Source organism: Xyrauchen texanus, chromosome 8, assembly GCF_025860055.1.
Source record: "Xyrauchen texanus isolate HMW12.3.18 chromosome 8, RBS_HiC_50CHRs, whole genome shotgun sequence".
Classification (NCBI taxonomy): Eukaryota; Metazoa; Chordata; class Actinopteri; order Cypriniformes; family Catostomidae; genus Xyrauchen; species Xyrauchen texanus.
Window position 1 is genome coordinate 5996677 of NC_068283.1, and position 72089 is coordinate 6068765.

At 39.3% G+C, this 72089-nt stretch overlaps 1 pseudogene; it reads left to right on the plus strand.

Moving 5' to 3' along the window:
* The first annotated feature begins 23554 nt into the window (after positions 1-23554).
* On the plus strand, positions 23555-24850 carry LOC127647320 (putative nuclease HARBI1; annotated as a pseudogene).
* Positions 24851-72089: the final 47239 nt, after the last annotated feature.

Sequence of the window (72089 nt, forward strand, 5' to 3'; positions counted from 1 at the left end):
GCTCCTCAGAAAAATCCTGAATGAACTACCGTATTTGCGCCGCTTAAATACCCGTATGTCCGGGGGCGGGACATGCAAATACAGGTTGCCAACTCTCATTGGTCTTTTTTCATAGTTCAGAGGTGAATATCTAGTGTCTAGTGTAATATCATGTATTCCCTAGTGTCGCTCCTCTGACACACCATCTCGTTCCCTCCATCAGGGAACAGAGGTTACATACGTAACCTAGACGTTTTATTTGTTACACTCTCTGTTGTTCAGCAAAATACACTTGAAACATTTCACCCCTTAATTCACATGCATGCTAAATGTCAGCAGCTCATCTGTTCTCAGTAATGCGGACACCTCCGAAAGAGACAATTCTCAGTTCGGTGTACTGTTGATTAGAGAACTGTTATGAGCGACTAATTGTACTGTTGACTCAAGAGCTGTTGTGACCCGAACATTCAGTCCGATTTGTGAACTAGTTGGAGCAGTTAATTGCAAAGTAGAGTCAGCAGAAGCAGATATCACCAGTTCTAGGATCATATTACTCCTGGTTATCAGCTAATTTCGAATCGGAGTGTCAGGCACATCTGAGAGACAGGTTAAGATAGAGTAACTTGTGGATCAGTGTTGACTTGAGACGCAAGCTGTCTCAAACGATTCAGTCCAGAACTTGTTCAACTCAATCACTAAAATGAACCGGTCCAAAGTACGATTCGTTCATGAACAGGACATCACTACTATTTCAGTCATGACAACTCTTGGAAAGATTTAGCATGTTAATGTGGGTATGACATATTGATATGATACTGGTCTTGGCAGACTAGATCTGCTATGCTGCTGCTGCGGAGCAAGTTTGGACTTGCTACTGCTAGAAAATACACAAACATACTGAGTTAATCATGTGGAAATGCTGCTGCTGCACAATTAGACACAATGCAAGACATGCTGCGTTGAGCATGTATGACATGCTACTGCACAAATAGACATACAAACAATCCCCATGTAGCAGATCTAGAAGAGTGGAGGTGGGTTAAATGCCTGTTTTACATTCAGAAGCAGTGCATCATAACAATTTAGCTGCAAACAACAAGTGTGATTTTACACCAGCAGCGTTTGATCAGGAGTGAGCTTTTGAAGTGTTATTAGCTTGATTGTCATGAAATCTTATTTACATGATGCTGGTGTTATCTAATGCAGTCATGTAGAATTATTTAATGTAGTGACAACCAACAAAATTAGCTCTGCTCATTTTTAAACATCATTATTTAGTGGAAGAGGAGGACGATGAGCCTGAATGTTGTTTTTCATAACAGAGGATATTTTGACCACTTGGTTTAGCTTGATCACACTAAATAATATAAGAGAGGTAAAGTTAGTTTGAAGTTCGACTTTCGTTGGATATTCGGATTCTCTTACCCACGCTTTCTTCAGTCGACAATCTTACAAAGATGTCATTAGCACACTTGGTTTAAAGGGAATATAACTATACTATATGGGCATAAAAATTGGACTCAGAACAGTCAGCGCTTGGAGTGGCTGCAAAATTATGCCTGTAATGCTCCGATGGGCTTTGAATGCCTAGAAGATGTAAGGGACTGTCTTAAAACTCCACCCACTATGCTAAAACATAGGAGATGTCCACTCATTCATTCAATTGTTCAATCAAAGTTATACATGAAAATATAAACCAATTAAAATACATTTTTATATTCAGAATGTAGTAGCACCTTCCCAGAGGTTAGACAGCCTTACTACAGACGAGATTTTTACAATATGATCAATTATATGCAGTGTTGGGAAGGATACTTTCAAAATGTATTTCGTTACAGAATACAGAATACATGCCCAAAAATGTATTTTGTAACGTATTCCGTTACATTACTCAATCTGAGTATTGTATTCTGAATACTTGGATTACTTCTACATTGAATTGCATTATATAAGTGTAGGAATGCGGCCATCAAATCCTAATTTGGTGTGTTTTTCTTTTTCCAAATGGCTGAATGTGTTAGGCTCAAGTCTCCCTGAAAATGCAATATATTATAATTTGCTGTAGGAACAAAGACTATAAGGGTATGTTTATGCAAAATATGTTTTGCTTGGTTAAAAAAAGAGAAGAATTGTCCAATTTTACATTTTTAGTTTCTTTATTTACTCAGCTGTTAAAAGTGTGAAAATAGACAAATAAAATATTCTGTCTGTACAGAATTTGCCATTATATAAAAAAAAGAAAGAAAAAAAAACCACTGAGCAACTAAGCGCATAGGTGTTGCAACTTATCACCTTTAAATAAAAGCACCAGAAATAATTTTTCTTTTTTTAAACTACGCCACCAAATACAATTTTACCCACATGAAACCATGTTATATTGAAAAAACAACATTACTTATTGGTAATGTGTCAACAAAGGCTAGCAGCAAAAACCTTGCCAAAATGTCAAAGTTGAACATAACATTTGCATAACATTCACATGTAAGGTGTTGATTTTATATGAATGTCAGGTGAAAAAAAGACAATTTGTTTTACAAGAATAATGACACTGTCAATTGACATGCATTGCCTGTTAATGCCTGTGAACCTAAAGACCAATATGTTTTGAGCCATCTACCTACATGTCAACACTCCAGTAGGGTCGGTTGTATCGCAGCAGGAGAGCCTGCTCAAAGTGCTTATCTGTCATTTTGTTACGATGTGGAGTGAAAATAAGTCCTCCCTGGCTAAAAAGCCGCTCGACAGGAGCACTTGATGGCAGAGTAGTATTGTACTTTAAGAAGAGGGATCTGATCCGTGGATACATCTTCAATGAAGCCAATGACTTGTCTGGATCCTGGAGATACCTCCGCACCTCTTCCTCCACTGATGAACTTGTCACCTGTGTTGTCTCAAAAGTGAAGAAGTTGTCATCTTCTGGATTACCTGCATTTACAGTGGTGCCGGCATCCTCAGAAGGCTCTGTATGAAGAAGACGAGTCTCTTGGACCATTGCTGTTTTCATGGCTCCCCCCTCTTCATCAGCAAGCCACCACAGTCGAAACTTTGGGATGGTGGAAGCTGCCATCCTTGCCTCATGGGAGGCCAACACCTGCCCAAATCGAGTGTCAATGGCTTTTATAACAGCTGAGAGGATGTGGGTTGAGAACTGCACTTGGGTCAACTTTTCAGCTAACTTGGCTTTTAGGCTGACAATGGTGGGAACTATGTATCCAAAGTAACAGTTCTTTTCTCCCTGGAGCAGGTTGATTGAGTAGGCAAGAGGTTTCAGAATGGCTATGTACTCTTTTAGAAACATCGTCTCTTGAGGATGCAGTTTGGCCACTTTCAGCTGGTCACAGATTCCATTGAGCTGACTCTCAGTGAGACTCATCAACTTCTCGATTGCATGATACTCTGAGCTCCACCTAGTCACTGAAGGTACCAAACATCTCATTTGGGCAATTTCCTCAATTGCTTCAGCAGCACCTGATGAGCGATGAGCCTTATTCCAGATTGCCGCACATTTAGACATTGCACTTCTGTATAATTTTCGAGAAACACCCTGTGAGGCAGCTTTGTCAAGATCAGTCGTGGCAACAAGATTCAAAGTATGCACAGCACATCGATGGTGAGGTGGCAAAAAAAAAGTTTAGCTCTTCTTCCTCTTGCTCCTCCTGAAGAACTGCAGAGACATCAGCAAACTGCACATCATCTGTGCTATCCTTCTCATCATCCATTTCACACCCTCCATATTCAGTGAACGCCTTAACGAAATTGCTACCATTGTCAGTGACTGTGGAACTGACTTTGCCTTGGATCTGGAATTCTGCATGAATCTGACTAACTTTGGCAGCAATGACATCATAGGTGTGGCGGCCCCTTATCCTTTCACATGCCAAAGCAACAGACTTTCGATCTAATGTCTCTGGCTCAATCCAATGACACGTGATTCCCATGAAACTCCTATGATGAGGCGTCCATATATCTGCTGTTGTGCACACGGTTTGAACATCCTGAAGTGTTTCAGTAAGTGCCTCCTTCATATTTTGAGATCCCCTTTCAATGCGATGCATCAATGTTTTTCTGCACATTGGTGTCCTACCCCCACTAATTCCTGCAATCATCTCACGGAATGAGGCATTCTCCACTAAGGAAAAGGGCTGCACATCTGCAATTATGAACTCAAGAGCCAAGGAGTTTACTTTCCTTTGGGTGATTGCTGAGGTGCTGAGTGTTGCTTGTTTGAGAGGAGGTGGGGTTGGCATGGCACTTTGTTCACCACCATCATCTGATGCCATTTCTGCTCTTTGCAAGACACTGGAATGTTTCCTCTGAAATAAAGAAAGACAGAAAGAGCACAAATTAATAACACTGAAATTGTTGTAGCATTATCCTGAACCCATTTTACTAGCCAAGTGGTATGAGTATGCTATAACAACAGAAGCATGCATATTACATGCATGCAACTAAAACCACGTGGAAGCATTTAAACACGTTATGTATATCTTGACAAATGCATTAACGACCTTGCAACTAGGCTATATTATAATTTCCATTCAACTTTTTGCCTGCAACAATAGAATAATGACAAACAAATTATAATAATAATAAAAAAAGTCTAGCTTTTAACACCTTTTACATGACACAGTTTCTTTTCTTGGCCATTGGTTAAAAGAAAAGAAAAAAATGTACAGAAAAAACTGTTTCAGTAAAAAAAAAAAAAGATTTCAGTGCTTCTGATGTTCTCTTGTATAGGCCTACTTTCCTTATGTGGGCTTCTAGGTCGCTATCAAACCAATCACTTGTTTAGCGCTCATGTAAACACTACATTCAGTTTCATCGATCTGAATGAATTCAGTCCGATTGATACAAAAGGTGTGCATAAACATAATGAATGGCGACTGTAAAGCAAAAGCCGAATCCCCGACATTTTGGGCGATCTAGAAATGGGCGGCCGGACGCATTTATTTAGGTAAAAAAAGAAGACATGTCCGGGAAAAATAGGACGTATGGTCACCCTAACGTTAACTAGCATGTCAAACGGGGCTAGTCAGTCTTTCAACGGCTCTGGGGCTAGTAAATCAGCACATAGGAGAATGTGAAGTAAGTCGCGCATGTCAACTAAGCAGGTAGCTACCGGATATAACTATAAAATAGCAAGGTGACCAGTAAAACTACAGCAGACGACTAACGTTGATAAAAAAAAAATAAAAATAAAAAACTTACTTTAAGATGTTTCTTGAGGTTGGAGGTGGAGTCTCTGGATGCTGAAAGGAGGTTAGTTGCTGGCAAGCAGAGGTTGCACTGCACAGTTATATTTCGTCTCCCTCCCTTCTCTTTCTTTAACGTGAAGTGCTGTTTAAATTTCCAAGATAGAAATGCATTCTTGCTCTGCTGTTGTTCCGGGTCCATCTCTAGCTCCCGCTGATCCTCTTCCAACTCCATTGACTGATCACGCACGCAAGCGGCAAACCGCGCATTTTTTTTTGTTTTCATGTTGGGGCTTCTGGGAAAGAGTTGCCTTAATTTATTTAGAGAGTGAATAAACTCGTGAAACAGAAAAGTATCGTCGTGTAATCCATTGATTTCAACAATGTAACTGTATTCTAAATACCAACTATTTAAAGTGTAACTGTAACGGAATACAGATACTCATAATTTGTATTCTGAATACGTAACGCCGGTACATGTATTCCGTTACTCCCCAACACTGATTATATGAGTTATATGAGCTCCCGCCTGGTGGAGGGAGCTCTGGCTTGGTTGACGTGTCTACGACTGCAGGTGGCAGATCCACTAGATCTTCTGCATCCCGTCCAGGGGCCAGACGTGGAGGATCCAGAGGTCTAGGTGCGGGTGCCAGAGGGTGCCCTGTCCCTGAGAAAGAAGGTCCTTCCTCAAGGGAAATTTTCCAGGGAGGTGCTGTCGCGAAGAGCGTAAGATCTGAGAACCAGGTCCGGGTGGGCCAGTAAGAGCCCACCAGGATGACCTGTTCCTCGTCCTCCCTGATCTTGATTAGCACCAGTGCAACAAGGCTCACTGGGGGAAATACATACTTGCGCAGCCCCCGTGCCAGCTGTGTACCAGCGCATGTGTCCTGAGAGGAGCTCCTGCAGAGTACCAGATCCAGCAGTGGGAGTTGTCCTGGGAGGCAAAGAGATCTATCTATGCCATGCTGAATCAGTCCCATATCAGCTGGACCACCTGGGGGTGGAGCCTCCACTCTCCGCTGGGCGAAACCTGCCGCGACAGCACATCTGCTGTCGTGTTGCATTTGCCAGGGATGTGAGTGGCGCGCAGCCTGGCACCTTTTTGGGTACGATGAAGTAAGGGCAGTAGAGACCCTTCTTCATCTTGGCTAGAGGGACGGGCTCTATCGCGTCCTTGAGAAGCAGAGTCGTGATCTCTGCCCGTAAAGTGCTGGCTTTTTTGCCACGTACGGAGTTGGAGCAAATGCGTGCCTTGACAACGTCACGCATCTCGACCATGTTCAGCCAGAGGTGACGCTCCTTGACCTCGAGGGTCACCATCGCCCGCCCGAGTGCCTGTGCTGTGAAATTCGTGGCTCTGAGAGCGAGGTCGGTGGCACAGTTCTTGCAGCACGTCGGGGTCGGAACTACCCAGGTGCAGAGTTTTGAGTGCCTTGGCTTGGTGAGCTTGCAGGAGAGGCATGGCATGATGACGTCATTCTACAGGCTCTGGAGGGGAGTACTGGGCAGTCCCGCCAGGAGGTGGCGTTCTCGGTACACAAGTGGATCGCAACCGCTCTGTCCACAAGGGGGACCTCCGTGTACCCATGGGCCGCCCCACCATCCAGGGTAGTGAGAGCGGATGAGCGGAGGGGTCGGTTTCGGGCAGTAAAAGGTGCCCTCCACGGCTGTGTCAGCTCGTCATGCACTTCCGGGAAGAAAAGAACCGGGGGGCGCTCTTACCCGAGTATCCTTGAGGGGGGGTGGAGGTTTCCAGTCCAGCCTCGAGCTCACGGCGGCCCAGGAAAGCATAGCGGATATCTACGCGTCAGCCTCAGAGAAGCAAGCAAGCGTGCCGGAGGGCTGGTGGTTCATGGGGATTTACCTGGCGAAACCGAGCCCGTCATCATCCCCAAATCGTCTTCATCGGCTACCTGATTACAGGTCAAAGGTCCAATCAGCGTACACCATATAAGCCATTTGGCTTAATACATCACAACTGAGCGAGCCAATTTGCTAACAGATAACAAGTTCAAAGAACCTGTTAGCTTGCACCACATAGAGTTTAATGGCTGAACTTTGGTCTTTCTATTATTGCATCTATCTTTTACTCACCAAGATTGAAGAATTTAAAACAAGATGTTTTGTCACTTTATACATACTAATATTTGTAATGTTGCAAAACATATTAAACACAAATCATGACCTGCATGACATTGAATGATATCGATGATTGTTTAATGGTAGTGTGACACCAGTCACGACTGCAGTTGAAAGCCATTTACAACCCATTAAATTTCCAGCGGTTGCAAGGTCAAGGTCCTTGGCCATGATCCTGGACACAGTCAAGCAAGATGGAAACTGTAGTAGAGAAGATAATTGGTTCATATAAAATTATCATGGATCTATTTTGGTTGTTTTGTTCTGATAGGTTGAATGACAGAGGCATTATGTAGCTACGCTGTATGAATATATTACACAGAGGAGAGACATGTGCACTGAAAACAATGCACTAATGCAGGGGTTCCCAAAGGTTTTATTTTTTTGTCTGCTGTATCCCTATGCCCTAAATTGTTAACTTGCAGTACCTCCTTATATTTTGCCTGATATTTCCTTCCCAGTGATGTGTGAATCTTTTATGTTTTATCTCTCATTTGTAAGTCACTTTGGATAAGCACATCTGCTTGATTAATAGATATAAATTTGAATCTCTGCATGGTCACACGAAAATGATGTTGTTATTGTAAATTCTTACTGGTTAATCCTTGTCTGATGAGGGATATGAAGAACATTTTATTGCAGCAATAATGTAGTGTCCTGTATTTTTTTTTGGCTGATTAGTATCCAAATTAACGATGCCCGATTCATAACTTTTGAGGTGTTATCTTCAATTAATTTATCAAATGGCTTAGCAAAATGGTTTAAACTGGTTTGTGAGTCACTCTAACCCATTCAGAAAGGTCATACACTGAATCATTTGGAGAGGTATCTCACACAAAATATTGCAACACAGAGAGCAAAAGGAGCTCTGGATGAATTGGATATTTGCAATTAAATGCATCCTATACTTCGTTAGATCAAGTGGAAATTATTCAATGCCATTGTATAGCACAACACTGTCACAGTAATTCTATGGCCATTTTCAGTGATATATAGGGTAATATTGTATTTTTTACTGTATGACATTGTGTTTTCTATTATATTACAGTAAAACCTGTACAGCACAGTATTACTTTTTTAAATACCTTACTGGCAACCAGTGTTGCAGCATATTTACAATAAATTCACAAAAAATATAACAGTGTATGAGAGAAATTATTATTTAGACACCTAAATCTTATTAAATAGAAATCATGTAAAATAGGAGCTATTGATCGAAAGAATGACATCACCTTTACCATAGGCAAGGCAATCTATTTATAAAGCACAGTTAAAAACAATGGACTGTTGGCCAATGTGCTGTACAATAAAATAAGTAATGTAGAGGAGAGAAAAAAACAACAAGCATATGTATAAATACATCAAATATGCATACTAAACAAGGGGACAAACAAATCTCATCTCACAGTTCCTCTGATCAGATGACCTAAGAGATTTAAGGGGCTTGTGTAAGTGTATATAACAGGGTGCTAACCCATTTAAAGATTTAAAAACTAACAATATGATTTTAAAATCAATTCTATAACAGACCAGCAGCCAATGAAGAAATGCTAATATTTGAAAGATGTGGTCTCGTTTACGAGTACCTGTCAGGAGTCTAGCTGCAGCATTCTGAACCATTTGAAATCGTGACAACGATGACAGTCTGACTCCTATATAATGGGAATAACAGTAATGTAGATGCAAAGAAACAAATGCGTGCATCACCCTCTCAAAATCATTAAAAGAAAGAAGAGGCTTAACTTTGGACAGTAATCTTAAGTGGAAAAAACACGATTTGTCAGATTTAAGAGAATTGTCAAATAGTACCCCTAAGTTTTTCACCATAGGTTTACTATAGGGAGCTAAAGGGCCCTTTTGAAGTGCAAACACCATCAGAGGCCCCAAACACAACAATTTCCATTTTTATTTCTTTGAGGTGTGTCGTGGCAGATTCCCCAAAACAGCCATCAAAGCTCAGTCGAGTCAAAGATTTCTCAGAGGTGCAAAGTTCTGATTCCAAAAATAGACTTTTATTAAAGAGTAACAAAGCCAAGGTGGTCCATGGAGCATCTAAAATTACACTTCAGAATCATGCATTTTTTATACAGTTTCTGTTTCCGCCTTATCTCCTTGAGTGATGGCCTATTCATCCAATGAAATCGTCTTATACCTCCCTAGTTTCATCTTCGCCGTCTTCCTCCTAGATGGACACCCTTGACCCCAACTTGCTTCAATGATGGCAAAAGCATGACTATTTCAATTTATCTGTATAAAACATACTGTAATCACATCATATGGTTACATATTTTATATTTACTAACTATCCTTACTTCCTGCATTATTTTGATTAGTATATTAAATGATTTCCCTTATTACAGTCGTTGGTTACACATATTCCTAAAAATGGAGAGTTGTCTGTCCACCCATATGTTTCATCTCATTTATAGCACTAATTAACGCACAATTTGCCTTTTTTTTGGACACCAGCTCTGCTCTTATTAAAACAATAAATTAACCTTTTTTTATCCCCACACAGTATGGGTCATACAAAGTTTGAGTAAATGATAATTAAATAAATAAATTAAGGATTAAATATCTAACATATTGAATAACATTCATAATTCAGTTATTCAGTAGTACATTGATTACTCATTATCATTTTTAGATAAATGCATATTGCATACATGTTAATTAAATTATCAAAATGGGATAACTGAATGATTAAATTAAAATATACAATAGGAGTAAATAGTTTAGAGTCATCAAAAATGTTAAATCCTCCAAACAAGCCAAAAGGGGCCCTATAGTATTTATTTTTTTTTCAATGGCAGATACATTTGAGTATCATTTGCATAGAGTGAAAAGAAATGCCATGCTTGTTAAAAAAAAGTCCCAATGTGAATCATATACAATGATAACAGGATGGGAGCCACTAGTGTGACTTGCTCCTCGTCCTCCTTGACCTTGCACAGCAATCTGTAAATGCGTACTTGCGCAGCCCCGCGGGCCAGCTGTGTGTCAGCGCGTCTGCACCGAGGGGAGCCTATGTTCGGCTATACCAGAGCGGGCAGTGGGAGGTCTCTCGGGAGGCAAGCAGGTCTACCTGGGCCTTGCCGAATCGTTCCCAAATCAGCTGGACCGACTGGGGGTGAAGCCTCCACTCTCCACTGGGCAAGCATTGTCGTGACAGCGCGTCCGCTACCACATTGAGTTTGTCGGGGATGTGAGTGGCACGCAGCGACCTCAGTCTGGGCGCACAGACCCGAAGGTGGCGGCGCAGACGAGCCATCAACATCAGACGCCACTGTAACGCTCTCCGATGCAGCGGTGATTATCGTCATCCAATTCCGGGAGCTCAAGGGAACGGAAGGCCGGCCGCAAAGCGGGCCGCACTCATCCCGAGCTCAGATGGGAGCAAGCAAGCGTGCTGGGGAGGCGGGTGGTTCGCGGGGATTTACCCGGATAACACAGCCCGTCATTTTCCCCAAATCGCCTCCATCGCCCTCGCCGCCTGCCTCAATCCCGGAAGAAAGAGGCGAGGCGTGGGGGGCGGCTGAAGTGGCTTTCTGTCATGACAAAAGAAGCCGCGACCACAATGCTGCCACAGCTATGTTCTCGCACTGAGAACATAACCCATTAGAGAGAAATCGCTCATCCCGAGCTCGGACGGAAGCCAGCAAGCATGCCGGGTAGGCGGGTGGTTCGAGGGGATTTACCCGGCGAACACAGCCCGTCATTGTCCCCAAATCGCCTTCATCGCCCGAGATTTGGACGGGGTCAGTTAAAATGGGTATTTTGCATGCATTTTACCACCATTATATGTAGAGAAATTTGCAAGCATGCTAAATTTAGGAGAGAATTTAGGGTCTTGAAATATGTGGGCTATGAACTCAATTAAACTGTCCATTTTCGGTAATGAAATGTATAATGGAATTATTCGCATTCGACAACCATTATAAATTAGATAAATAACAAATAACTAGATTATGTGTCTTAATAGATTCTCCACCATTGAAATCGTAATACAATGTCTAGTTGTATCAGCTCACAATTTCTACTGTAAGGAATTAGCTTTAATAAGTGAATTATGATTAATTCACTTATTGGAGTAATATTATTCTCATGGCTTATTGAAAATAATATCACATGTATTTAGGTACAGCTTTGAAGCTAAATCTTTTAGAAACAGGGATGAGATTATTTTTCAGAATATACCACAGTCCAGTCGTCTTTGAACGCAGACAAACTCTATTACTATTCTAAACATAAATCTAATCTAACACATATATACATGAGACAGGTTGTTGAAAAGTGACAGAATGTGAAATAACTGATCAGTACAGTGAAAATGAACTTTACGGAGTCTGTTGACAATACCTTAAGTACCATTTTATCCTTCTTTGAGTCTACATCGATTTGCTATTGGATTACCAAAATTATTTGATTAATACACCAGCACTTTGAGCACAATATTGGAGATGTACTTGCTTGTCTTTGTGGTGTTTCCTTGCGTTCTTTGAAAGGTTCGGAAAGGTTCTTGGCACTTAGTCAAAAGTTTGTTCCGTCAAAGTTTTAATCTCTGTGTGATTGAATTTATTGTGTGTATGAATTAGTTTAGGTTAGCTGTGGAGCAAGGCCTTCTCACTCATGGCTGTTATACGAGTAGGTAACAAAACGTTAAAATTCCTGGTTACAAACTCATATTGGTTTTACACATCATTGTATTTTATCAAGTTAAGCCTTATAGTTACCATTCTTAGTAGAATGAGATGAATCATACAAAATTACAGATTACATTAATCATTTATAGGTGATTGCACATCGCTACACACATTTTAAAGAGGTCCATCAGTCTATAATCATTAATTTGTCAGGTACAAATTTTATCACAGTTCAAAGTGATTTTCAGGACTAGGCTAGATTATGATTAAATGTTGTGCAAATCTGATGGTCCTTGTAACCTTACAAAAGAGAAGTCTGCTTTAATTCTGTGTGGAAAATCAGGTTGTGGAGGGGCCTTTCTGACCAATGAGGACGCCTGGGCCATTTGATTTATGACGGTGAAGAATTCCAGGATTGCAAAGGTTGAAAATCCTGGATTCAAGTCATATAGTTTCAATTCTTCTACATGTATAATACTACAGAAGATAAGATGGTATTGTAGCAAGAACTTCAGGAAGGTGGGCACACGATCCTCCCAGTTTTTGTTTAAACACTTCATTAACATTATTTCTGATGTTGATGAGAGTCAGGCGATCGTAAACCAACAGAGCAGAGATATCTTGGACAAAAAGGGACATAAACAAAATGACAGCAAACAGACCAGGTATCAGATGGCCAACCACACACACCAGCGCATCATGTCCTGTGATAACATGTATCCTGTGGCTATCCTTAGGAACCTTTTACCCGAGTATAATGTGTGATGTTTTCTGCAGACTAGTCTAGCTAGTGAAAGTAAATTCCACAGCACATGCTCCTGAACTGTGGCTGAAATAAATCAGTGTGACGTCTCGAGTGATTGAAAATAATTGTTTATCCAGGGATGTTTATACACAGTCCGAGTCAGAGGGTTGTGCGTAATGTTTAGAATGCTCCAACTCTAACAGCCCAATTACACTTCCTCCTTGAACAATTTACTCTAGTGAGAGTCAACCAGTCACCCTCCACTGAGAAGACAGTGAAAGGAATTTCTTTGCAGACTCTTAAACAATTAGGGGTGAAAAGAAACACATTCACTGTCACACAGAAGAGAGAGAAAGGTAGAGAGTAGTAGAGTAATGGAAGGGTAATGAAATATAGATGAGAAAAAGAGAGATGAAAGAAAGCTGGGAGTTACTGAAGGGAAGGTTTTTTCATTGAATTTGTTTTGCCAACAACTCATCTTTTGGGTTGCCTTTCATGAATGAAATGAAGATATTTCAGTAAGAACAGACATAACATATTTTCTTAGTTTTAGGATCAGGACAGCTATACTGGCATAAACAATGGCTTTGTTCCTAAACCTTTGTTCCAAGGCTCAGCCCCAACACTAACGGTGTTCCAAAAATTAGGAAGCATAATCGACTAATTTGAGTGAAGAGGGGAGCTTCTGTCTAGTGGTTACTAGTGTTTTCCGGATGGTTGCTGGGGCATGCTATGCAGTTGTCAAGGTGATGTGCCGTGTGTTTTAGCACATTGCTATAGTATTTGGTTTCGAGGTTGTTAAGGATAAAAAACTGACAAATATATTGAAATACAACATCTGAACAATGTCTGCTTCACGTCGTGGCCACATTATCACTTCGGGTGTGCATTATTTTTGAATAATTCAATGGCCCATTGTCAATTATTCCTTACTTAATAATAAAAAATACTCGGTTACAGTGTGCTAACAGTTTTCCACAACAGCTCAACAATGTTTTATTATATTAAAAAAAATGTGTCCTTTGATATTTAGATTTTTACCAATTAATAACTGTCTATGCTTCATCCAAGATGTTTCCCATCATTGTATTCTGGAGGCCAGAAATGCCAAAGGAAGTCAGCCGATACTCCACGTGTATCAGTGATAAAGTTTATGGAACTGCAGTTCTGCTTGCAACCTGAAAACACTGACAAAACCCCCAAGGATGAGGCAGTGCTCTTGCAAGCAGGTCTTAGAAGGAGGACCATAAATCTGGCTGATAATGTGGATCACACAGAGGTTAGCCTTAAAGATAAGTCCAAAATAGACACTGAAGACATTATAGAGGTTTTTCAGCTAACATTTCAAATCATGTGATCTCTGTTGTGGCCGCCATAGTGCCAGTCATTTTTTGACATCTTTAGATGTCAGATAGCAGTCACACCATTATGTTAGTGATTGATTTTTGTTTTAATGTTTTAAACTTGCTTTGAGCGTACCACAGATCTGTAGAGCTATGGTTTACATTTTAAGTGATATCATTGTCAGTCTGTCTGATCCATACCAGTCACCATTTATTTTGTCTGATTTATCCACGCTCTGCATTTCACTGCTGTCTTGAGATTTTGTAGAGTGATATCTGCAACAGCTGGACTGAATCCCCATCTCCGTACACCAGGAATGACTGAAAGGCTGGTTGTTGGAGTTATTCTTGTATCCATTTATTTTAGTGTCTAGTTCTTTCAGACTTTATCCAAATGGAAAATGACAGGGTACCAAGAAGGAATGCATAACTACAAGGCTGCAGTAATAACTTTACAAATTGCTGAAAATAAGATTAAAAAGATGAGAATGGCAAAAAAACATGGTATGAAAAAAAAAGCTAAAGGGATTTTGGTATGGACTTCTGTTACCTAAAACAGACACACACACACATACCTGTTGTACTTATATCTAATTTCAGAAAGAGGTCTATGTTAGGTGTTTTTCATACCAAACCACAGTACCTCAAAGCAGTCTTGCAGACATTCTTGGTGTACGAAGATGAAAAATCAGTCAGATTGTTGGAAATATCACTGTACATAGTGTTAGTAGGGCAGTGGTCTGCAGATTGGCTGGTTAACCAAACAAACTTTATGGCAGCTGGTACAGATCAGACAGACTATCAACATCAAACTTTATCTTATAACTGCCCCAGTCATATTTGAGCTATTTCACCTCATCTAACACATAAAAACACTGGTCATAAAGATACTAAATCCTGACTTTATGCTGTTGATTATATGCTAACTGATGCCACAGTTGTTTCAACTGACTGAAAAGATGGCAGAACAACAGGTGTTTTGTCACCTAGACCACAAACCAAAACTTCTATGGAGAATCAGCTCTAATATTCTACTAAAAAGATCTCTTCTTCCCATGTATCAATAGTGCTGTCAACCATATATGTCTGGCATATTAACTAGACTATGATGTTTTCTACCATCTGCACATGAGGACCTTAAAACATTTATTTTCACAATGACAGCAGTGCAAATTTATTCCAGATAAGCCGAGTACTGCTGGAAGAATTTCCCAAGATGCTAAATTTATGTGGTGGTTGGCTGCTTACAAAAGCTTCAAGTGAGATTTTGTTCTCTATTGTTATAGAAAGTATCTAGACCTGTTATATATCCGATAAGCACAAAATGTTTGTTTGTATTAAATGTTAGGAATGTATGGTGGTATGTTATCTTGAGTAATAGCATATTCTAAGGAAGAAAAAGTCATATGAATGAGCTAATAAAATATGAATGAGCTAATAAAATGTTTTATGTTTTCAAAGGGGGCAGTGGACAAAGAAACACCACTCCATTGCCCCAGGGTGCTGAAGGGTACACTGCAAAAGTTCTTAAGTCTTCATCAAACAATGAGAAAAACTTAATATACATTGTCTTCAGGAGATTTGGCTGTTAGGGATGGTGTGAAAAGACAGTTTCTTTTAATAATTTCACCTCAGAGCAAATCCAAATATTACATTGCTTTTTATGTTTACAGATAAACATTTATTAAAATTAAGATAAGATTTTAGATGCTGATGTTTGCACACAGAGAATCTTGCTATTACCAAAGACTTTACACCATGTTCCAAATTATTATGCACATGCCATTTTTGTTTGTTTTACCGAAACAGTCAGTATGATTAAGGATTTTATTTTATCCTGAATTATTTTACAATGTGGTCAACAGCTTTATTGACATTTTGAAAGAAAAAATATATATATGTTGTTCCAAAACAGAAATGTGTCATATGTGCTGCATGGACAGATAATTAAAAAATAAACACAATTTAAAACAACAAACCTATTTACAGATCAAGTTACATATTAATATATGAGCCCTTCTTTGAGAGCTGTTGTTTGGAGGTATACTGCCACCCACCCTCATAGATCTTCCTTTTAAGGATGCTCCATAGGTTCTCAATAGGATTGAGGTCAGGGGATGGTGGTGGCCACACCATGATTTTTATCTTTTTATGCCCATAGCAATCAAGGAGCCAATGTTGTTTTTTGCAGCATGGGATGGTGCATTGTCCTGCATGAAAATCATTTTATTTCGGAAGGCACGATTCTTCTTTTTATACCATATCATAAAATGGTCTGTTAGTAACTCCACAAATCTTGCAGAGGTCATTGACACATGCAGTTTTTTTGTCATGATTTGAGCATTTAGAAACAAAATGTAATAGACAGATTTCATTGGTGATTTCAAATATGAAATTTAATCGTAAGCTTGGTGAACCGCTTTGGAGAATTTGATGTTTCCCCATTAGAAAAGATACGACCTGCATTTGCATGACTGAAATAGCTGAGAAGTGTTTCAAAGATGGCCGCCGAGTGAAGAGACTTGTCTTAAAGTGACTTTGATATTGCTCATTCCAGATTCACTGTATACATTTAAACTGTACTAACAGACAAACTAAGGGATTGTCCAACTATCAAATTCAAATTTTTCCCTTTAGGAAATGCATGCAGCACTTTGCTCTTTGAGGGCCAACCTGAGCACCTAATCCCTTCCTCCTCCAAAGTGTTGGCGCAGAATGAGATGTTTATCATGGCAGGAAGAATGATAGGCCATTCTTTCCTTCATGGTGGCCCATGTCTGACAGGTCTTAGCCAGCAGATCTTCATGTGCTGTTAGGTGGAACACCCCAGACAGCCACCCTCACCCTTGAAGATGTGGCAAATATAGAGATCATGGAGACCATAAGATGGGTATGTACAAAGAAGTGCAATGCAATACATTTCCGTTGTTTAATCTCTGTACTCCAGTAAATTGTTTATAAATGAAGATGTGAAAGTGCATAATGTTAGCTTTAATTTTAGGGTATATCCATATCAGGTGAACTGTGTAGGAATTGCATCTCATTATATACAAAGTCCACATGTTTTATTTTAACAAAATTAATGGGACAATTTTATGGAATCTTAAAGGACACCATCATATTTATGACTTGCAGGGTTCCTATGCAGTATGGAAAAGTATGGAAAGTATGGAATTTGATTAATTTCCAGGTCTGGATAAGTATGAAATAAATAAAAAATAAAAGAGTATGGAAAAAAACTGTTTGCGAATCTCTTTTGAACTTCACTCAGACTGTATTTTGCTTGTTGGTGATCATGCAACATCAAACCTCATTTACATTATCAAACTGATGTGTCAGAGGTGAATATATGTAAACTGTTTTAGGTTTCTTCTCATCATAAGCGCATGTTATCACTTTGAGAGAACCAAAGGAGAAAAAAAAGAGAAATTAAAAATATTTACAGATGACTTTACGGTATACCAGACATAATGCTGAAAGAACCGTTTATGTTAAATATGATCTGAAAAATCTACAGAGTGGTTTGGAAATTTTAGTCTGGAAAAGTATGGAATTTTGAAATGGAAAATGTGTAGGAACCCTGGACTTGGTTACAACAGCAACAAACTCCAAATGTAAGTGCCACATACAGAATCAAACCTAGACCTTTTATTTTCATATAAACTAATAATATAAAACACAACTAGCCAAACAACAGCCATCAGATAATTGTCCACTTACTTTGGGACACAGACAAGTGAGTGAATGTGTTTAAAAAGGTTCATATATTCGAACATAGTTCACCAGATATGAATGTAAATACCTTTAAATTTAAGCTTGACCTCTTCTACTGAGAATGTAAAATATGCTGCATTTCATAAGCCAAAACAAAAGTTGTCTCTGCAAAAATATTTTGGAATGCACTGTATTTAGATGTGATACATACAATTAGATGTAATTGTGATGTGTTTTATCTTGATTTGAAAGCTTTATGAAGATGAAGAATCCAAGAACCAATGCAGTGGACTCACTGAGGATCAGAGGGCAGCTGTAAATGAGTTGGTACTGGCATGGGATCTCCCTGTATTAACAGAAACCAACAAGACTTGGCTTCTTCGTAATCTGCTTCAACATGCAGTAAGAACAAAGTTCCAGCACAAAAAATATATATATAAAGGATTGGGTTATTTGGGTGGGTAAAGTATTTCTCCCATCTAACAGCAGACATTTTCATATTTTAGACATGCTTTGTTCTTTTTTGAATGTACATTCCTGGTTACTTTTGCAGTTGTAGTTCTCATTGCTTTTGTGCAACTGAAAAAGTCAAAGTGGTGTCTGTAACCTTTTACCAGTATCTCCAGTGCAGTAATTTATGAGCAAACGTATGGAACACTCTCTTAAGCTCCATCATTAAAACAAAAATAACAGACTGTAATTACTTTTACTGTATGTGACAGATTAAAGAATTTTAGAGAGAGTGCAAAATAATTTCACACAACATTACGTAGTTATGCATAGTAATGGTAAAAGGAATCAAAAACATTGTCTTGGCAGGAAAAAGACTGTTTTATCTTTCTGATATTTTGAGGTCCTCGGACGAAACTCATGCCATCTGAAGCAGTTCAAACAGGGATTGAAGGAATCGTGGATTTGGCCACTTTTGGAATCTCGACCTGACACAGTGGCATCGGTTTTTCCAAGTCAGTCAATGGCTGAATGCAGCGCCGAGGTATTCCACTTTTTTTTATTCAACAGTAAGTCTTATCTATAAAGTGCCGTCTGACAATTTGAAACTGTGGTATTATCACGTTCCTGTGCTGTCTGCTCCATGTTTTCTGTTTCACTCAGCACGTCACATTCCGTGTTTTCACCAGTCATTGTCTAGAAAACTACATTTACATTTACGCATTTGGCAGACGCTTTTATCCAAAGCGACTTACAGTGCAGTTATTACAGGGACAATCCCCCCCGGAGCAACTTGGAGTTAAGTGCCTTGCTCAAGGGCCCAACAGTGGCATCTCGGTGGTGCTGGGGCTTGAACCCCCGACCTTCTGGTCAGTAACCCTGAGCCTCAACCACTGAGCCACCACTGCCCCTGGTAAACTACACTTCCCAACTCTCCTTGCCCTCACCACCTGCCTTGGAATCTTATTTTATGTTGTTGTTCTTGCAGCAGACAGAAATGCAAATAAATGAGATGCATACTCAAAGCCACAAAAGAATGAAACCTGCAAGTGGTGATAGAATGTGTATAGTTGTCATGATCATCTTGTTTTATTATTTAGGTTATTCTAGACCACATAAAATGGCCAGAGGAAGGAGGGATGGAGGATGATGACGACAGTGGGTACTCAATTGACTCCAAATGCAGAATTATGGGGTACTTGCATCAGTTTATGAGAACAGGTAAATTGCATATTGATATTCTTTCCCCTTTGTAATGTCCATCTAGTGGTTTCCATTTTTGGTATTAAACAAAAAATGTGTAAAGGCACCATTATTGCCACATGCCACTTTGAGAAGGTGCGTTGCCTGTTTGTATACAACGACGCATGGAGAAAAAAAATAATAATTATAAGATATGTCCCTCTGCCATGCTGAGCACTTGAGCAGCGGATGTAATGAACTGACATAAATGTCTTATCCTACCTGTGAAGACACATCAACGTACTGTATCTACTCATTTATACAAAAACATCAGACACCGTAGGGAAAAAAAAAAATTACACTATAGGCTTTTAACCTTAACATGCTTGCAAAATATTTTTTACTTATTTTATTTTTTATTTATTTTCAGTGTCCCAAGAGTAGCTGTTTTGGGTTGGATGGGAGATACCCATGGCTATCATGAAAATTCATCCTCATGCTTCCGCACCCTTCACTTACCTGGTTACTACAACGGTTACAGAGAATTTATTGTTCACTTCGAGAACTGCATTGCCACAAATGACAGTGGTTTGGATAGTTGTAGAAGTTCTGAATTCACAAGTTATCATTTAATTTAGTTTTCCATTTAATTTTAGCTGTATAATTAAAAGAAGAATCTAAACATTGTTAGATATCTAAGCAATGATCAGTTATTCAGTGTTCCAAGATGTTGAAATGTTGGTTTTTATTGAAATTGTTTAGAGTTGAATTTGACAGTTGTACAAATGTATTTACAATAAACTTGATAAAAACAAACAAACATGAAGTTGTGTTTGTGATTGCATGGGGAATAGAGTTCATACACATGACCCTACACATAGCCAATGTTGTGCATATTGTCCAGTGCATATCTATCTACTCCCATGTATGTTGAAGGTTCCACTGGGTCCACAGCAGCACTAAGTCCAGCCAGGTCATTAGGTCTCAAAGGGCAGTCTCACTCAGGGACATGGACACTACAGTTGGGATCACAGGGTATAAGACCACTACTTGGCCAGTCAGTCAAAGGGATGTGCAAATCCTGTAAGATAAGTATTCATTATTTCTCCTGCCACAAATGCATGCTTATAATTCACAAATATTGAACTCATCGTTGTACTCTTCGGAGTTGTGCTGTAGACCCACGTGCCACAGTTGATTGGGAGTGAGATTTCTCTCAGTTGATAGGGGGTGATTGTCCCAGCCATCATGCTGGGCTTGCAAGCAGGGAATAAAAACATAATGGAAGCAGAAGAGATGAACACTACTGGACAGGTCAAGACCATCGCCCTCCAGCTGGTGCAGCACATTGTAGAAGCGGCATGTGACCGCTGTGAACACATCTCACCACATATGTTCAATTCTGTTAAATGCACATACATTTATTTCAGCATTTAGTATACTCCTGTCCAGAAACAAGTTATTCCAACTGAATAATGATTTTAGCATGCCAATAAAAGAAAAAAAAAAAAGACCATAACAAATCAAAAACTACAGTTTGCAATTTAATAGTACTGTTTTATCAATAAGGGCAAAGTTGAAAGACTACTGTACTCAAGTTAGGCAAGTAAAGGGAAAGACAATTCTAATCCTGGCCTTGGTTTGGTACTAGCAAGGTTTAACAAAACAAAAATAGTTGTGGATCATCCAGATACCAAGACAGTATTAAAAATCAAGCGTATGTAAACTTTTGACCTGTTTCATTTGTGTAAACTCCGTTATTATTTTGTCTTGTGAACTATATGTAAACATTGGATATGTGAAATAGCTTATTCAGGGCAATCATAATACAAAAAAAACACCTGCCATCTTTATGATCCCCCTTAAATTTTCTAAATAATTAACATGTTGACCCAGCTGTATACTAATATACATTTACAGTGTATATATGCATGTAATGTATGCATGTGTTCATGGTTACATCTGATTATGTACACTTTTCCCTGCAATGAAGAAAGGGAAAAACGTGTATAATCAACCTTAATTTTTACATTGTGATCAAGCCCTAAAATAGATTTGTTTGACAAACACAACCAACCTCATAAGTTTGTGTCGATATGCATCAGCAATCTGGGGCCTGGGACAGAGTATGTCCTGTGTATCACACACCACAACTCCCTGCAGTGTCAACTCTGTGCATTTATGCACAAACCCTCTGCCACCACACTTACATTTACATTTATGCATTTGGCAGACGCTTTTATCCAAAGCGACTTACAGTGCACTTATTACAGGGACAATCCCCCTGGAGCAACCTGGAGTTAAGTGCCTTGCTCAAGGACACAATGGTGGTGGCCGTGGGGTTCAAACCAACGACCTTCTGATTAACAGCCCTGTGCTTTAGCCACTACACCACCACCACTTGATGTCCCTGTGCCAACATCATTCGGTACCCAACATGTGGGTTGCTGGAGTGAATGTCAGACACCAGGACATCAAGTTCATCATCAGTTAAGTCACTGTACAGATCCCTCACAGAGAATCCCCAATCAGTCATACGTCTCTGCAGTGTACACCTAGAAACCCCTACAAAATTGGCAATGCACTTCACAGACAGGCTCATATTAAGAAGCTCAGACACATATTCCTTGAATATTATAACTCTGGGGCGGCCACTATTTCCCCTCTATAGGGAAACTGTTATACATGTTTCCTTGTCATTTTGCCCAGAGAGTAGGCGATGCACCCCAGTAAGGGCATCATACACTGCTTGAGGGATCTGAAGCTGGCTTGATACTGCACTGAGTACAACTAGTTCCTGTGAATATATAAACTCCAAATAATCTAGGTCCTGAGGGGCACGATCAAAGCAACTTGATAGTCTGATGTAGAGCCTGTCCAGTATATGAGTAAAGTAGCATTTCCTAGAGGGAGCAAAAATATATTGTTACAAAACCAGTTCAAACAAATCCTTCTAGTTATCTCAACAATGTTGTCTGCCTAAATTATACATCCAGACTAATTATCAAAACAAACACGAATGGATTATAATAAATTATCAGTTTTGCATAAAATAAACCTGAAATTAAAATACCGGAATTCTATTTATTATAGTCATGGCACAGAGAAACAATGATAAATATGACCAACCATTATCGCTCAATCACTAAAATCTAGCTTAGTTTCGTGAGGAAGCACCTGTTTCCAAGTGATAAAGCCTCTGTTGCAGGTCAGCAGACGCGTTTTAATGACTTCCTGTTGTGAGTGTGCTCAAGGGTGAGCAATGACAACTACTTGGGCGTCACAGCACACTTCATAGATGAAGAGTGGCGATTACTGTTAGTCAAACCACAGAGCGCCACTTTGCGGAGGCATGCGCTGAACATTTTTTGGAAGTCGCCAAAGATCGGAAAGTAGAGCAAAAGTTAACAACACTTGGGATGGACAGTGCTCGGAACATGACGGCAGCCGCGAGACTACTACCGTTTGAACACCTGACCTGCACGGCGCACAGTGTGCAAAGAACAGTCACGGGTTCTCTTCACTTTAACATTTTGTTTTTGATATTGTTGGTGCATATGAAGAAATTGCCTTTCTTTTGGGAGATTCATTGCTATTAATCACAGCAAATTGTGTGATTAATTTGTAAAAAAATGTAAATCGATCCCAGCCCTATTTAGTTCATAACTGGACTAACCATCGCACCAATCCTCATGTCTGAAATGTTGTTCTGTTCACCCTGAAATACTACTGTCCTGAAAACCCAAAGCCTGTATAATGTTTGCAGAGAAAAATAAGTCGAATACAAACTTGAACTGTGCCATAGAGCAGGTTTATTGACACTTTTGAAAAATATCAAATAGATCGGCACAGTAAAGTCATAAGGATGGAGGAACGACACACACATTGCGCTCGCAAAAAAAGTAATTTATTTGTGTGCTATATACTGCCAGTATTTAAAAAAAAAAAACAGTACAATTTCCTCAGGGATGTATTCCAGAAAGCAGGTTATGTGACTTACCCGGGTAAGTTTAGGAGTAAGTAAGCGGATAACCTCTGCTTTCGGTTCCAAAAACGGAGGTAACTTTCGGGTTATGTAAGTAACCATAGCAACTGACTCTCTGATGATAACCTGCTCCGGAGCAGGTTATGTTGCAGGGTTAGTTTGTTTCAGAGAGGTTTCAGAGCATGGCGTGCCCTTTTGATGAGGATCCTGTGGACATAGAGGCACAGATTATACGGGGTTTTATTCGCCGTGAGAGGGTGATAAGACCACGTATCGGTGTCTTTTCTTATCCTAACGAATATTTGCAGGAGCGTTATCGTTTTTCTAGGGAGTCGTTAATTTATTTAACAAACCTACTAAAACCACACATATCAAACGTAACAAACTGCGGGTCAAGCGCTTAGCGCCGAACAAATTCTTTGTATTGCTCTGCGCTTTTTTGCTACGGGGAGTTTTCTCTACAATGTGGGCGATGCAGAGCATGTGGGAAAGGCAACAGTGTGTAGAGCCGTTCGTACAGTATGCATGGCACTGAAACGGTTTCTACACACTTTTGTACAGTTCTCTGGCCATAAACCTGTGCGCTTTATTAAAGAAGAATTCCACTGGGTGGCAGGTTTGCTCTCAGAAATTCTGTCATCTACTTCAATTAAATTACATTTCTTAATAGGTTTATTTTGACTGCACACACACGTAAAGGCTACACAGACTTCTTAAACTTGTAATTAATCTTAATTTCGGGGTTCCCAAACGTGATTGGGTGCACTGATGGCACCCACATTCCTATTAAAGCTCCATCTATCAATGAGGGAGACTATGTTAATAGGAAGTCTGTGCATAGCATCAATGTGCAGGTAATAGCTATATTTTGGCTCCTTAATATTGGTGTTACAAATAATAAACTTATTGTTCTCCACAGGTAATATGTGATGCAACCCACCTCATCACTAATGTTGAGGCAAAATGGCCTGGGTCTGTACATGATGCCAGAATATTTAGAGAGTCATCTCTGTGCAACAAATTTCAACAGGGTACGTTTTGTTAGACAAATGCTTGTAGTCTTTATTACATTTACAAAACACCTCAAACATTACAGGACACTTCTATGGTTACTTGCTGGGGACAGAGGATACCCTTGCCTCCCCTATATGATGACACCCTACCCTGATCCTGAGCCCGGACCACAGACACGCTTCAACCTGTCTCACAGCAGAACACGGGCCAAGGTGGAGATGACAATAGGCATACTGAAGGCGAGGTTTCAGTGTCTGCGTGGGCTCAGGGTCACTCCAAATAGGGCATGTGACACAGTTGCTTGTGTGGTACTTCACAACATTGCCACAATAAGAGGAGAGAGGCATCCCCCCTGTCCTGATGACCTAGAACAACACCCATTGAATCTAGCAGACCACAGAGATGGCAGAATGCTTAGAGACATGATTTGTCAAAATCACTTTATTTAATCTGTCCTATTTCTTCATATCCTGAAATAAGAGACATGACAGATTTGTATTTATTGCTTTATATACACACACACAAAAATACAAAAAAATAACAGATTCATGTTCACATATGATTCTTCTCACCTTAAGGCGATGCTCCAGTAGTTCTATTTCAAGTTTGGCCTTTTTAATGGCCAGCCTTTTCTCCTCTAGCTGAAGCTGTATAAGGTCCATGTCCATGTCAGTTTTTTTAATTTGCCTTTATAGATGGACCTTATGCAGCTCCTTTGCAGACAACTAGGAAGGCAAAGTAAATAAGATGGTTAAAGAAGAAAATCTCCCACATAGTAACATTATGTAAATAAGGACAACCAGGGACAAGTTCTTACACTGCTAAGATTATGTGTAGAGGTAGATGGACCCTCATCTGCATGTACATCCCCAGCTAGATTCTGTCACAGGACAAATTACACATTTTTCACTCCATCTAAAAAGCTATGCATTGTCCAGTATATGCATCATACCTCTGTGGGTCTCCCAGCACTTTCTAATTCAGTCACAGCAGATGTGGTCCCTTCATCATCATTCTAGAGTGGAAATATGCAAGGTTACTTTGTCTGGCAGACAAAGTGAAAGATCTAAAAGCAACTGGTTCTTAAAATGCACCACTAACAATTGTGACAGACTGTGTGGTTTCAGGAGGATCCAATAATACAATGCGTCCATCAGCAACTGCAAGAAAAAAAGATACTCAATGTGTAAATTAATAAAGTATGACAGACACTGAATAAAGGCATTAGGAACATGCAAGAATAAAAAAAACAGATTACTGTATACAGCATATGCTGTAAAATAGAATATGTATGCATAATGCACAAGTGAAACAATGACTGCATTTGGAAAGCATTTAGCCTTCTTCCTAATGACAAGAGTTAATGATCGTTTTGTCCAAACGTATGACTAAATAATCACAAGTACTAATATGGTATACCTACATTGTACCAAGTCACTTGAGTTGTTGTGGGAGGTAGCAAAGTCTGACTAATTGTCCTCTGGATTACCATCGACCACAGGGCGACCTTTATTAAGTGAAAGAGCCAACTCCTCAGATGGGGTGAGAGGAGGTGGAGGTGGACCCCCACCAGTTAGACAGGCCTCAGCCTTCTTTCTATTAGCTATATAGGAAGAATACTGTAAAAGTAACTTAAGACATTGATCTTACAACAGTTAAAATAAAATGTTACTTTTTTGGAGAACGTTTTTGTGTTTCATTTTGACTTGGGAAAGAGTTCTTTTGGCTCCAGAACGATTACACCTTATAAAAAAAGAGGCCTAAATATTTCTAGTCAATATACATTGCACTGTATTCTTAAGAAACTGATGTAGAGAAAAGTAAATGCTTGTCGAGTCATGCCACATACTCAAAAAGACAATTGTTCAACTTTGCAAATTAAGAAAAGAAAGGCAAGCATATTTAAAATGTAATAATAAAAAAAAACGTACGCATTTACTCTGTCAGTTATTTTTTGCCAAGCCAATTGTCTTTCCCTCGCATATGCAGCTGTATTGCTTTTTTTCATTATAATGGGCTTGAACTCCTCATAAGCCAACATTAAAACTTCTAACTATGCTTCGGAGAGGTACGCGGCACGTAACTTTTCACCCTTAGTTTCCATGGTGACTCCTGAATTCGGCATTCCATTGAAAATGCCCTTATATGTTCACCGTGCGCGCGCATTAACTCGAGGTTATTAGCAGTAGGTTGATTAAACTAACTCGACACAGGTGTTTTGGAACCGACATACCCCGAGTAAGCAGGTTTTGGGTTAATCAACCCATAGTTCAGGGTTATGTGAGAGTTTTGTTCGTTTGAACACATGGGAAGGAAACGTGGCTTTATTCTCACTTTGTTCTTGTGATATTCAGATTTTTCACATAAATCAAATTTGTAGCTTGGATGAAACATAGCTAATGACTCTGGGAAATCCTTTTAAATTCTCACAGCATTTAATTAAACCTTTTACTTTAAATCTAAAGTCAATAATTGACAGATACTATATGTATGATGATAAATTGCTTATGTGTTTCTTCATTGAAATCACTATGGATAAATGTGTTTGCTAAATTAATATAAAAGTTTAAATTGGGGCTGTCGATTTAACGTGTTAATTCAGTGTGATTAAATTTATAAAAAATAACGCATAAAAAAAATTACGCAATTAATCGCAATGCCCCCGGATTGTAATAAGGAAGATTCCTGAGAAATGCAAGCTTGTAGTACCACCTGTTTACTCCAGAGGGCAGTAATTTAAATTTCAGCTGTATGAGCAACGCACAGTTTATATAGAGAAGCAAACAACCAGACAGCACAAAGCAGACATTTGTTACGTTCTTGCGTTCAAAACACTTGAAGGAGCACAAATTCGAACTAAGGGATCTCAAGATGTGTTCTAAGTATTAAACTATATTTAACTTGACACAGTGACCTAAAAATTGTAAGTTTATGACGCAACTCACCCGAGACACTACACAAATATGACTGACGCTTGTTGAAATTGACGGGTCCTTAAACAAGCCCTCATAATAAATCTCAAACTGACTGACAAATTCACTTGTGAAATGGATTGCTGTGAACTGTGTGTCAATGATTGACTTATGATCAATGATTTTTGTATTGTCTTTTCAATGATGAACTCTTCTGCCACAAGAATGTAATGCATTTTAATTATCTGAATATTTTTATTTTATATAAATATATATATATATATATATATATATATATATATATATATATATATATATATATATATATGTTTTAATATTTAAAGATAACTATGTATAATTATTTCATCATTATATATTGAATTACTGTTATATGAGGGGCTTTCGCAGCAAATATTTGTATATGCGATTAAATGTGATTAATCGCGATTAATTAATCGGGACATCAAATAAAGCCTTCATCAGCCAAATAAAAATAATTCTTCACCTATATGCACTTCCACAGTCAATTTGGGACAGACTTCTAAGACACTTAATAATTACGCTATCATTATCTTAGTTTATACAAAATCCTGGGCTTAAACCCCTGAAGTATTGTCCCTAGCCCCTTATCTTTTCTTGAAGATTCACACACGTTTCACTTCACAAATAAAACATGTTGAATGACTTTGACATTTTTTGCCAGTAGTCTGTCTGTCTGTAATAAAATCAATGGGCACTGGCTGTGGTAGATTATCACATGCTTCATTTAGTTCAGTACATAAACTTCAGCTGTGTTTTAAAGCTTTTGCGTTTATAGCCGTCTGTTGAACACTACCTGTTCTGGCCAGTAGGTGGGACTGTTGTCACTCAGCAGATTTCAACAAACTAGGAACAGAACAATGTTCTTGTAAATTTTAAAGAGCTAGATATTGTATCTATGTTTGATATAGCCAGCTAGGTAGCTATCTGATAACATCAGTTACTGTAACATTACTTACCTAATTTTGGGCAAATCAGTTGTTTGTACTTGAGCTCAGAAAGCAAGCTAGCTAACTCGTGTGTGTGTGTGTGTGTGTGTTTTTAGTAATGTCCAAGAACAATCTGAATACTTACAGCAGTTTCAAAATGCAACAAAAATAAAATAAAACAGTCAGAGGCAGTGCTGGACTGGCAATCTGGCATACCGGGCATTTTCCCGGTGGGCCGACCCACTTTGGTGCCGGTGGATCAGCCGCGAAACGTGCCGAATGGGCCATGATAAGCTAAAATAAGCAACTTTTTGCTAGTTGCCATGTAAAATCCAGGGCCGATTTCTCTTCCCTGTCCAGCCCTGATCAGAGGGAAACAGTTGTAAGTGGCTATATATCAACAGTATTTATTGACATTTATTTTGTTTTTTTTGTTATTAATGCACAAAAAGGTGTAACATAAGAATTAAAATGAACCAAATAGAGAGTGAGGAGTGGATTCTTGGCTTAAAAATGAAATCGTATAAAAAAATAATAAACAAATGGACAATGTATATTGCATTTCTGAGTTTTTGTTCTTATAATAAAAACGAATATCAAAAACATTAATACTCATGCCGATAAAAACTAATTATGAGAGGCTATTTGCTCAAACACATTTACCAAAAAGGGTGTTTCATCATCTCATCTTTGTCACAAAACGTTTTTTTTTTCTTAGTTTTAATATACTTTAAATATATCATTTGTGTAATATTGAAAAATTAAAGGGTTTGTTCAACCAAAAATGAACATTTTTATCCCATAACTTACTCCAAAGTGTATATTACTTCTTCAAGCCAAACACAATATGATATATCCTGGCTCTTCCAGGCTTTATAATGGGAGTGAATGGTACCTTACATTTTTAAGGCCAAAAAAGCGCATCCATCCATCAAAAAAGTAATCCATACAACTCCAGGGGGTTAATAAAGGCCTTCTGAAGTGAAGCGATGCGTTTTTGTAAGAAAAATATCCATATTTATAACTTTATACAACACTGGCTTCCAGTAATAGCCGTCTGCGCGTTCACAAGAGAGTCGAGTTCCACGAATGATGTAGGTGTAGCGTAAGCTATGATGAAAAGTGACAAATGCGGAAACGCGTGTTACTGCAAAGGAAAATGGTGCTAAAATGGTGCATTCGTGCATCATTCCAATCGTCCATTCATGGCAGCAAACACTCTCAGCCTCTGTTGGCATCTCCTTGCATTTCCTGCATGAGCACCACCACGTCTCCTGTACTCTCTATCTACCAAATTTTTGTTTGTGCCGCTGCTGCAGCCTCCTCCATCTCTCGGAGTTCCTGGTTAGTGTACTCCGATTCAAACAAATAGGGCTGGGCAAAAAAACGCCTCTTCTCTTATATCGAAATCCTCTGACATTTTTTTATTTAAAAATCCTTGTTGTTGTCTTCTCTGCGCTTCCCCATTCATCACTTCTCACTGGAGCTTACACTACATCATACACCGGAACTCGACACTCTCGAGAAACTCATGGACGGATGTTACCAGAAGCCAGTGATTATAGTTTAGAAAGTTATAAATATGGATATTTTTTTCTTACAAAAACGCACCGCTTTGCTTCAGAAGGCCTTTATTAACCCCCTGGAGCCATATGGATTACTTTTTTGATGGATGGATGTGCTTTTTTGGGCAAGTTGTGTTTCAAGTTGTGTTGTCAAAAAGTACTGGTACCTCGGTACCAAGTCGGTACTAAAATAAAAAAGATGTAATGATACCAGTGATTCTACAGTACCAGTAGTACCGGACACTGACTCATTTTGGTACCAGCACACGGTCTTACTGACACATGACTGCTTTCAAATGCTCACATGCTTAATTGAGCGTGTGCTCTGTTACTCCTTTTACACTGAAATGCACAACTAATCAAATTAAAAACCTGATATGTCGTAGTGTCATTATTAAACCGCAAAATGCTGCAATCTTAGTCTGTATGAGCTGTATGAGCTTTAAATTAATGTGTGAAGCAGACCGCTCATACACTGGAAACTCCAGATTGAGAATCACTCTCGTTGTATGAGCACTAATCCACTCTGAAGCATTATTTTTACTTAATTTATATAAATAAATCACAGTATTTGCACTTTAATCATCACACTGAGCCGTGTAGCAAACTGTTTATCCAGAGAGGTTAAACTTAAGTCAAAAATACACAACAAATTAAGCAATAAATCAGAAGCAAGAGTGCTTTTGTACTGAAGTTTGATAAAAAATGCAATGGTATGTGGATAATGATTGTTCAATTTTACTTGTTAAAAGAATAAGGAAACATTTTTGATTAGAAACCATTTTGATAATGAAATTAAACTTTAAAACATGGAACTCTGGAAAAATAATACATATGTATGTGTAACTTTAAATAGGCTAAAGGAGTGTGTTCAATAGCTCTGGGGGCAAAGCACCTTATCTCTTCCAAACCTAGCAACACCCCTATGAAAGATAGTAATTTTTAAGGCATTATATTTGATTGTGTTATTCTTTTAAACCACACAAGGAGGACTTTAAGATGTTACAGACATTACAGCATAATTTTCTGTAAAGCTGCTTTGAAATGTGTGTTGTGAAAAACATTATACAATTAAAAATGACAACTTGAAATTAGGGCTGGGCGATAAAACGATATCAATATTTTTTGCGATTAAAAAAAACTCCATTATAGCAATGATAAGCTTTTGAGTAATATTTAGCCTGTGGTCTACATCTAGACATGCGTGTTGCTAAAAATGCTAGCAGTTTGGCTTTCTTATTGTATGTTTCCACTTTAAATTCCATCCTATGGAAGCCTAGCGTCAAGCTCGCGTGGTGGATTGTAAAATTGACAGCAGTGTGGGTCAAGCGGTTCCCTAGCGTTGGGAGTGGCTTTGTGCGGATTTCTTCCACGTCAGTGGAAACGCAGCCTCCGACTGTATGAAGTTGCTATTGCCCCCTCTACGCAGGTCACCGCGTTACAGACCCCAGATTGATTCCATCTTAACTGCAAGATATTATGGCGATGGTTACGCCCTCTCATCGTATCTAGTGAGCAGCGCGACAAAACAACAGTGCCGGTTACATCATATCTGATCTTTCTGCGCTGTATTCTTGAATATTTTTCTCTAGCACTGAAACACACTGTCCCGGTGTGTTTCAGTTTCAATATCGTGATAAATATCGATATCGAATGATATGAAAAAGAATATCGTGATAATATTATTTGCCATATCGCCCAGCCCTACTTGAAATTAAGAATAATTTGTAAAATATGACAAATGCAACAAGATGCAGATCAAGAGGTCAAGCGTATATAAAAAAGCAGTGATGTGATGTGATGTTTGATACCGAAGCTTGTGCCAAAAACAAACAACACATTTTGCATTGCAGCTCGGATCAGAGCTTAATTCGTTTAGCAAAAAGGAATGATGAGAAGTTTTGAGCAATAAGTCCAGTTTCAATACATTTGTCATTTAAGCTGCACTCAGTAATTTTTTCCCCACAAAAGTTTTACTCCTAAAGAAATTAATTGTAATTTTGAAACATATGTATAAAATCATGACCACTCACGTGAGATGAGAACTCTAGTCATATCAGTAACCTTATAAAGCTGTTTTATTCTACGTGGGGCAGAGCCGCCCTCATGGGGGCTGCCATTTTAGAATCACATGACCATCTGAATACTACTCCCTTGATATCAGTAAACATATTTTTATTAGACACTTTCACTCTTGGATTAAATTATTCATGGCTGATTGTGAATAGAGAATTTCTACAATGGCATTTGTAACTGAAAACTGTTGATTTTGAATGATGCTGCATCCACACCACTATGTGTCACTGGTCCAAGATGGCACGAGTAAAATGTTACTGAGTGCACATTTAAAGTCCCATTGCTACAGAAAGCTTCATTTTGTCATCACTAATTACAGTATTAATAGTTCAAATTAACCCATAATAATGGGTTACCAGGTTACCCTGGTGATGCTGTCAAAAAGACCTCTAAAAAACAGAAAAGACCTTAACATAACTGTGGAATATAAATAATGCTCCCCTGTTTAATTAGATTATTTCTTATATTGGAACAGATATGATGCATTCTGTTCTGTTATTTGTGATTCAGTTATGTGCAGTTTCCCACCACTAGGTTTCAGTAAGCATGCAGCAACAATAGATACTTCTCCTTTAAAAGAGAACAAAGATTGTAGACATTTGAAGCAAACCAATGCAAGTGTTCTTGATAATAGAAGCCTCTAGCAGAAAAACGAGATGCATCAGCTTGAAAATACTACAAATACAGAGATACAGCAGTGACAATTATACATGAGGAATTGTAGCCATAAGGAAACTATAATTATTAATGAATTACAAGCCACAAACTGTGGATAAACATCCCTGAATTTGATGTATGGTTCTTTTCTCTGAATACAGAGAGCGGAATTTGGATTTAAGAAATGTTTGTGCCCGTGACTTCTTTAGCGGCTCCGGTTCCTAGAGTAACTATTTAAAAGGTTCCTGCTTTCATCTCAAACGATGCCATTACGAAAGAGTTGACACGATATGGAAAAATTGCAAGTCCAGTTAGAATGATTCTGTTAGGTGCAAAAACACACCATTGAAACACGTTCTTTCTTTTAGATGGCAAGTTTTGATGTTTCTCACTTCCTCTGATCATACCTTCGAGATCTTGTTCCACGTGAATCATGGAGAAAATTCCTATATGCTCTATGCAAGTACTGACAACCTTAAGTGCACTGAATATGGAAACTTAGGCCATAAACGTTTCTCTTGCCCGCATAAGAAAGTGGATAATGAACAGCACTTGCCTGTTGATTCAACGGAGAGCGGATCGGCTAAAGACAACGACAGTACTGATACCGAGGAAATTACAATGACACAACAAGAGCAAGTGACAGAGAAGAAAAGGTCTTCTCAGGGAGTTATCGGGCACAATGAGGTGAGTGAAAGCGATGGTGATGCTGAGGGTGAGCAAGCTGGATGGAGTTATGCTGTTGTCAGGCATTTAAGTAATGAAGTTGAAGATGTGGTTAATTGTGAGAATTGGGTTAATTGTGACAGATGTACAACCAGTAGAGGAAGGCTCAGTACATGAGTTGGATGGAATGTCTCAATGTTCTGATGATAGTAAGAAAGATGATGAACAATGGTTTGAAGGAGCAGAAATGTCAGAAGTTATGAAAGAAGACCTGTATACTTTGGCTGAAATCAGTGAATGTCTTGATGAAACGAAGGGTAAAAAAAAAAAATTCCATACTTGGACAAGGTTATAGCATCTGTTATGTGGGTAAGGAGACATAGTAGTTATAAAGAGCTTTCACAGCAGAAGTGTTTTAAACTAAAGAAATGCATTACTGCAATTCGACAAAAAAGTACAACGGAAAATGTTAGGCCAAAGAGGGGGGAAAAAACGAACTAATCACTATGGTTGATTTTTATTTCTCCATGTCTGCTTTCTTTTTTTATCTCTCTTCTTCTTCTGGAGAATTTAAGGGTGGGATCTTTAAATGTTAATGGAATGAGGGATAGGAGGAAGGCGGAAACTATCATAGAATTTATCAGGTTGAAAAATGTAAATGTGACTTTCTTGCAAGAAACTCATAGTGATGTGAATAATGATGTTGACTGGTGACTGTGGTGGGGTAATGAGTGTGTTCTTACTCATGGGACTAACTTGAGTGCAGGAGCTTCCATTCTATTCTCTCCAACCACTAAAGTTAAAATCCTGTCTAAAGAAATTGAACCGGGATTGTTATTGGCAGTTAGAGTTGATATTAATGGTCGGTTTTTTTATCTTAGGTAATATTTATGCACCTAATAGTGGATCTGATAGGATAGATACATTTAATAAATTGAAGGCTTTTTTCTAAACTGCCAGCAGTAGGTGAAGCTACCGGAAGTGCTCTGGCGGCCATCTTACTATTCCCTACCGACAGAGGGCATCGGCGACCAACGGACGACAACTCTGAAGATGACCCGATGTGCTGCGTTTAACTGCCAAACAACATTCACTAAAGGATGTGGCAAAAGTGCCCACAGGTTGTAATTTATAAAGACTATGTACATATTAACCACAAATGAGTCGCTATCCCCATGTAGAGAGGGTATAACGATCATAATCTTCAATAATCAACAGTAAAAATACAACAACAAAGTGTAAAAATTACCCCTTTTAAAGCATAAGTATCAAATTGCGACATCTGCAGGTTGTTACAGGAAGCAACGATTCTCTGCTTTCATAGTTATAATCACTTAGATCAGTGATTGTTAATAAAAACAACTATCTTTGTGTTGATATTTTAACTACACAGTACCTCCTCAGAATAAATCCAGAAGAACCAAATTTAAAAATGTAGTATTGTATATACACACACACAAGTTCATATGCAGTATGTATATATAATACACATTTATTTACCTTAATAAAATTATCCCATGCATTTTCATTCAATTCTAGAATATGTACATACCAGCTTGTGAGCATTTAATCTTTGGTTAATCAATAAATCTTTAGTTCAACAATCCTGATCTATTAAATCATAATCAGAAAGAGGTTTATTGACATATGCACACAAGGAAATCATAATAATTTATTTGACCAATAGCAGAGGTACACACAAATATTGACAATTAAACTGAATACAATACAAACTCAAAGTTAGGTTGGGACAAATCCCTCTGTTAAACATAATTTTTCCTTTTCCAGTTAATTTTAGCTGATGTTTAACTTAATCTCACAAGCCTTTTATCAAATCATGTTAATTGTTGTTTATGTATAGATAAACAAACAAACTAACTTTATATTTATTGTGTTCAACTATTGGGTTTAGATTTCCAAAAGACCCAGTCAGGCGGAGAGAATGGCTTGTGAAGCTTAGGAGGCAAAACTTCAGACCATCTGCCTACTCCTGCCTCTGCTCTGATCACTTCACTGCAGAGTGTGTAGATAGGACAGGACAAATAGTCAGGCTTCGCCCAGATGCTGTGCCAACAATTTTCAGTTTCCCTCCACAGCTGCAAAAGGTAACAGGCAGACAGAATTACTTAAAAGAACAGTTGACACAAAACTGAAAATTCTGTCATAATTTACTCACACTCATGCCGTTCCAAACTCGTATGACTTGTTCATCTTCAGAACACAAATGAAGATATATGATTGATAACTATTAACACTGAAATTAAATCAAAACATTGATTATCATCTGATCATCAAATAAAGTTATCGTATCACTACAGAACACCTGGGATATATGACTTGAGTCCCATGGAGAACTTTTATGTCTTTGTCCTTTTTGGAGCTTGAAAGATTTGGTCACATTTGAATTTCATTATACATGGAAAAAAACATGTTCTGAAGATGAACAAAAGTCATATGGGTTTGGAATGACCTGAGAGTGAGTAAATGACAGAATTTTGAGTTTTGAATTAACTATTCCTTTAAGTAAGTCATGGTTTACTTAAAGTTACTCCTTTTGGCTTGTAGCATCAGTAATATACTTTAACAAAACATTCTGACAAGCCACCACAAAGTTAACATTTCTATTTCTGGTATCTGTTTAAGCTTTAAATGCATTCAGGGTATTCAAAGTAAATAAATTGTATAAACTCTTACCAGAAATGTAGGGGAAGCCAGCTTGGCCTGTTGGCTGCAAATTTAAGAGGTTGGCCTTTGAATGTTGTGTCCTTGGCATCCTGCACGTTAATTTAAATAATGCCTGCTGCAGAGAACAAAAGAGTAAGCTGATAGTCAGGATAAGTTTTAATACTGACAAGAGACAAACACACATCTTGTATGTTTCAGAAAAAGACCCACAGAAAGGCCCCTACACTAAGAGAAACAGAGACAATGTTTGCCTGCAGTGAAGACTCCTCTTATACCTCAACTCACACTCGTCTTGATGTCCCCAAAACGGATGAGCACAGCTATTGCTTTGCCAGCCCAAAGATTCTCACTGGACGGCTGCTTAAAGCAATAAAACAAATTAATAAACACACACAAAAAAACAGACAGAACCTTCAAAAAAACAGGAGACAAAAAAAAAAGAATTTCAAACCTTCAGAACATCATTAAGACCCTAAAGGAATCTCAAATGTTAACAGAGAACGGAGCATTCATGCTTGAAAATTGCCCTGATGTTCAACTAGAAATTCTGAAGAGAGATCAATTTAGTCATGCACAATACCACCCAACCCTAAAGTCATTTGCACATACATTGCAGTTCTACTCAGCTAATGCCTACAAGTATGTCAGGAAGACATTTAACTTGGGTTTACCTCACCCATCCACAATAAGAAGATGGTACAGCAGCATTGGAGGAGATCCCGGATTTAGCGAGGAAATTCCAACTTCACTCGAAGCAAAAGCATCCGCTGCACAGGCTAAGGGACAGGAGACCCTCTGTGCACTAATGATGGATGAAATGTCCATCATGAAGCATATAGAGTGGGATGGGACAAAAATGAATGGATTTGTGGACATGGGCACAAAAATAACTAATGAAAGCATTCCAATGGCAACAGAGGCACTGGTACTAATGGCTGTATGCATTCATGAGCACTGGAAAGCTCCAGTAGCATATTTTTTAACGCATGGCATGACTGGGTCAGAGAGGGCTACACTGGTAAGACAATGCATTCTAAAACTGTCTGATGTTGGAGTAAGGGTGGTGTCTCTTACATGTGATGGTCCATCAACACACTTTTCCATGCTTCGGGACCTTGGCGCAGACCTGCAGCCCACAAATTTAAACCCCAGTTTCCCAGATCCATCATACAGACACCGAAGGGTGCACGTCATCTTGGATGTCTGCCATATGCTGAAGCTGGTACGTAACACCTTGGGGTCCTGTGGCATTATTGTAGATCCCTGTGGAAACAACATAAAATGGGAATACATTAAATCTTTGCATGAACTGCAAAAAGATGAAGGGCTACATCTAGACAACAAAATTAGATCAGCTCATCTAGACTGGCAAAGTCAAAAAATGAAGGTAAACCTTGCTGCTCAGACCCTCAGCGCCAGTGTGGCAGATGCCCTACGATTCTGCGACCAACACCTGCAACTCCCCCAGTTTGCTGGATGTGAGCCGACGTGTAAATTCATTGAAACTTTTGATCGGCTTTTTGACCTGATGAATTCCAGAAACCCCATGGCCAGGGGATTTAAAAGCCCCCTGAGGCAGGCCAATGAGACAACAAACATGGCCTTTCTAACAGAGGCTTATGATTACATCAATGGATTGAGAGAGCCAGGTATCAATAGGCGATCCCTTGTGACAACAGGCAAGAAAACTGCCTTCCTCAGCTTCCTCGGGGCAATTAAAAGTTTTAAACACTTATATGATGTGTTAGTGAGACCACAGACATCACAGCTACGGTATCTGTTGACCTACAAATTTAGCCAGGACCACCTTGAGCTGTTTTTTGCAGCCATTCGCTCTGCTAATGGATTTAACAACAATCCCACAGCAAGGCAATTTAAGTCAGCTTTTAAAAGAATGGTAGCAAGACATGCCATCAGAGCTAGTGGCAACTGTTCTCCACTGGATAGCACAGTGGTACTGGAGGCAACACCTTCTGACATGCTGGCATTTCGGCAAAGTGACGTTCAGCCTGAAACAGAAGACAGAGAGAAAAACATCACTGTATGTCTTCCCAGCTTTTCTATGTTCAAAGAGGCTGTGGTGGGGTACATAGCAGGCTAGTAGTTAAAACTACAATGAGGAAAATTCAGTGCACTGCCTGTTTATCAGCACTCAGTGTCAAGAGCTCTGCCCAAGACGAACTTGGACACACACTGATCGATATGAAGTCCCGAGGTGGACTAATAAGACCATCAGACAGCGTCCTGAAAATCTGCAAGACAGCTGAGAGAATTATTCATCAGCACACACTCACAAGGCCCATCTCTGAATTAGACAACAAATATAAATCCAGGGTCTCCACAAAGGTTCTGGAACTCCATGGAGGTTATGCATTCAAGGAACTTGAGGCACACATGTTCAACCTAGAACCATACAATAATCATGTCTTCATTCTCATTAAGTGGATTGCAGAAAGCTACACAAACATCAGGCTCCACTTCATTGCCAAGGAAACATGTGCTGCATCACACTCCAAACGGCTTAGGAAAACTCTGGGCAAGCTTGTACTGCAAAAAAATCAGTAATATATAAAGATCAGTTCCTACTGCCAGCAAACCTCTCTGCAAGAGCCAAGCCCATCCCTAGAAATTACATTTCAACAATGATTATCTTTTTTTTTATATATATAATAATAATAATATGAAACAACAATAAAAAAGAAAGAGATGAGAAATGCATTAAACATACATTAAAAGGGATACTTGACCCGAACTGAAAATTCTGTCATCATTTAATCAACCTCATGTCCTTCCAAACCTGTATTACTTTTTCTGTGGAACACAAAAGATTATATTTTAATTAATGTTGCAAAAGTATCTTCATTGCAATTAAAAACATAGTATAATCGTTTTACTCTATTGTGGTCTATTCTCTTTCCTGTTAAAACAGGACAACATGTAAGCATAATATAACGAAAGAAATATATTAAGCAAACTGAGGGGGGACACTTCATATATATTCAAGAAATATTGCAAATTGTTTTTACATTTTTCTTTGTGATTTTAATATAATTTTTGCTTTTTAAAAATGTCATGAAAATTCATGAAATTGCATTTTTAAGTAATGATACAAGCTGTTGTCACTGTTTGAAATTTCATTTTTAACAAAACAATTCACAAGTTAGGAACCTAATAATGAAAATGAGGGTCACGATTGTGAGATTTGGCTGACAATTAATTGTCAAACAAATAATTCTGATTATGACACTGTTATGATTACTGTTTTATGTGTTTCATGAATATTACGATTAATTACAATACAAACTCATTTACAAGTCATTTACACAGATTTAGCTTGGGTCATCTAATAAAATCAGGGTATGAATTACTTTTCAGGTTTCAAAAACATATGAAATGACAGTCAAATATAAAAGTATAAAATTGTAAATAATTTAAATAACATTTTAATTATCAAAATATGTCTCTCAAGAGAGCTGCTCTTATCACAAGAGCAGCTCTCTTGAGAGACATATTTTGATAATTAAAATATTATCACGTCCACAGTGATGGTTACGTGAGCAAGCAAGGTTTGAACATCAACCGTAACAAAATCAAATTGATGTTCACCGCTCACCGCTTTTTAATACTTCTGTGTACAAATATGAATGCTGCTTAATGGATCAATGCAGGTAAACGTCATATTATGCGAAAGATGACATTTTAAAGAATGTTTTTGGCTATATAATGAAAGTCGATAGTGACCAAAACAAGCTACTTTGCTCACCATTTACTTTCCTTATATGGAATATGAAATAACTTTTTGAGGGTTCTGCAAAAGAAAGTCACATGGATTTGGAAGGACATGAGGTTGAGTATATTATGACAGAATTGATATTTTTGGGTCAACGTATCTATTAATATTAAAAGTTATAACTATCTGAAACACAGTAATTTTATAAGACTTGTAAAAAGTTACACTGCATGTTACAAAAGTATATTCATTGCAAATAAAAACAGATAGTATAATATGTTTTACTCAGCTAATGTTGTCTTTTCTCTTACCTGTTAAAACAGCTCTTCATTTTAGCTTATCGCGGTTGACACAGTGGCCCGCTCGGTTCTCCCGATGGCCAGTCCACCGGGAGTGCATCGGCCCCAAAGTGCGTCGGTCCACCGGAAAAATGCCCGGTAGCCAGATTATCAATCCAGCACTGCTCTTTGTCAATTCCAATTGATCACTTTAGAAATGATGCCCGTTAGCTGGACCGTATTCAGGCCTACACTGCCAAAAGTACAAATCACACACGGAGAATTAATACAAGCCCGCATTATATTCATCATATTTAGCCGGTATTGATCTGCAAGTAGATATTCAACTTGACCAAAAAAGTTAACTTGGTGAGTTATACTGTTATTCATCGTGGTTATTTTCCTAAGTTAACGTTAGCCGCATAGCTAATATTTATTAATCCTCAGAAAATAACCACAATGCACGTTCAACGTAAACAAAAGCTACAAAGTATAATTATGTATTCAGAATACAAATTTAAAGCCTGCAAAAAATATGTTTGAATATGTCTACTGATATCTTACCTCAGTTTCTTAAACTCGTTTCAACTGAGGTAACACGTGCGCCGCTGAACATAATGCTGCTGCAATAAAGAGTAACATAACACGCTCACATTTAGAATAAGCAGGGGGAAAAAATGAAAGTCAAAATAAATAATGAATTACATATTTAGGAAGATTGCATTGTGATACAGTGTATGCAGACATAAAAATTTTGTTTTAATGTGACTGGATGGGTAAAAATTACTCACCAAAACAGACGATTTCCCATTGAGACCCATAGGAATACAGAATGTTAGGGAATACCAAGATGGTGGCGCAGTAGCTTCACTGTTGTGACGTCATGAGCTATCCAGTTATATATATAGATCAGTGGTCCCCACACATTTTACTGATCACAAGCTTGTTACGTTGACTACACTTTCTTATCTACAAGAAATAAGAGTCCATATTGGCATTTTAATGTAAAGTTACTCCAAGACAAACATTTTTGTGAATCTTTAAAGTACTTTTTTTTGGAAACTTGTAATTATTTGGTGGGAAATTGGTAAAGCACATATAAGGGATTTTTGTCAACAATATACATATTATACAATTTTGTGTTTGAAACGGACCTTGGAGTAGATTGAGAAAGAAATTCTAGTCATTGAGGAGAACATGATATTGCTGCTAATTTACAAGAGTGGACTGACAAGAAATTAAAGTTGAGTTCCATTCTAATTGAGAAAGTCAAAGGTGCTCTTGTGAGGAGCAGGGATTTTTTTATCAATGAAAGATATGGACAGGCCTACTTCTTTTTTTTTATGTAGCCTGTGGGCCGGGTTAGGATTGGGATTCTTCAGTTGACTCCCGTTCTCTTAATTTTATTTGCATTTTCATGTATAATCGCATCATTAATTGGGGGGTGGAGCGTGCATTTAGTAAGCCATCTAACGTGATGGAGGCAGGCTTATATATAGACACCTTGGGTCCTTAGACCGGGACGGTGTAAATTTACTGCTGGCTCTGGTGTGGTGAATCAGTGATTCGGAGGCTGTTTGAGTGTTAAGGTATGTCTAACAGTGTTGTCCTGGTGTGTCGTTTTTATTGGAGATTAGTATGCCAAGCGAATGTTTGTTTTAATAGTGCGTGAAGGAGCCGACGCTGATTGAGCTGCTGTGCGCATTTGGTTTCCTGTCTGACCATGTATGGGCGAGCGAACTACGGCAAAGTAATGCTAAACCATTTCCGTGTTTAATAGGAGACTGTGACTGCAGCGGGATGTTTACATTCGACGTAGTGTTTCCCCTTTCACTGTGAATGTTACGACAGGTATGTTTTTAATTATGGTCTGCCCATATTTCTTTCCCCTTGCTGTTCGAACTAGCGTGTGTGTGTATATGAGTATTTTTGGTATCTGAGGACATGCACTTTGATATTGATTACTTTTTTTATATGGCCATTTTATCCTGGTATGTGTAACTGCATTCAAAACGTAATTTGTATTGACTGAAGCATGATCAAACAAATAATGATGTGGCTATTGTGTTTTTAGACCTGTGCAGTTACACCTGAGTGCTAGCTGCTGTTCTCTATACTGTGTGATTGTGTATGCTGCTTATAGTATAGGTATTTTATTATTATTTTTTTTCTTTCCTTTTGTTGTTTGTTTTCCTCTAGCCTGTTGGCTGTAGCTGTTATTGTATGTGGTTGTATGAATTGTACGTCACAGGCTAGAGTGGGTTTATTTATTGATTATTTTCTTTATGTCCAATTCCCCTTTTTGTTTGTAACCAGCCTCGGTGTTAGTGGAGCCAGGGTAACTCCTGTAGAAGAGACCTCACTGGAAAGCGGGTTTCCTTTTTCTTTTCTTTTTTTCCTTTTCTCTGGTTTAACGAAGAAGTTTGCAGTGCCGTTGTGGAGCGGAGGGGGGCGGGGCCGGTCGGAATATCGCGCGCCCGGTCCCCAATCAGCCTGATGAGGCGCGCGAGGGATAAAGGCGGCCGGTGACGATGGTTCGAGAGAGAGAGAATTACGGACATGTCCGTCATGTGTGTTTGTTTATGTGTTTTTGAGTTTAAGTTTCTCATTAAAATATAATTTATGTTGACAAGCCGGTTCTCGCCTCCTCCTTGCCCATCCTTCAACTGTGTTACAGCCGTGTATTGTGAACCTTAATGCCTTTTAACCATATATATTAGAGTGCTGTGAGTGTACAGTGTGTAGACATTGAACTCTAGTGTGTATTACTTCAAATGAAGTTTGTGTCTTTGTTCACTGGTGGTAGTGCGAACTTAGCCTTCCCTTAGTGTTTTCTCAACTGCTTTACTGGCTCCCGTGCGGATGGCTTGGTATTCCCTGGTTATATGTTCATTTGTTTGATTCTCATTTTTTTCTTTGACCAACCAACATCTTCAATTATTCCTCAATAAATATTGTATTTTTATACTTTTTTAAGAACTTGTGTTTGTACATTTTATTGGGGTAGAGTTCCCCTTGCTCTGACACTTGCACTAACTAGTTTAGCCCAAGGGGTGGCGTAGTCAGTTGTACAATTAGGGGTGCCACAAATATTTGGAACATAAAAGTGTACAGGAAAAAAAAATTGTTTGAAAAACAGTCATGGGCATGGTACAAGTTGTAGAGTATGAGGAGAATCATACACTCACTGATTCTGAATACAAGGAACACACTGTTAAACCTTATCTAAATCACTGAAATCGCGCCGGCGAGTCTGGGGAGTATAATGCGCTATTGACAGAGAATCCTCGTGCCTTCCAAAACCCCCCTACCCATGTGACTCGCCCCAAGCCCTCGTGCCTTACCATGTGGAAAAGGAGGGGTAGACTTTGAACGTAAAAATGTGTGTGTATTTCATGTAAAACCCAGAAGGGCTTATTTTGAAGGAAATATGTTTATCCCAGTATGCCTGTGTATTTCTGATTGATATCAAACTAGTTAAGATTGTTCAGTTGTGTAGTTAAACTCTGAGGCCTTATATAAAGGGTCTTAAAATGTATATCCACTTTTAAGTGTACCAAATACACGTTTCTTGGTATCAAATTAAACCTTACGACTTGTCCTAGCTGAATATAAATATAAGGGTACATTAAAAGGTATTCTGCTATGTTTTACTGTCTTTTGAGTGATTCAACCCAAACCCTTACGGTCGTAAATTATGCAAATGAAGAGCCTTGACCAGACAAAGAATCCATCTAGCCCAAAACAAAGGATCCTCATTGGGTCATTTCTCCCAAAGGAGGTGTGACCTCCCTGCCTTAAAAGTAAAGCTCCAGCATTGACTCTCTCTCTTCTGCTGAACAGTGATTGGCTAACAGGTTGAACAAAATATTGCACAAAATTATACACAAAGGTCAATCCTACTGTATAAAAGATAGATGATGTTATTGATTATGCTTTGAAAAATTATTTTGATATAGAAATTTGATCAAGTTGATCAGCAGTCTCTTTTCAGATTTTTAAAGGCTTTTGGTTTTGGAGACAATTTTGTTTCAATGATAAAATTGTTGTACAATAATGCCACATGTATGATAAAGATGGCGGGTGGACTGAGTGTTCCTGTTAAAGTACAGAGGGGCATAAGACAGGGATGCCCACTCTCAGGTCAACTGTATAGTTTGGTTATTGAACCCCTCCTCTGTAAATTAAGAGAAAAACTAATGCGATTAAAGACAGATGTTTCAAATTTGTATTGATTGTGTAAAAGTTTCAGCATATGCTGATGATATTACTGTGGTTCTTCTAACAAATTAACATGATGTTCAGTTTTTAAAAGACATTTTAGAGAGTTATGGGAAAGCTTCATCTGCCAAAGTAAATTGGGATAAAAGTGATTTTTAAAAGTGCTCCCCCAGCTATTGTACAGGGGAAGAGTTTTGGTATGAAACAACCTTGTAGCCTCATCCTTATGGCATAAAATGACTGTCTTAGAACCCCCTTAGGAATTTTTGGAAAGTATTCAAAAATATCTAGTAATTTTATTTTGGTCTGGTCAGCATTGGCTAAAAGAATTTGTGTTATATCTGCCCAGACAAGAAGGACATTCATAGCAGAATAAAGACTTTTAGACTCCAGACAGCAAAAAGACTACTCTATGGAAAAGATGTAAACTAGGCTGGAGTAGCTTGTGCCCTCCTAAGAAAAGGGGGCAGAATGGGGATAGACTGACATCTTTTTCTAATGGATACTCAAGGAGTTGGTTTGTCTGGATTGACACCTTTCTACCGGTCTATGTTGAAAGCCTGGACAATTTTAAGCATATCAAGGAATCTCAGGGATGTGCGAGGCCTTTGGATGAGAGAAGAACCCCTGTTGCACAATCCTTTTGTGGATTTTTAAGTCATTTTCAACGAGGACTGCTTTGAGGGATGCTGGAATTATAAAGATTGGACATTTAATAACAAAAAATGAATGGATGTCTTCTGACATGCTGGCTGCTAAGCTGGGTGTGAGGTCACTTGGTTTGACACAAAGACTCTTGAATGATCTTCTTGAATATTTACCTATGGATTTTAAGCATGGTTTTGAAACATAAAATGGAGATATATATGTCATTTTCCCAGAGTTAAAAAAATGCACCGGCTTTTGATGTTTTTCAAGAAAGGGAAAGGACTTTGCTTACCTTCAAGACTCCCGAACTAGAACTTTTCAGAGAAAACAACTCACTGTATTTCACATGTGTCAAAGTCTCACATATGAACTCTTTAGAGGGACTAAAAGAATCTAAATGGCAGGGGAGTTTTGGATCAGGGACTTCCCCTAAAGGTAGATGGAGGACTTTGTACAAGGCTCCCATTGAGAAAAGATCTGGGAACCTTCAGTGGAGAATAATGTATGGTTTAATAGCTACAAACAGACACAGAGCACACCTTGATCCACAGGTTGGGGAAGGGTGTCCTTTTTGTGGACAAACAGGTTTTTCATAATTTTATTTACTGTGGTAGACTTTAAGCTTTGCTATCCCAATTAGAAGAATGGTGTAGAATTTTAAAAGTGTTCTCACCTATGCTTTTTATTTATGGGCCCCAAGTTTAACAAAAACAGAAAGCAGACCCACGTGATGCTTAATTTTTTGTCACGCAAAATAAGCATATTCCACCTTTAACCTTGATTTTATTAGACCCCATAAACTCAATGGTATGGGGTTAACTGATGCAGTGTCAATTTTAAAGGGTCTAATAAAATCAAGGTTAAAGGTGGAATATGCTTATTAATCAACTGGTTAAAGATATAGAAACCTTTAATTGTACTTGGGAAGTGGAAAAGTGTTAATGTGAAATTGATATTGAAGGTTCTATTTCCTTAAAGATATGAGGTGTATTGGCTTGGTTTTAACTTTATAGTGTAGTTATTCCCCCTTCTTTTTTCCCTTCTATTTATTATGTAATGTTTGTTTTTAGTAAAGGTTTTATGTAATTATGTAATTTTATAAGAAAAATTGTAATTAAAGGATTGTTAAAGTCAAGTGTCTCTCTCTCTCTCTCTCTCTCTCTCTCTCTCTCTCTCTCTCTCTCTCTCTCTCTCTCTCTCTCTCTGTCTGTCTGTCTCTTCAGAATCATGGGTGGTGTTGTTCGTAAAAAGGAATTCCATTATTAAACGATAACACAATTTCTCAAAAACAAATTATTGAAATTACGCAGACTGATGGCTTCAAAAGAAGCAAATAACATAGATCCATGTTTTTCAAACAGGGAGGCGCACCTCCCAGGGGGCTCAAGAGCATGTCTGGGGAGGAGCAAAGATGGATAGTAAATTCACTAAGTACAATCAAATGATACACAAATACAATACAAATGTATTATGAAGATAAATGATAATTAGTAATGAGCAATAGTCCAGCATCATAGTTCTATGGCCTTCTAATACTGTTGAATGTCTGTTAAATGCATATAATGTGAGAGCGCATCCAGATGGTTGTGTGAGCGCATCTCTCCACCATCACGCGTATTTCCTTCACGGTAGCACAAAACTGGACAAGCACTCTGAATGATATGCTTCTTAGAGTGCGTGTACACACTCAAAACGTGTGCTATGCACTCGCAAATGTATTATAAAGCCATAAAGCTCTGATTCTGATCACTTTGTTTGTCACCATGTGTCCATTATTACAAGTTCAACATGATATCAGATTGATGCGTTTGTTTCACAACAAGTGTAGTTTCACATAAAGACAAAGACTGGCTCATGTGATGCGAGTTTATCACAAATATAGGCTAAGAACTGTTAAGTAATTCCATTGTCATAAAAACAAACATGTATTTGTAATAAAAAAAAAATGCAGAATACAATTTCATTTTTATTAATAGAAATATAGCAGTAAATCACACATCAGTGTAATGAATTGCAGAATGAGTTTGTTACACTTCATTTAAGATCATCATTGGAGAATTCCTCCAACACCTGAAATATGATACATTTTGATAATTTAACACTAGAAGAAAATACCTGATAAATCTTCAAATAAGTGTGCAGAATGTAGCCTACTGCTGTTTTTAGTGGACGAATTATATATTTTTTGACATTTAGCGTAGACCATCTTATTATGTACTTGGCTATTGTAAAATCTTATATACAACATTATTATAAGTATATAAATCTGCAAAAAAAATTAATAAGGGAGGGGGGCATACTGTTTAAGACTTTGAAAACCCCTGCCATAGATTAACAACACCAGATATTGTGGTAGCACTGTCTTTAAAGGTTTATAAATTGAATGGGATTTTTAATTCCAGAACCCATCTATTGAGCTATTTGCATAATGCACAGAATTGCTGAATATAGAGTGTGCCAAATTGAGTGTTCAATTTCATTTAAGATGTTGACTAAGAAGGCAGAAGTCTATGTGCAGTAGGAGACAGCAAGGTAGCTTATTATCAGAGCCTCTATTATAGTCTATATCTCAGGAGATTTCAAATGGGATTGTCAATTACAGCGGGAAACAAGACAACACAAACTGAGGGCATAAATAATGCCCAAATATTTCACCAGGCTTCCAAATTAAATTTAATATTTGGTATGTCCAGATATACTCTGCCATGGCCTGGCTAACAGATACTGCCATCAGAAATGTTTCCTTTAAAATGTTACATTGTCAGCAGAATTAAGTAGCCAATGCAGACCCTTCAACCCGACATGCTTTATTGCAATGATAAACATTTTTATCAGTTTTTTAATAGCACATACCACAGGCTAATTGCGTGATGGAACCTGATCCTCTTTGATTACTAGTGTAATTTGATATTTTTAATCTCCCATTCTTTTAGCTGTACCTCGTAAAGTAATGCTACCATTGACAGGTGAAATCTTCATCTCTTGCCTATTAACACGCTGTTCATGTGCACAATGTTAGCTTCAGGTCACCTGGTAGAGATTCAGGGTGACCCAGATGAGATATTGGCACAAGATGAATGTAAACCAGAAACATGGCTGGTGTATTTTTCTGCTTATCCCAGTTTCTTTAAAGAAGTGAAACCTCTCAGACAGAAATGTATTTATTGATAGATGCCACTTCTTGTCTGTAATATTTTGAGATCTGTGTACATGCACGCATGCACACGTACACACACAGAGACTATATTTTTTTTGTGTGGTGGTGGCATAGTGGGCTAAAGCATATAACTGGTAATCAGAAGGTCGCTGGTTCAATCCCCACAACCACTCTCCCAAATACTGATCTCCACCCATTTCTTCACTCCTCATTTCCTGTTTACCACACGTATAGCCATACAGTTCCATTGTTCTGTGAGAAGTATTGCCAGTTTACCCTGCCTTACAGAGCATTTTTCCATTGTTTATTGATTCATGTTATGACCATTGCCTGTTTTTCTGGATTTACTGGTTTTTGGATAACCATTTGTTTTATTGTATTTATCTGCCTGCTTTATGACAACGTCTCTCTGCCTGCTGTTTTACATTGTCTGCTTGTGTCTCTTTCAATAAACTTCATGCACATGGATCCTAACACTGTCTCCATGGCCAGTTTGTTACAACCATCAATGCTCACATCTGCCAAAACAGATTTGCACATTCTGTATAATGGATAGGCTGCTATTTTGTTAAAGAGTTATGGCTAGTTAAAGAGTTAAATGAACACTACTCTTATATTGTAAAAACAATACTCACTGTTTCCAATATAAAGTCGATATTGGATATACCAAAAATCACTCCCCTTGCATTGGCCGGGAATCGGACCTGTGTTTCCTGCAAGGCTGCTAAAATCACTCTGGACCCCACTCACCCTGCCCACTACATTTTTGAACTGTTGCCTTCTGGCCGGCGCTTCAGAGCTCTGAACACCAGAACCGTCAGACACAGGAACAGTTTTTTCCCTCAGGCCATCCATCTAATGAACAATTAAATTGCCCCATTGAGCAATAATTATGTGCAATACACAATTTAATTTTAACTTTAATTTATATTATCCAACATATCCACTTCTGCCATTACTTACATTGCTCTGTACATAATATACAGGTTTTTGTTCTTTATATAACAGATTGTATTAGATTTGCACTACGTGTGTGTATGTGGGTATGTATGAAGGTGAGTGTATGTACGTATATGTATAATTATTTATTTTGTGTTCTTTTTTGTTTTTAATTACCTATGTCTTGCTGCTGTTCCCTTCCGAGGGAACTCGCACTGCGTCGTTGAAAACGACTCTTTGGGGAACGCTCCTTAGCGTGCGCCTCTGAATTATGAATGAAACTATTCCAATCTTGATTGGTGTTGCGTCATGACGTAACATGTGACGGCATAACCGGATGCATAAAAGTGACGCCGGTACACATACACATTAGCTTTCGCTCTTCAGCAAGCGCTCTATGTTGAAATTGTTTGTCTTATTTGGTGTTGTTTGTCTGATTTAAAAATATTATGGCCACCGAACAGTTCAAGAAGTGCGTGCACTCCTGCCCTCGTTTCATTACGGGTAGGGACACGCACGCTTTATGTGTGAACTGTTTGGGAGCACAGCACGCACAGGCAGCTCTCGAGGGATCTGCCTGTGAAAGTTGTGAAGCACTACCCATGAGAGTGCTGCGCTCCGGTTGGCGTGCTTCGATGAGCACGGTCAGGCTCGCGTTCCCCACGGTTTTGGTCCCGCGTCTGTTGAGGCAGCGCGGCGATTGAAATCGCGGGGTTCGCAGCGGGATTTTGCAGATGAGAATGAGACTGCTGCGGCACGTTCTCATTCTTCGTTTGAGGATCCCGAGCCTACTGTGAGTGGTGCAGAAGCCCGCGTCGCGGCTTCTTCTGCCCATGATCAGGTCCCCTTGCTTGAGCTCACTGCTTCCGAGGAAGTGTGCTCAGCATCGATGCGGACGACCGTGACCCAAGCACGCCAGTTTTTGGCCAAGCTTATGAGGAGCTGATTGAGGTTGTGACGCGTGCCGTGGCCAGACTGAATATCAGCTGGCCACAAAATGAGCAGGGAACGCAAGTTGAAAGCAATTAGACGTGCGTTTCCTGCGGCACAGATCACAAACTCAGCGCCGGGGTTTGCCGTTTTTCCCGATCTCCACAAAGATATCTAAAACGAGATCGTGGGGTAAACCGCATTCGTCCCGTATCTCCAGCCCCAGTGTTTGATTACAGATGATGTTTTGGGGGCACGGTATATGGGCTAAAACCCGGCGCTGCCTAGTAAGCCCTGCAGAGATACATCTGCTTTAATAAGTAGGGCATACATGGCCGCACACAATCGGTGTTGGTTTCCCGCCGTCTCTGACGCTTCGGGCCACATCAATTTCCAGCGAACGCACAGCGAACGTTCGTGTCAAAAAAAAATAAATAAAATAAATAAATAAATAAATAAAAAAAAAATAAATAAAAAACAACAAGCATCAATTGTGGTCACAAGAACCATATCGACTAAATCCTGCCGGTTTCCCGCTTCAGGAAGTCGGGAACAGTGCTCGAAAAACACCCGAGACCAGCCTCGAGAGGCTGGTTCCCTTAGTTGAAGCTTCAGGAAAGAGGTCCTACCGAGGTGGTAGAACCTCGGAGGGCTGTCCCCCCCCGCTGCAGAGCAACCGAGGTTGCTCTCGCAGCGGAGTCCTCAGGAAATCGGTGTCGGTTCCCGCCGTCTCTGACGCTTCGGGCCACATCAATTTCCAGCGAACGCACACCATGCCGTTCGTGTCAAAAAATAAAAAAACAAGCATCAGTGGTGGTCACAGAAACCGTATCGACTAAATCCTGCCGGTCTTTCGCTTCAGGAAGTCGAGAACAGTGCTTGAAAAACACCCGAGACCAGCCTCGAGAGGCTGGTTCCCTTAGTGGAAGCTTCGGAAAGAGGTCCTACCGAGGTGGTAGAACCTCGGAGGGCTGTCCCCCTCCGCTGCAGAGCAACCGAGGTTGCTCTCGCAGCGGAGTCCTCAGGAAATCGGTGTCGGTTCCCGCCGTCTCTGACGCTTCGGGCCACATCAATTTCCAGCGAACGCACACCGTGCCATTCGCGTCAAAAAATAAAAAACACACATCAATTGTGGTCACAAGGACTGTATCGACTAAATCCTGCCGGTATCTCGCTTCAGGAAGTCGAGAACAGTGCTCGAAAACACCCGAGACCAGCCTCGAGAGGCTGGTTCCCGTAGTAGATTTTGTAGAGGCATGGAATCATCTTCCCAACATATCTGCATGGGTCCTGCATATAATAAAATCAGGGTACAAACTGCAGTTCGGGCACCGCCCCCAAATTCTCTGGGGTGGTGCAGACTACAGTGGTTCCGGAGCAGGCTCAGGTGATGGAACAAGAAGTGCAATCTCTGCTGCTGAAGGAGGCCATAGAATGTGTTCCTCATTCAGACAGGGAGTCCAGTCTTTACAGCCGGTACTTTATAGTTCCAAAAAAAAAAAAAAAGGATGGGGGGTTGAGGCCGATTTTAGATCTCAGAGTTTTGAACCGGCCTTTGAGGAGGTTCAGGTTCAAAATGCTTACCATTCCTGTCATCGTGAGTCAGATCAGATCCGAGGACTGGTTTGTCACGATAGATCTAAAAGACGCCTATTTTCATGTACCCATCCTTCCATGTCACAGGAGGTTCCTGAGGTTCGCTTTCGGGGGCGAAGCTTACCAATATCGGGTTCTTCCGTTCGGCCTAGCACTCTCTCCCCGCACATTCACCAAATGTATGGATGCAGCTCCTGCTCCTCTGAGACTTCAGGGCATCCGCATACTGAATTTTATCGATGACTGGCTCATTCTGGCCCAGTCTCGAGAAATGGCGATTCGGCATCGAGATGTCGTCCTTGGCCATATTCGAAGTTTGGGGTTGAGACTCAACACAAAAGAGTGTGTTACAACCATCCCAGTGCACAACGTTTCTGGGTGTTGTGTGGGACTCGGTTACGATGCAGGCACGCATGTCTCCTGCACGTATCGAGTCCGTTCTGGCGATGGTGTCCGGGTTAAAACTAGGCCAGGCCATCACCGTAAAGCAGTTTCAAAGACTGCTGGGCCTCATGGCAGCGGCATCCAACTTGATACCTTTGGGCCTTCTACACATGAGGCCCCTCCAGTGGTGGCTGAAAGCCAAGGTGTTTTCCCCAAGGGGAATCCATTTCGTATAATCAGAGTAACGCGCAGATGCCTTCGTTCTCTGCTAATATGGAAGAAACCTTGGTTCCTGTCCCTAGGGCCAGTGTTGGGAGCGTCATGTCGCCGGAAAACCGTTTCGACAGACGCCTCCCTCACTGGCTGGGGCGCGGTCATGGACGGCCGCTTTGCCAGGGGTCTGTGGCAGGACCATCATCATTCTTGGCACATAAACTGTCTAGAGATGTTGGCTGTGTTCAGGGCTCTGAGGAGCTTCCTTCCAGACATCAAAGGTTACCATGTCCTAGTACGTTCGGACAATACATCAGTGGTAGCTTATCTGAACCGACAAGGAGGACTCAGATCGCGCCCTCTGTGCAGACTGGCGCATCAGATAATTCTTTGGTCCCAAGGGAAAATACTGTCTATCAGAGCATGTATATTCCGGGGTTCAGAATCAGGGAGCAGACATCCTGTCGAGGCAGGGGCTGAGGCCCGGGGAATGGAGACTTCATCCAGAGGTGGTGAAGTTGATATGGGACAAATTTGGACCATCAGAAGTGGATCTATTCGCGTCTCGAGAGACGTCCCACTGTCCACTTTGGTTCTCCCTCTCACATCCAGCCCCACTGGGGTTGGACGCCATGGTACAGGCTTGGCCGAGGCTTCGCCTGTACGCATTTCCCCGATCGCTCTGCTCCCGGGAGTCCTGGAAAGGGTCCGCCAAGAGGGCATCAGTCTACTTCTGGTTGCCCCCATGTGGCCGGCCCGAGTATGGTTCTCAGACATAATTTCACTCCTGATAGCTCCGCCATGGCAGATTCCTCTGAGGAGGGATCTGTTGTCTCAGGCGGGGGGCACAGTCTTCCACCCTCGTCCAGAGCTGTGGAAACTGTGGGTCTGGCCCCTGAGGGGGTTCAGTACCTAAATGCTGGTCTATCAGCGGGGGTGGTTGAAACCATACTTAGCTCTAGGGCTCCGTCTACTAGGAGATTATATGGCCTCAAGTGGAATGTGTTCTCCACTTGGTGTAGAGAACATGAATTAGATCCAGTTAACTGCCCGGTGGCTTCAGTTCTGGAGTTTCTTCAAGATCGTTTCTCTGCGGGTCTCTCCCCTTCCACACTTAAGGTGTACGTGGCTGCCATTTCGGCGTTCCATGCACCACTGAGTGATGGGCCTCTGGGGAGGCACCAGCTGGTCATTCGTTTTCTCCGTGGTACATGGAGGATGAGACTGACAACCAGGTCCAGGGTTCCTGCCTGGGACCTGGCGGTGGTTCTCGAAGGGTTATCCCTGGCCCCCTTCGAACCCCTTCAGTCGGCTTCGCCCAAGGACCTGACGTTCAAGATGGCTTTTCTCTTAGCTATTACCTCTCTAAAGAGGGTGGGTGACCTTCAAGCCCTGGCAGTGACGCCAGCTTGCTTGGAGTTTGCCCCTGGCGGAGTTAAAGCCATTTTACACCCGAGACCTGGCTATGTGCCTAAGGTGCCGTCTAACACGGCACGGTCTACGGTCCTGCAGGCTTTTTATCCTCCACCTCATGTGTCGGCAGAAGAAGAGAGGCTCCATTTGCTCTGCCCTGTCAGAGCTTTGAGTGTTTACCTCGAGAGGTCCTCTTCTTGGAGGAGGTCGGACCAACTGTTAGTGTGTTTTGGGTCACCTAAGAAGGGGCTCCCTGCCTCGAAACAAACCATTAGTAATTGGATTGTTCAGGCTATTATCTCGGCCTACAAGGTGCGCAATTTGCCTTCACCTTTGGCCGTGAGGGCTCATTCAACTAGAGGCATGGCGTCCTCTAGGGCTCTCTTATCGGGAGTACCCCTCCAGGAGATCTGTGAGGCAGCCGGTTGGGCTACCCCGCACACTTTCATCAGGTTTTACAGTCTGCACCTCCCTAGTACGCCTGGCGCGCGTGTGCTCTCGTCCTAGCTGAGTGCCTGAGTTCAGTTTCACCCTAGGGCAGGCCTTTTTTCGGTGCGTGGCCTAGTGGGCATTCGTTCCCCAAAGAGTCGTTTTCAACGACGCAGTGCGAGTTCCCTCGGAAGGGAACGTCTCGGGTTATGACTATAACCCTTGTTCCCTGAGAAGGGAACGAGACACTGCGTCGTCCTGCCATGCCCCTCAAGGCCTGAGAGCGGCTTGCTTCATCGCTAGGCTAATGTGTATGTGTACCGGCGTCACTTTTATGCATCCGGTTATGCCGTCACATGTTACGTCATGACGCAACACCAATCAAGATTGGAATAGTTTCATTCATAATTCAGAGGCGCACGCTAAGGAGCGTTCCCCAAAGAGTCGTTTTCAACGACGCAGTGTCTCGTTCCCTTCTCAGGGAACAAGGGTTATAGTCATAACCCGAGACGTTTTTGGTATTGTTTGTATTGTTGTTGACTGGAAGCTCCTGTCACCTAGATAAATTCCTTGTATGTGTAAGCATACTTGGCAATAAAGCTGATTCTGATTCTGATGTTAGGAGAGAATTCTACTACTGGATCACCCCTAATTCTACCCCAAGATAAAGATCTGTCAGGTTTTGGAAAGACTTCTAATTAGTTTCTAGGCTACAGAACATGTATGAGCTAAATCTCTTGCATAAATGAACACACCTTTTGCTGGGAATCAGATCAAGGTCTCCCATGTGGCAGACAAGAATTTAAACTATCAATGCTCACCAACCTATATTTGTAAAAGACACTAATTTAAAATATGTTTTTCTTGTTCTTTACAATGTTTCTTCTATTGTGTGCCTAGCTAATGCTAGCCACAATTTTAGAGTATACATAATTTTTTTATTTACCATTAAAACCAGAAAAAAAGGTTTCCCATTTATCTTCTCTCACATTTTGATCATACACAAATGTCTTAATCGTATTCTCTCTTTTTTTTTTTTTAAAGCAGTCCAACTCTTTACAATTAAAAAACATATGTAGCACTCCATCTTCCTCTTAACCCACTTTACACAGGGTATCTGGTGCTATTCCAATTTTATTTCACAGTCTCATCTCATTCGATATACTATCAAATAAAAAATGTCAAACTTTTAAAATGTATTCTTACCTGGATTCATTATTTATTTCACGTCAATGTCTTTATGTCTCTTTCAAAATTAGAGTGGTGTCATCAGCATATTGGAATATCTTCTGTTAATTTTTACTTTTTCAGTTGAAATGCCTTTTATACATCCTGCTTCACTTATTGCCAAACCTAATTGTTCAGCAACAATGGAGTAAAGCAAAGCAGATAGAGGACATCCCCTGCCTAATCAGTCTAGTAATTTTTATGAAATCAGTTAAAAATCAACTTTCTTTAATACAACTTAAATATCATTATATCATATAACAAGCTTTTCATCCACTTTACAAACTTTTCCTCAATACCAAATCTTTTTAACAAGTCAAATAAATATTGGTGTTCCACTCTATCAAATGCTTTCTCTAAATCAACACATAACAATCTCATAACAATATCCTCTTTCACCTTTTTCTTTCATATACCAAATTATATATATTATGTTGCTAACTGTATCAGCTATGTCTGTATCAGCTATGTCTCTGTTTAAAACACCATATGCTTGGTTGGTGGTAATAATATTCGGTACAACCTTTTTTAACCTGTTTGCTTAAATCTTTGCTAAGATCTTGTAATCGGTATTTAACATACTCTAAGGTCTGTAGTTCTTCAGATCTTGCTCGTCACCCTTTTGAGATATAATTTTTATTAACCCTATATTCATACTAATACTGAAGTGTCCTTTTTTAAAATATCAACAAAAAGATCATAAAATAGGAATGAACATATTCTTAAAAATTTAGAAGGTAAGCCATATTGTCCAGGACACTGTTCACAAAGTAAAGTTCCCATATATATTGGATAAACCAAAAAACAACTCTCTTGCAATGGCTGGGAATCAGATCCAGATCTCCCTCGTGCATCAGTTTACCACTGAATCACAAATACTTCTGCTCAAAAACAAAGTTCTGTTATGTACAGGAAAGACTTCCAAGTAGTTTCTGGATTACAGAAAAAGTATGAGCTAAATCTCTTGCATAAATGAACACTCTTCTTGCAATGGCTGCACTGGAAAAATGATCTAAATGTAAGAAATAAAATACCTAATTTGAGAAGTTAAAGACTTTAAACAAGTTAATGTGTCTGCCAGTGCAGTAAGATAATTACACTTGCTAAGATTTCTTGAAATAAGGAAAAATATCTAGGCATTACAAAAGTGATAAATCTCATGAAATAAGTAGTAAACCACTCATTCCAAGCACTGTATTAAGTCAAATAAACTCAAAACAAAGTTGTCAATTCTTCTTTCAGTGTTTTTTCTTTCTTAGTTTGAGTGAAAAGATCTTAAAACCAGAACCACTAAACAAGATGATTTCTCTTAATTTAAAGAGACAAAGCATAAATAAAATAAAATAAACCACACATATAATTTTCAACAACAATTCTTTTAGAAAAATTGGTTTTGAACAGTGCCTTTTAACACACTTGTTGCTTTTTAAAATGGTTCGTATTTACAATTACTCACGAAGGCATTGCAACAGAAAACATCAGGTAATAACTTTGAGGTAATAATGGCTATAATGCAAGTTGTGCTGTTACATTAATTGTGTCGTCGTTACTGAACACTGAATAAGATTACCTATACTCAAATACAGAAAAAAAGTATTGTAACAGTTTCAACTTTTGTGTTTCTACCACCACTTGTAACGTTTGTATGTTTGTAAACCTAGTTAACCATCATTGACATCTAGTAACATTCAAAAACACTTTTTAGTGCAAATAGAACTTTTGTGGCACAAAACATGCTTTGATGATTGAAGGAAATAAAGAAAAAGGCCATCAGTGAGAACTTAAACAAAAAGGACGAATTTTCTCTTGACAAACTCTCCAACACACACTACTCACCTCCCACCCTCATACAGTAGATTTTAAAGTACCAGGGTAGTGAAACTGTTAGTGCCAGTTGTACTAACACCTTGAACATCTCTACTTCCCAATAAAATCTTTCCATTCTGAAATGGCTTTTTTGTATGAGGTTGTCGTGTCTCGCTTATAAATAGAGTCCTGTAATATTTCTGTCTGAATGACAGAGGAGGGTTGCCACACACTTTGGATAGGTAAGATGCAGCATGTAGTAGTAAGACATTAGATAAATCAAACCTATACTGAGGTCTTCCTTGGCAAATGTGGTGATGGAAGTGTTTCCAATTGTCACAAGACAGCGGGACCCATCAAAGAGCAAAACGGGGGTGGAGAGTGGTCTCTTCTTAATGTAGATGGTGGGATCTTCTGTTGGCTAAAAAAAAGAAGAAAAAGAAAATATGGTACAACAGAAAAACCTTAAGACACAACTATCATGGTATATGAAAGCAAACTTTCTGTTTTAAACACAGGACCAGAAGAAAAAGCCAAAGCATGTCTGTCAATGAACTCATTATGAAAATAATGGCTCTTGCCTTAGTAATTGTGAGTGTGGGACATTACATATTTTAGGAAATATTGGTGTACTTATCAGAGATGATGTACCATAAGAGATTTAAAAAAGGTAAAATATAAAGTAAAAGGCCCTACAGACATACTAGCAGACAAACAGTAAGGGGGCATGTCCACGGAAAGCGCTTTGAATCTCGAAAATATAAATGCCCGGAGCGCATCACCGGCTCCTCGACTGAAACGAGTTGACACAAGCTGACAGAGACAATAACGGTAAATATGTATGTAATAATTATTGCAATTGCTCTAGGAGTGAATCTCGATGAAGATCCCGCTGTGAGGAGGAAGAGTTTGTGGATCCACAAGGCTTCGGGTCTGTCATTTTTATTTTGATTGGTCATTTGGAAAAAGCAGCTATGACAAGTGGCCCTCTTCTCCAAAAAGTTTAACTAATCTCAACTTGAGGAGCCAGACGCCGGCGCTGGAAAGAGCAGCACTCCTAGTGGTGGCTCAAAAAGCCCTTTTTGTGGACACACCCCTTGATTGTTGAATATGACAAAATGTGAACATACTCTCACCTGAAGGACATGAAGCAATGCCTCACAGGCATGTCCCAACTTCTTCAATGGTGCAGTTGGTGAAGAAGTCTTCCCATCTCTTCTTTACTTCATCTATGGATGTACTGTTGTCCTTATCCAGGATCCATCGCAGCTCACTCATCACCTGTAATGCAAAAAGTGTTAAAACCTGCAACAATTATAGCTTTTTTGATGAGCTAAAATAACGAATGAATTGCTTACATAATGAAGATCCTTAAAGCATGGATCCAGGATCTTTGCTGGCCTGTCCTCTTCTTTCAGGGTATCACTGTCGATGAAGGCTCTTCTTGCTTCAAACTCGAGGTGAAGGATTTGGGAAACCACATCTTTGTTGTGTTTTGTTTTCTTGAACATCTCAGAGTTTTATAATGTCTTTGTCAGCTAAAATGGAGAACACGAACCAGTAATGGGTATCAAACATGTCAATCTGAATGATAATATAGGTTTCAGTCAGCAACTGTAACAATTAACCAAATTAGAGATGCACCAGTTGGTTGGCAGGTGACTGGAATTGGCTGTTTTTTTTAGCATAACCAGTCATGACAGGTAACCCGTTGAGATTTGTGTGGGACATTTATTTTGAGAACTGTCTGAATGACTGAGGGAATGGCCTTTATCCTAATAAGTTATGTTTTATTGTTAACATACAACACATTTTTCCAATAAAGAAAAGTAAATATATGTTTGTGTGTGTGTGCTGTCAATTATAGTTCTTAGAAAGGAAATCTAAATCAGCAGGTCACACTTGCTTCCTAAAAGATTGCAATCACTGCATCTCTAATTTTAAGTGCAAAATATATTGATAAACAAAACCACCTTAAATCCCCACCAGACACAAAGCAATGTTATGCATGTTATAAATGAAGCAACATTTGCCCATTCTGCTTTTTAGAGAGCCAAATGGATAAAATTTCATTTACATTTCTGCATTTGGCAGATGCTTTTATCCAAAGCAACTTACAGTGCACTTATTACAAGGACAATCCCACCAGAGCAACCTGGAGTTAAGTGTCTTGCTCAAGGACACAATGGTGGTGGCTGTGGGGATTGAACCAGCAACCTTCTAATTAACAGTTATGTGGTTTAGCCCACTACACCACCACCACTCCAGATCTTCACAAGATCAAATCAAAATGAGAAATAATCTGTAACAGCACAATATATCAAAACAGAATCAGAATTAAACTAAAAATATCAATGTCTGTAATATATCATGATATCCAAAACTGTCAGAACATTGCCTAGTCTTCATGCCCAATATTATTGTCAAAATTACACAGTTCCAAACTACATGACCTGTGGCCATCATCAGAACTGCTCCCAGATGTTTGATGCAAAATAATCGTTGATCCACCTCTTGAATCTGCATCATTGTCTTCTCTGCCACTTGTTGAGAAGTCAATGCGACACCTGTTCTTTGGCTGGCCCTTCTCTAGTGTGGGACCCTGCCTCTTTTGTGGGGACTTCACATTCTGCAGCCTCTTGTGAAGATTGTTGTAAATTCTCATCTGTGGTTAAAAAACAAACAAACAAAAATCATCTTTTTATGTCACAGATAAACCATGTCAGTCAAAATAAATAAACATATTTACCACAAATTTAAATCACTTACATGCTTCATAGTTTTATCTTTATCCTGTGGCATGGGATAATATTCCACTAGTCTCCTAGCCATTGAAGTGACTTCATGCTTGGAAGGGTACCAGACCTCCTCTCCTTGCTGACTGGCTCTCAAGATGGAAATCATGCTGGTGACAGTGTTCCTCACCAGCCTGCATCTCAGCTCTTTGGACATGACACAGTCCCCTACTCTACCAGTATGGGCCATCTCAAAGTAGTGCTTACGAGCTTATTCCAACTTACTGTCTGTAAAGACCACATATTCTGGAGGACTGGGAAGCTGCAGTGTCTTCTTTGGACTTTTCATCATCAAAGGAGTAAATGTCTGGGGGCAGATTGGAGGCACTCCTCTAGGTGAAGACACTGTTCCTGCTTCACCAGGGCCAGATTTGTCTGTTAAGGTGGCATTCCCATCCTACAAGAGATAAAACCAAAAACATTGTACAAAAGTTAAACAACAGACTCAGTTAGAAACCTAGGTGTTTTTAGAGCAAAGTAGGTAAACAGCTACCTCTGAGTTAATTAGAGCCCAAACTCGTTTCATCCTGAGAAAGTGTTCCGGCCCAGGAAAAGGTCTCTCAAATCATTAGAGGGTGTGGAGCAAGGCCTTATCAATATTGGCAGCTACAAAGACAGTGCAATCATTAAAAGCTTTTATAAATAAAAAAAAATAATAATCATGTTTTTGAACTTATAAATGTAGTGGTCTTTAACATGATAGGTCAAAGTATACATTTTAAATCCTCTAGTATCTCTTGTCCATGATTAAGAGTAAATAGAATACAATTTAGACATTTGGTGTCTTGAAATTGTATAGCCTAAAAGTTCAAATACTTTTGTGAATTGTGAATGTACTTTTGAGGAAATGCAAAGGAGTTTTGATGAAAAAAGCTTTACTAAAAGGACAGTGGAAAAACACATTAGACAGTGCATTGAAATCGAAAGGGCTAGCACAGACTTCTTAAAATCAGCCCTCAAAACCACCAGCCTTTGACCTCATTCAGCAAACTCCACAGGATATAATGAACATCGTTCTTGAGGGTGTTGCAGACATGGAAATAAAGTGTGTGTTAAAACATCTTGTACTCTCTGGACAAATGGAGTTGGACATGTTCGATTCAGCCATGCAGAGTTTTCCCTTTTCAGCAGTAGATGTGCTTGACAAACCCTGTCTTATCAGTGTCAGTACCTTGGCATCTAATGATAACAAACTTAAACAGTCCTCTGGGCAAATGCTAATATTGTTAAAGATCTTACCGTTCCTGTTGAACAGTACAGAGAAAAATGAATATGTTCAGTTTGTTTTAGACTTGATTGAGATAGTTAAGTTAATATTTGCCCCGGTTGTATCTGTGCAAAGTGTATTGAGACTGAAATAGATCATTGAACAGCATCCCAACAGTTTAAGCAACTGTTTCCTGAAAATAATGTAATTCCTAAGCAACATTACATGCTGCATCTCCCTGCTCAAATTCTTTCTATGGGCCCTTTGATAAGGCATGTATGCATGAGATTTGAGTCAAAGCACTCTTTTTTCAAACAGTGATCATCTAAATGTCTGTAAGTCACTTGTGAACCATAATCAGCTTTTTGAATGTTGTCAAAATGAAATGGGCACTGAGAATCCTGTTTTTGTTCATGAGAAGGAATTGGGTCCTGTCTCAGAAGTGACAAATATGGAGTACATCACAGAAAAGACCAGAGATTTCTAAGGATCGATGCATACAACGTACCGTCAGTGTAAAGTGCAAATGAGACAGTACCTGTTTTTGGACTTATAAAAAACATTTATGTGATAGTCATTGTTCAATGTATTGTTTTGAATATCACCTTTACGAGACTCTGAGTTGGAATGGAGATCTTTTGGCATTTGAAGTTGCTGTACCTAATCTTGCACAGGCAACAAGATGGTGGGAAGGAAAGATAGTTGATTATACATCATATTATGCAATCACTTTTGAAAACAATTTGTATGTTTTGACAAAATATAGCCTTGATGATGTCATTGCACTTAAAACTGGAAATTAATAACCATACTGTAAGTTTTGGAAGGTGTGTGGTGACTTGATACTGATAAAATTATTTGTTACTGCTTGTAAATAACTAAATAAATGTGCTGATGTTGACACAACACCAGTATTTGGAATAAATACAATATTGTGACTAAAAGTGTTATTTTAGCAGTTGTTACTGAGCAGTCTTGGAACAAGATTCTAACAGCTATAAATCATCTAATCAATAAAATACCTAAAATGCTGTCTCTAACAGTAATTCTGCTTGGTGTACATAAAAAATAACTAACTTTAAGATTTACTAAGTAAGAAAATAATCTTAATTATTTTACACAATCTGCTCTTGCTTGGTATATTATTCTCAAAATAAGATCAGTAAGACTTTTTGGCTGGATATAAGATTATATGTCTAGGTTAGACCAGGAGTTTTTGCAGTGTGGGAACTGATCCTGGGTCTCCCATGCGGTTGGTAGCTAAACGGCCCTTAACCGATTCCCATTTTTTTCATTGATAGTGCTAAACCACTATGGATGTAATATACTTTTGAACACAGATGCTCATGTGGCCCTCTTCCACATTTTTGCTCTGCCGGGGATTTTAATGTTGCCATTTCCATCCCGAGATCAAGAGAGAACACACATTGGCAAACAGCTTTGTTTCATTCAACACATTAACAACAGCATATTGATCAAACAAAAGGTAAGTTCCTTTATATTATATAATCTTCCATTTTATTACCATTTATGCTGAAATCAGATTAGTTTTTTGTAAGCAATCCAGCAACTCCTAATGAGAGATTGTATGTTACCAAACTTTAGATGACCATTTTGTCTCTCTTAACTCGTTGGAATATTTGCAAGCTAAACTATAAATGAACATCACTGTATTTTTTGTTTTAGTGTAATGTTTTTGCGTTTACATAGATTTGTTTTGTGGGGGCCTTGGTAGCTCAACAAGTAAAGACACTGACTACGAAACCTGGAGTCACAAGTTCAAACCCAGTGCATGCTAAGTGACTACACTGCCCTGCAAAAGCAAAAGACCTTAACTCACTAGAGTGTGAAACTGAGAAAAATGACTTTAAAGTTTCTGTTTTGTCCAGACAAAAGTATTATAGGTAGGACTCCCAAAATTTCACAACTAGTTGCTATACTGAAGAAATGTTTGTATGCAAAAAATCTTGAGCTCAAAATTGACCTTTGACCCTTGTTTGGCAATTACTGTACTCTGCCTTTGTATCATGTGCCAAAAATCAGGAGTCATGCAAAGGCAAAAGGCTGTAACTGATATATAATCAATATTTACTTGCTGTTCACCATACTTACATCCATTATAAGAACACCTAACCAAGGTCTAGTCATCATGGTATTTGTTTTAAATTATATAGAAGACATTTGGTTGTTCCTATTTAGTGCTATAATGATTCGGATAGTGCGGCAACACTAACACAGTTAAACAGTATAACAGATAAGTTACTTTGCAGTACAGTATTTACAGTATGAATAAATACAATAAATATTTTCACAATAAAGATCATTTAATTATAATTGAATACAAAGGTATATGTATTTAAATGCAAGATATAGAGTAATAATTAATTAAACATTAGACCAATACATTAGAGATTAGAGACTGCTCATTAGTCATCCTCCATGTTCACAGGCAGCGAGACCCAGAAGGGCGTTCTGCTGGAAGGCATAAGAGGACACAGTTTTTTAATAATTTCAATCTTCTTGCCCTCTTCAATCCCCCGGTCATGTGACCTGAGGAGAGAGGGTACATTCATGCTGAACTTCTTCTGGAGAAAGTCCAATTCAATGAAGCTTTCATCTGTGTGGGTGAGCTTGTAAAATAAACTCCTCGACCCACGTCGCAGCTGAATTTCAGCCATTTCATTCAACTTGTGGGCCGTCTTGACCTTCGTGGTTGAATGGCCATCCCTCCAATTCAGTACATTGGCATTTTTCATGTGTAAAGCCTCCACTTTTCCGGAGCTGGAAGTGGCCACTACACTAAAAAAGTCCTCATAGTCATAGACAGCACCGCCAGGCCTCCTCTTCATCTCCAGCTCTACACCATGGTGAAAACTGTGGCGCTCATGAAGGTGTGTCCCTTCTCAAAGTACTTCAATGTGATATCCTCCCTTTCCGAGGTGGCAGCATTGATGGTGCAGACTAATGTACTCAACAGACACCAGTTCTTGTTCTGGGATGCACAATTGTCCACCCAGTAGATGCTGTGTCTGACATCTCGCTCTTTCTCCAATGCCATCACATAAGCTGTGATGCTATTTCTTGAGCACTTCTGCCCACCATGCCCTCATGCCAGACCACAGAGATGGTGTGTTTTTTATTCCCTTTCTTCCCCACTGAGGCAAAGGTCTCATGGTATGCCACTATACGCCGGGTGAAGATGGCAGTTTTAACTCCAGGCATGCGTGGCAACATAATAACCTTCTGGATGTCCACACTCCTCACTGATGTGTCTCCCTGCCAGTCCTTCTCTGCATCAGCCTGATATGCGAGTCTGCCCTGCAAAGCAGAATTTTTATGTTTGCGCCAGCGCTCACATTCCAAGCAGTCCATGACAACGTCATCACAGGCATGTTCATGCTGTTCATGCAGCAAGCACTCCTCACATTCATCCTCTCCAAGCTTTGTGAAGCTGATGTTTTTTGCCGCATATTATATTTTGCATATAGGAACCTAACAAATCCCAAAAACAAAAACATACCCTGCATACTGGAGAAACAAAATGCCCATGTTTACAAACAACCTATCTGTGAAAAGAGCAGCACCTTGTGACCAAGCTGGTCAATAAAAGTTTGTTAAAGTTAATTAAGGTTTTTACTGCGCCCAAATAAAATCTTACTTATTTTTTGAGATATCAAACTAAACTTTGGAACACAACTTGTCCATAGGTATATATGAAAAAGCATTCTTGAAATACAACCATTTAAGTTTGGATAGTGATTTTCATGTCTATGTGAAAAAAGGGGGAGGGGTGACAGTTAAAGGGTTAAGGGCCACCAAACTGCTCAAGATGCTCAGTCAACGAACTCGACTTGGATTACTACTTTTTAATTCTGAGATAATATAGACAGAGTATACCGAAAAAAAGTTGGAATTACTTTTACTATTTAGGTTAGCCTACTTTGTACGGACGTTAGTGATAACTAGCTGTAAAATCTAACGTGAACACCTGCAAGAAGGAAATATGGCTCAAACACGTATGGATTGTTGTGGATACAGCAGATGACGTGCATTGCTATGGATTATATCTTCTATGGATTATATCGGATTGCATGGAAAGGTAGGATGCCTCTGTATTTAATATTTGGTTTTCAGCATCTGATGCGAGGCGAGTGTCAGCGTCAACGTTAGCGCTAATTTACGTGACACCGATTAAATTTAGCAAGCTCACTGACATTGACAGATCTGAACTATCAGCCTGAACGAAAATAACAACATTTATGACAACCCTTCACCTTGCTTTGTTTCTGATTGCATACTTGGAGCAGTTTGTATGGCCAGCTAACTTAAGTGGTGGTATGTTGTTCTCACAAGCTAGCTGAATTGTATAATGTTTTAATCAAATTCATAATCTTTTTGGTATGTTCTTACCTTGCTCTTGATGTCTGCGTTTCAAGGCCATCTCCACCAACATTTTTCCAGGAGAGTAATGGGCCATTACGCTATCACAGAGTAATAATACAAACAAGCAGTCGGCAGTCTACACTCAAAGATGTGTCGTGTGTATGTTACGCGGTTTGGTGAAAATAAAAGAGCGGTAATCTTTGACAGTATGACAAAGCCAGAGTACAGTAACATCACAGCGGCACCGTAACATCTCTCTTGATGCCAGGCGAAACAAAGTCAGAACACCTTAACTCAACTTCAGCGTGCCGGAAACAAAGGCTAAGAGCCGTAACAACTGTTGCAGCGTTCTGCTGTGGTTTCTCGTATGGTTTTGGAAGTTACGGTTGACATAGCCCTTTAATTTCTCGTTAAAACAATCAAATTGACTCACGATATTTATTCACATGATAAAGGAGGTCTTGAATACCCCAAAAATGACATAACTCATTTTTGACCAAACATGATGTTACGGCAGTCAGGCTACAGTCCCCATAATGTGGTTCTCGCTCTCGGTGGGGTGATGTTTTGTGCGTTGATGCCGCAGAGAATAGCGTGAAACCTCCACACATGCTAGGTCTCCGTGGTAACACGCTCAAAAAGCCACGTGATAAGAAACATGGATAGATGGTCTCAGACGCAGAGGCAACTGAGATTCATCCTCCACCACCTGGATTAAGGCAAGTCCCTTCACCACCATGAGGACTTGGGGCACATTGGAATTGGGCATTCCAAACTGGGGAGAAAAAATATAGATATGTTTTGTTTGAGGGGGGCTAATTAAAGTTATTGCGTTTTCTTTAAATCAACTGTTTTTCAGTAGTGTAATATTATTGTGTTGACTGTTAGATACACCGATTAAGTATGTTATTACAGTGACATTGAAATCAGATTTTTTTTGTGTGTGTGTGAGCATGTCTATAAAAAAAACTGTTTTAGCTGGTCGCCCAGACTGGTCAAAGCTGGTCATGCTGCTTTAAGAGGGGGTTTCAACTTATTTTTAAGCTGATTTTAGCTGTTCCCCCTTGTAAGTTCTGGGGCAGTGGTGGCTCAGTGGTTGGGGCTCAGGATTACTGACCAGAAGGTCAGGGGTTCAAGCCCCAGCACCTAGAGCCCGAAGCCATTTGTTTTGAGAATAATGGCTGGCTGATGAAGTTATTGGCTGGCTAGCCGGCTCAGCCAAAACCTAAATGGCTGCTGCAGCCGCCAAACTTTTCATAGCTGCAAATGGCTGAAGCTGCCACTTCATGTCTACAGATGTCTATGTTCAGTGGTGGACAGTAACGAAGTAAATGTAATTCGTTACTGTACTTAAGTAGCTTTTTTGTGTATCTGTACTTTACTAAAGTATTTAAATTTGGGGAGACTTTTACTTTAACTCCACTACATTTCAAAGTCAAATATCTTACTTTTTACTCTACTACATTTTCAAAATCAGTCGTTCCTTTTTATTTATGAGTGGATAAAATGTAACTGGTCAAACGAGCCACCAATCACAGTACAGCGCGCTTTGTTTTGAACTTGCCTTTGCGGCATCTACTAAGCGCGAACCAGGGGTGCGTTTCCCAAAAGCATCGTTAGCCAACTATGGTAGCAAGTTCCGTCGTTATCATCATAGTTCAACGAGTCGGTGTTTCCCGAAACCATCGTTCCAACGAACATTCGCAAACAGCATCGCAGAGTTGTGTGGTTGGAACGACAGCTCTCGACCTGTGGTTAGAAGCAGAGTTTCTTGTTATTATAACATGTGGGCTTAATAAATTATTATCTTGAGCCAAATAAGCAAGATGACATTCTGTACAATCAGTATCTTTTATTTAGAAGACATACAAATGTCCTTTATGTCTTTTAGTTTGTCAATAGATTTAAAGCACCGCTTTTGAAGAGTGTGCATGTGTGAACGTGCTCTAGTGCGTAAGAACGAGCCTATGATTGAATCTGGAAATAAAGCAAATAACTGAGAAAAATATGAGAGAGTCCTCAGATGACATGTCCGTAATTTATAGCAAAACATCTAGCATTAATTCGATCATTAATTCGAACAGATTCATTAAAAGTAGTTTTTAATCCACCACATGTGTGACATCATTAACCAATGTGGTTGAACAACCAATTTGCGACAATACGGTTTTGGGAAACAGTCGTGACTAGCAAGTTGATTTCTTCAACAGTGCATCGTACTACAGTAGTGGAGCAGCAAGTTACGTTGTTGTATGCGGAAACGCACCCCAGAGCCGTTAAATATGAGAGTTGCGAACATAGACGGTTGCGACAGTGATCTCGCCGCGCGCAGTCACGTGATTCGTGTAGCTCTCAATAGTTCCAAACAAATTGCGTTGCCAATGATTTTAAGCGGGGCAGAGAGCAGCAGCTATTATTGCAGCAATTATCGGTAAATATTGACGCATAATGAACATTGCTTATTATGTTGACACTAAAATGACTTGCATATAATAGCATTGTTTTTCTGGAGAGTAGCAGGAACACTGCATTAATACGCTTTTGTGTTTAATTTTGGAGGAAAATTGGTTGCTCCCATAACATAGAATATATATATATATATTCTATGTATGTGTATGTAGCGTCATGTAGCATGTCGTGTGTGTGTGTGTGTGTGTGTGTGTGTGTGTGTGTGTGTCATAGTACTTGGATACTTAAGTACATTTGAAGGCAAATACTTTTGTACTTTTACTCAAGTGAATTTTTAAAGGCAGCACTTCTACTTTTACTTAAGTAATATTTTACCTTGAGTATCTTTATTTAACTCAAGTACATGGTGTGTGTACTTCGTCCACCACTGTCTATGTTATACTGATTTATTAGATCTCAATATTTCCAAGCAATGCATGGCTTACACTATATTTCTACAAAATGCAATACAATGTAATAAAGAAAACACCAGATTTTACTTTCACAACGTATGTACATATATATTTTGTAGTCTGTATGCTACTAAACATTTTCAAATAGCCTACAATGTGTTGTGTTTAGGCTAAATGTATGTAGGCTAAGTTGTATACAATAACTTGGCATTATCATGGATGAAGGTTATCATATTACACCTTGATTAAGAATGCAAACTTTTGTTGAATTTTATGAGAAATCTACAGACGCAAACAGACGATGTGTAGTAAAATAAAGACCTAAATGTGTATTTCGGACTTTTTTTCACCACAAGTCTGTTATTGAAGACAATAATCCAAAAATCTCAAAATTGACCAGTAAAAAAAAACAATGTTTTTGCCTGCCGTGTCTCGCCTTAATATAAATACACACTGTTATCAGTAGCCTATTATTTTGGACAAGGTTTTGCACATTTCACTTCAATGTACACTGAAGCATGCGTCGTGAATTAGCAATGTGGAAACGGTGGTTTGTTACTGCAGTAATATCACGTTCAGTGCTATAAATCTCTCCGTTCCAGAATATTTGGTTCATAACATCAATCTTTGATTCAGGTGTTTGTGCAACCGTGCCCTGAAGATTTAACAAAAGTCTGGGTAGGCCTAAGTTAAGAAAAAAGTAAGTAGGAATTAGGAAAGTATGTGAGAAGTGAGATCAAAATTACTTTGCTTGCTTCTTTCCGCCATTTCACCTCAGTGCGAGAAAAACATGCATCGCTTCTTCTGTACGGAAAACGAGCAATTTTAATTGGTCATCAATTCACTGTGAGTCTGTGTATCGTAGCAACGGGCACAAGACTGTGCTGTTATGAATCCAGTGGGAAAATAGATCTCGTGTATTGTTTATATATTTAGTGTGTGTATGTCTCTTTGTGATATAATTATTATTTGATGCAAATAATTCTAGCCGGCTCAGCCAAACATTATCAGATGGCGGCTCAATTTGGCTTACGAAATTATTGGCTGGCGGCGGCTGACATTCTAAATGGCGCAAATGGCGGCGCCTGGCGGCGGCTTCGGGGTCTATCAGCACCACCAAGATGCCACTGTTGGGCCGTTGAGCAAGGCACTTAACTCCAGGTTGCTCCGGGGGGATTGTCCCTGTAATAAGTGCACTGTAAGTCGCTTTGGATAAAAGCGTCTGCCAAATGCATAAATGTAAATGTAAGTTTTTTTTTTCTTCTTTTTTTTCAAGGGAATGTTCACCCTATGAAAGATTGTTTGTTAGTTAAAGGCATTGTTTTCTTTAACATGTCACTTGTTAAACTATGAATGAACGTTACCATTATTTGTATTGTTATCTATTACACTACAATTTTATTAGTGTTGCCCCAAAAGTGTCAGAAGTACTCTTCTCACTCTGTGAGTGTTTGCTCTCCTACACATTGATATATGTTTAAATGCTAAATTACAAATGAACATGACAGATTTTAGTGTAGTGTTTTGTTTTTTATTCCATATATAACACATATATTCACAATTTTAATTGTGAATGGATTATGTGTGTGTTGGGTTGGCAAATGACAAAAGCAACCAGTTAGGTATATGGTGCAAAAGTAATTTATTTTGTATATCACCATAACAAAAATCAATGATAAATGAGTAAAAAGTATTTACATATAATACAAAGTATATACTAATAACGAAACCAGAGGGAAATAGGACATGAGTGGAGCCAAAGAAAAGAATCAAAACAATACAATTCCGACAAATTCCGACTAATCTCATTAAATTGTCAGTTCAAACAAAACCACAATATAGAAATAAAACAGGTCTTCACTGTTGGAAACAACAGTATCTAAACTATTCTACCTGATCAAAAACATCAAAGGTACAGGGGTTGGCACTCACTCCTAACCTAAGGTGTCGTATACAAATAACAGTCTACATGATGCATAATGTATGTCACGTGACATCTTACCTGTCCACTTTTCCACTCTGGTTAGAAGAGCAGAGAGTTACATATAGATAACACCAACGAAAATTACATTAACAGTGAATGGGTAACGAGTGACTAAGTAAATCAGAATACAAAATGAGCATGTGGAGGCAAAATGAGCCAGTAACAATACACACAACCAGGAGCTAACAGGGAAAACTGTCATTGATCGAAAAAGGCTCCAAACACATTCATTCAACCGTTTTTTAAAGGGTAGGAAGGGCCATCCATTAAGAGAGAGAGAGATGATGTCATCAGGGTAATGAATATTGGCAGTTCAGAGAACCAATAACAGCAACCTAATTAGAGAGTGTGAAAGAGAGGGAAACAGAGAGGAAAGAAAAAACAAGCATGCATACACATACATACATAGGGACGTAACACCCCCAACTCTAGATAGTGCATCTGCAATAACATTATCTGCTCCTTTGTGTTTCATTTCCAAATTATATCTCTGTACAATCAGAGACCACTGCATCAAGCGCTGATTCTGATTACACATATGAGACAAGAAGACCAAGGGATTAATGATTGGTATAACCGACATAAACCTCAAAATGCTGCAAAGAGAGCAACAGAGCCAAAGCTTCCTTCTCAATGGTAGAATAATCCAGCTGGTGTTTGTTAAATTTGCAGGAGAAATAACTAACAGGATGTTCTATTCCATTCCCATTCTCCTGTAGTAGAACAGCACCAGCTCCCAACGCACTGGCATCAACTTCCAATTTGAAATGTAATGTGCAGTCTGGAGCAATGAGACCAGGAGTATCCCACTGTCAAAGGCATGTTGACACTCTGTGGACCAAATATAAGGTTTAGATGGATTCAACAATGTTGTGAGGGGATGAACGACAGTAGAGAAGTTCCTACAAAAACAAAGATAATACCCAGCCATACCTAGCAATGTATACAGTTCTCGGCAGGTAGCAGGAGCTGGAAAATCAACAATAGCCGTTTCTTTAGTTTCCACATAAAGAATGCTGCATCCACCATTCTCAAAAGACATGTTCATCCCAATCTGAAGAATATACAACAATGTCAACCTCTGCTAGTACAATATTTATGAGACACTGAATGTTGCAGGCACATTTCACAGCCCAAAAGCCATGGTATTAAATTGGGGAAAACTATCAGGTGTTACAAATGCTGAGATTTCCGAAGCATGGGCAGTGAGTGGAACCTGCCAGTATCCTTTTAATAAATCCAATTTACTCACAAAATGCGCTGAACCTACCTTGTCTATAAAATCTTCCATGCGGGGTAAAGGATAACTATCGGGCATGGTTACAGCATTTACCTTACGGTAATCAGTGCAGAATTGGTATGTTCTGTCAGGTTTGGGAACAAGTAAGCATGGAGAACTCCAAGGACTACAGATGCTTTTGGTTAGTCCATTTTCCAGTAAATAAATTGCCTCTTGTTTCATAAGAGACCTCTTTACGATATTTACATGGTACGCATGTTGCTTAATTGGACTGGTACTGTTAACATTAATGGCATAATGCAAAACAGAGGTTTGGGTAGGAACATCACTGAAATGAGTAAGAGAATCATTGATTAGTTGAATAATGTCAGATATTTGGTCTACAGATAATTGAGTAAGATGAGATGGAAGATTTTTCAATATCTCGGAATTTGACAATCTAGCGCAACGTGAAGGAGAATTACGCAGCACTGCACCATCCTCATCCTCATGTTGATAAGGTAAACTCAAGTGTGGCGTTTTCTATCCGTAGTACTAATCACATAATCCGTATCACTTATTTTCATTGTAACAACCTAAGGGCCAAAGAAACGAGCAGATAGAGCAGACCCTGGAACAGGCAACAGAACAAGCACTTTATCCCCAGGCAGAAAAGATCGAGCAACCGCTTTCCGATCAAACCGGGCTTTCATTCCAGTCTAAGCTGCAGCTAGAGACTCTTTAGCAAGAGAAC